This window comes from Anarhichas minor, unplaced genomic scaffold, assembly GCF_050575085.1.
Source record: "Anarhichas minor isolate MPS153535 unplaced genomic scaffold, ASM5057508v1 ptg000026l, whole genome shotgun sequence".
Taxonomy (NCBI): Eukaryota; Metazoa; Chordata; class Actinopteri; order Perciformes; family Anarhichadidae; genus Anarhichas; species Anarhichas minor.
In genome coordinates this window covers 12,368,056-12,423,939 of record NW_027466472.1, presented here as the reverse complement: position 1 = coordinate 12,423,939, position 55,884 = coordinate 12,368,056, and the positions used below count along the sequence as shown (strand labels likewise).

General features: G+C 40.7%; 2 protein-coding genes across 2 annotated transcripts; one reads left to right on the top strand and one right to left on the bottom strand.

Moving 5' to 3' along the window:
- Window positions 1-6,537: 6,537 nt before the first annotated feature.
- Window positions 6,538-30,911, bottom strand: LOC142959150 (neprilysin-like). Its single transcript, XM_076100348.1, has 23 exons — window positions 30,803-30,911; window positions 27,476-27,652; window positions 26,065-26,100; window positions 24,539-24,700; window positions 16,810-16,890; window positions 16,296-16,391; window positions 16,085-16,203; window positions 15,833-15,901; window positions 15,249-15,383; window positions 14,638-14,739; window positions 14,398-14,534; window positions 14,149-14,242; window positions 13,135-13,263; window positions 10,723-10,821; window positions 10,547-10,624; window positions 10,222-10,325; window positions 9,808-9,866; window positions 9,580-9,699; window positions 9,115-9,248; window positions 8,622-8,687; window positions 7,834-7,929; window positions 7,607-7,683; window positions 6,538-7,417 (listed from the first exon to the last, which is right to left on the bottom strand). Exons 1-23 carry the CDS (start codon window positions 30,843-30,845, stop codon window positions 7,318-7,320), a joined length of 2,313 nt encoding a protein of 770 aa, XP_075956463.1. The 5' UTR covers window positions 30,846-30,911; the 3' UTR covers window positions 6,538-7,317.
- A 13,090-nt stretch (window positions 30,912-44,001) lies between these two features.
- Window positions 44,002-52,102, top strand: LOC142958886 (putative G-protein coupled receptor 149). The gene is made up of 5 exons (XM_076099892.1): window positions 44,002-44,973; window positions 46,444-46,624; window positions 46,788-47,287; window positions 50,663-50,806; window positions 51,590-52,102. Exons 1-5 carry the CDS (start codon window positions 44,002-44,004, stop codon window positions 52,100-52,102), a joined length of 2,310 nt encoding a protein of 769 aa, XP_075956007.1.
- The last annotated feature ends 3,782 nt before the right edge of the window (window positions 52,103-55,884 follow it).

Below are 55,884 nucleotides of genomic sequence, written 5' to 3'. Positions count from 1 at the left end.
GATGAATGGACATACCTGGTTATGTGTGTGTGTGTGTGTGTGTGTGTGTGTGTGTGTGTGTGTGTGTGTGTGTGTGTGTGTTTGCATTTCTGTCTCTCCTGTGTATTCATGTCACACTGCTGGGCATCAAAACTATCGGGTGTTAGGACTGGCAATGCCGTTGCCATGGCTACCACAAGTCTATTTATTTGTGTATTTTGAGGAGTCCCACACTCTCATAGGAGAGAAAAACAACGGAAAGAAAATTGGGTGGGGAGCTGCACTTTCGTAAACACCTTTAATTGTTATGTGCAGAGACGGCCTTTGGGGGACTTTTTGCTCATAATTTGTTTCATCAAATGTAAGCACTTGATGAACTGATTTACTTTTGACACACTACAGAACTCAAGATTAAAACTGAATTAAGCTTAACACTTGGATTTCAGCTCAAAGCAATTTATGTTTTGACATGTGACATGTGAGTTTATAACCTGTCATTACAACTGAGCCTCCAAATCTGTTATAGTAGCGTGGTCAGCTTTAAAAAGAGCATTTTTCAAGTCTCCATTTAATAACAGGGAATTAGATTGTCTGGTCGTTACTGCAGGTTGTGTCACATCCACTTCCCAGTAAGCAGGAGGTGTAAGCCGTATAAACCTGCACAGGCCAAATAATCACGTATACTTGGCATTATACTTGAACATGTGCACCAGATGCAAACATCAGTGCGACAGTGTTATGAGGTGGAGATGGAAACTTTCTGAACCACAGCAATGTGACAGGGTTTAGCAGAAACACATGTGAACCTAAACTTGCACACATAGTTTCATGCAGGCATGTTAACACATACAAATCGCTCTCACTTAATTAAACACATGAACAATGGAGCCTGCACACACGCAACTTCAAGTGATTATGAAGCATCGGGTTGCTGTTGTAACTGGTAGACTTGTTCAGGCTGTAAACATGTTCAATCTGTTAACATCAACAATATCAAAACAATAACAACAAAATTAATGGTAGTAATAATTATAAATGTAATTTGTACACAATTACAGCTTGTTAAATTCTTTTGATCATGGACATTTAATAAAATATGTGCTATAAAAATATACTATTGTTTTCGTTCATATTCTAATAGTTGTAGCATTATTGGTAACAGGTATAGTGTAGTGGTAATAGTGGTGTTTTTTGACATGGCCTTGCAAAAACCCGGCCCACGGCAGGTCGATAAAAATCCAAGGGGAGTTTCCTGGGAGAGGCCAGGTTTCCTTTGGTCCTAAACCTGTTTGGACTGCAAAGAGAGTCCTTGCATGTGGATGTGATGCTCCTTCCTGACTCATTATAAATTCTCAAGTTGGTTATACCAGTAGCTTTAGGACAGATCCAACTGTGCTTTAAAAGAGATCATTGAAACCTTAAAATTAATCCAGATGCCAAAAAACGCAATTTGAGTAATGTGATGTTGTTGTGCAACTACACGGCAGCTACATTGTGATGTTAGCATTACAGCCAGTCCAGATGCCAGGAGATTCAATTACAAAAGGCTTTCTTCAGACAATTAAAAGTTGGAGAAGAAAGATTGCATGTCTCTCTAAAAGCCACATTATTTATTTATTTATGCCTTCCTTTGATCGTCTTTGAGAGTGCCTCGTCAGCTGTATCTGGGTATCAACAGTCGGTAACAACATAAAATGCCAATCTTATGTACTGTGTTTATGGATTATTTGGCCTAAAAAGAGCATTGAAATGGTTAGCCAGATGAAGACTGTGACCTAAAGTAGCCCCACAGAGTACTGCATGGCAAAAAAGATGTGGCATTTCCGATTGTGACGGAAAATGTGTTCCTTCAGCTGAACCAATTAAGTGCTGTGACCTTCATGTCAGTCCCGAACTTGAAGCGGATAGTCTGAATTGCATAGTCTACACAGTGTCACTGACGGCGCTAAGATGTAAAAGTAATGAAACTTATCCTTCACCTGTCTGCACCTAACAGACGATCAATGGTTACTTTAATGGCTGCAGTCTCAGTAACTGTACAATACCCTTTACCGAGATTGGATTTCTCAACAAATGTGTTTGATTCATTAAAGCTATTCTCTGGTTTGAAACAACTTCAAAATCCTGACATAAAAGCTGTACTCGCCTGGATTTGAGGGATTAATGCTCTTTTTGTGGGGGATGGGATAAATGTGAAAAGGTAAGTGCATTGCTGTAGCCTGGTCAAAACGTGAGGAGAAAAGCATGAATGGCCCCAGATTGCTAAATTATTAATGGCGTCAGTGAGCTGTCAGTACTTGTGTCTTGAAGTACATTAGAAAAAGCCGACATGCAGCTTAACCTGTGAAGAAGAAATAAGATTCAATGCAGAAATCGACAAATCGCTTGTATTTGCCATTTGAAGGAACACAATGATACGTATTGTTGTAAAGAAAGTCAATGCTGGCTTTAAGTAAACCTTGTTACTACTCTTGAGTCAGTCACTACAGGCTCAGCTGAACGACACAGATCTGTTGAACAACCACAGGATGTCACTGTCTTACATTAATTATGGAGTGAGCATGTGACGGCTGAAACAGGAGATACACAGTGTGTATTCTGGGATATCAAGTGAAACTTGTTGTTTCTAGATTTTTGCTACCAATTGATGGATACAAGTTGGCCATTAATAAAACAACTATGAGAATAATAATATAATGTGTAATATATTACAGTCATGTGCTATTAAAAATGTGCTATTAAAAAAATGCCTATTCACAATATAAATATATTTATATTTTGAATAGGCATTTTTTTCACAGGTGATACATATTGTGTACATATTGATTATTTGAAGCTCACTGTGCTGCTTGTAGTTGTATCAACATTTGCAATGCAGATTATGTCACATCTGACAGGCAAACCACTCGGTGTACAATGTGTCTCTTATTTCAAATACATACATTTTTAACACGATTCAAAAAAGACTGTGTACTGTTTACTTTTGCTGCCAGCACACTCACTAAGTAACTGCAACATGTTTTTAAATAGAAGTCCTTTTGTTTAGTATTAAATCAAGAGCACCAAATACAATGAGACTTTTTATTTGGGCACGGGAAAGAATTGTTCTTTTTCTTTAATACCAGTGCCTGAAAGAGTTGGTATTAAAGCCTTGGCAATTAAAACCTTTTATAGAAAATTCAGCCTCAGAATTGATGATCAGTGGCTGTTAACAATGAGAGCACAATGAGAGTGCACTTCACAATAAGAGCCCCTTTTAAATAAAGTGTGCGATAGCACAGTGCCCACTCTAATTACCCGAAAAACTTTGCACATGTATATGTGTAAACGTACATGTGTACTTTTGTGCACGTGTTTTTAAAGGCGTGCATGTGGTGTGTGTGCACACATATGCATGTAATCGTGCTGTGCTCCCCCTTTCATACACCTCGGACACCACACACTGCCACACACACACACACACACACTAAAAAGCATTCCAGAGGCTGCATGCCCGCCCCCGCGCCCCCCCCCCCCCCCCCCCCACATACACACACACATACCACTGGACCCACTGCTAGGGTCGCCTAAAGGGCACATGAAGGAAAACTGAGTGGTTTTATAACCAAAGGGCAACATATTTTTAAGATTAAAAGTTACAAACATCCCCCATGCTCTGTGTTACTTCAGGGCAAAACCTCAGCCGCCTATGGTGTACAAAGTGTAAAACACTCTGTTCTGCCTCCCAGGAACATGCTGAGGTGTTGTAATGTTAGCTGTGATGTTAGCGAGCTTTGCTGCTAATGACAGGGAGGGTGAGAGCACGAGGAAAGTGGGTGGTGTGAACCTTCAGTTGTCAAAGTTGTTCCAGCCACCGAGGGTGAAACGGGACGCCAAGACATAAATAAGCAGTTGCAACTGATATTCAGCTGAAATCAATACTTGAATGAGTCTCAGAGAGTCACACAATAGCACAGGCTTGTTTTTATACCGTACGTACATATGATAAAAAATAACCAAATTAACATTTGGAAAAGGTTTAAGAAATGCACTCCGTAGTCGATTGTTTAAGCCAGCCTATTTGACACTACCATGTTGGTCTTTTTGGCCATCATGACATGTTGTGAAATGTGAAGTAAAACCCCAAAAATGCTCTTGTTCTGCTCCAACAATCAGAGGTAGTGTATTCTCATTTGAGTTGTTGAGACAACTCAACTTGTTGAAACAACCCAAATGGTCACAAATTGGTTGGAATTATTAAAAATATTGGTGTAAGAATGTTTTCTTTTTAAATGAACAAATAAATAAAATAAAGGTCATTAACTCCCCAACTTAACTTAAATTTGCACACGTGTGTTGGTTTTGGCCCCTCCTGCACTCCCCCCATCGGCCTCAAAGTTTGGTCATATTTCTGGTGCTCCTACTTGGACCCCCTGCCTTATATTCTCTTTTTTTCATTTTGTTTTCTTATTCACTATACATCTGACTGCCTCTCCAGTTTCAGCCTATAAGTACAAGCCTTCCCCATGCCAGGATATACACTTCCTGGTTCATTGCAGCATGGGGTATATTTACCAGTCGGCAGCTTGGGAGCAGCCGTAAAGATATTGCTCATTTGTTTGTAGTGAGGAAAGAGTTTGGGCTAATGCTGCATTTAAATTTACATATCGATTTTTTTTTTTCTTCCTGTCTCTGTGGAAATTACAAAATTAAACTAAACCCTCATATTCATAATATTCCCCTGAAGTCAGTTAATACCGTATGAGTGCAGCCGAATGTAGGAATGTCTCTCTATAGTTGAACCTGTTCACAGGCAGCACTATAGGTAAAGAACTTCTGCTTTGATGTCAAACATTTCTAGACAATTTCTATATATGAAGTCTTTTAAGTCCAGACCAAAAATATGTCAAGTCAGCAGAACCAAGATATTATGTGCACTCACACTGTTATGCCGTGTATAATTTAAGTCTGACATTGAAGGAATGTTTCTCAACATGTCTTTGTATCAGATTTTAGATTACATTCATATCGGTGCCGGATTCAAATGCTAAAACAACACATATACACACAAATACATAGACAAACCTTCACCTGCGTCACCAACCTTCACCAATGCGTGTTATTTAAATATTTATTTTGAAAGAAAAAGAATGCTCCTCAAGATGATTATCAGTCATTGTTATAAAGTATCTAAATACAGGCAACTGAGGTATATCTGTCTTTCTACAGGTGGAGTGTGACAGAGAGAGAGAGAGAGGCAGAAAGAAAGAAAGCCTGAGGGAGTGAGCGGCGGTGACAAGGACAGAAAGATTGCACATACAATGAAAACATGAGGAAACAACACAAGGCTGGACATAAAGGGTGTTGTATACTGTCTGAAGAAGTGGTCTACGTGATCATGGCGCAGCATTCATTCATTTCAATAGAAAAGGCAAAAGGCTAAAATTTCCACAATTGATACCAGCCTCAGTTACACTTTGAAAATGAAGCCATACAAAACCACGAATGCTAAACTGTGATCCACTAACTTGATACAACCTTCTGCGTTTGGAAAAATGCATGCACTGTTGAAAATTCCATTAGGTTCCAGCAAAGACTCAGCCCGCAGTTTAAAAGAGATAAATCCCTCGAAAGCTTAATCATATTATCGTCAGTCAATTGACTTGTGCTTCAAAGTCTTAAAGAAAGAAAAGAAAGATTTGTCACACGACACTCATGTGATTAAACCAAAATCAAACTGAGATATCGCTACACCTTTCTTCAATAGTTCAACTTTTTGTGAATTACACATATTCACTTTTTTTGCCTAGAGTAAGTTGAGAATATTGATACCACTCATATCTTTCTTATAAATATGAAGTTACAGAGATGGTTAGCTTAGCATAAAGACTGGAAGCAGGGGAAACTACTAGCTTGGCTCTCTCCAATGGTAAGACCAAATCAATTCAAACATTCAAAGCTAACCAATTAACATTATTTTGGTTTGTTTGATCCATAGAAAAATGGAAGAGTAAAGACTCAAAGTCTTCAGATTTGTCAGCACCATCAGGTTGCCAGGAAGCTGGCAGAGACTTTAGGAGGTCACTGCTCCCAGCCAGGAAACAGTCCGGCACATAACGCCCTGTAAACCACAACGTATTGTTTTTACACTTTGTTTTTTGTGCTAATTAAACAAACGAGAAGTAACGTGGTTATTAGTGAGCTTTAGAGATGCTGGCAGACTTGTTTTTTTTTTACCTTTGGACAGAGCGGTTAACCGTCTGCTGGCTGTAGAGGAAAGACATGAGAGTGGAAGCGATATTGTCATCTAACTATCTGCAAGAAAAGAAGCCTATTTGTTAAAAGGTCAAACTATTGCTTTAATGATACGCCGTCTTATTCTTTGTTCTCCTGCACAGCAGATCATGTAAGGCATACCGATTTGCTTGACAAACAGTAGGCAGCGATCATAATGGCTTAAAAAGACTGGAAAACACATTGAGACACACATCCACGCAGAAACACACAGGAGGCTCAGTGAACGTATAAAAAGGGTCCGGTGTCGATTGTCAGCTCAATGATTCATGGCCACGTGTCATATTAAAGGTAAAAATTTTAATTTGGCTTATTTGACATATGGCTGCCTTTCAACTGCAGTTAAGTCATCATCATTAAATATAGAAGAGTATTGTTTAATATATGATTAGGGTTAAATACTTACTGGTCTATTCAGCAAATTCAGATTATCTGGAATAATATATCTAATCTGGTTATACAAATTAACAAAGAGTATATTATGGATGCATTGTAGAGCGTGTAGATGAAGGTTGAAACCAGCTGAGGTTTTATGAGAGGCATACAGCTTAGTCCCACATACAGCACAGTGGTTCAGCCCTGTTAGATGTGTGTGAGTGTGAGTGGGTGGGTGGTGTATTCATATGCCAGAGGATTTGAGCACATTTGTCTGTCCGTCCCTCTCTTGACAAGTACAGTATTTTGACTGAATCACACTCACATTGACAGACTCACAAATGATGAGTAAAACAAGATCAAAATGGAGAGAGAAAAAAAACACACACACACACAAGGAGTGATTGTATCCAGTGAGTAGCAGAATAATCAGGCTGATTGAATGAACTACAGTATCAGAGTCAAAGAGACAGTGCTCCGCTTGTCTGCGAGGGTACAGTCCACTGCTTTCCCCCGGAGGAAGTGCATACTGCAGTGTCAGTCCACCAGCCCCGGTCCATCCAGTAAAGAGCTAAGGGGAGCTTCCACTTCCCTGTAGCCCCTATGAGTGCTCCAACAGTCAGAGGGGTGAGGTACAGTGGGACAGGGACGACCCGTGTCAGAACTGTCCCCATCCCAAATGTCTGTGGATCACCACACACGGCAAATGTTGTCAGGGACCATGTAGCTGCTCTTGTTGCAGTTGAATGCTTTGGCAAATTCTGGGAAATTCTGAAGGGAGCCCAGTACTCTGTAACACACACAGAGGAGATTGTTGGTTGGGGTTTAAGTTGCTGTATTTGAAGGTTACTTGAAATTGAATTATTATTTTTTTTTAAATAATTCTTTATCAAGGTTTTAAAATGTTAGCTACCACTGTCATTTGTTTCCTGCCCTTTGCCTCACATGGCACAGAAACAAACGATTTGTTTTAACTTACCTGAATTTCCCCGGACTGTGGACATCTACTTTAATGGAATTAACAGCTTGCTCTGGTCGATGTGTTCCACACCACACCTGAAATAACAGAGATTAGGATCATACTTGATTAGACCAATGTCATTTACAATATACTGCACTATTTACAATCTTCCATCCATATATCAGTCATCAAGCAAATGAATCAGTCAAGTAATCAATCAATCCAACCATACATCCATAAAGTACCTGAGCAAAGTTTAGGAAGAAGAGTTGATTGTGGGAGAGGTCTATGCCGGGCAGTGATGGCTCCTTTCCATGCTCCTTCACATAGTTTTTGTAGGCCTGCAGTATTAATATGAGACATTTTATATCAATTGTTCCAATTTTGGTTGTTATTCTGCTGTCTTCATCAACGTGTTATATTTCTGTGGATACTTCCTGTGCACTTCTTATACAGTTCATATGCTGGGCTGTTTGGTGAATTGCACTTGTGCTAAAAATACAACTGTGTTATTTTGGAAATAGCCTGCAATTGGTTTATTGTGATATTTTGAAAGTTGCTGCAGCATCTAATAATAATCTATATTTCCAGCATTTGAATTATTGTCATGTCACTTTGTGTAATAGAAAGCCAGCGTGAAACTGTAATAATAAAATACTGGCATGTTGCCTGTTTGAAATTGTGTTACTCATGAATGAAATCAAATCTCCACTGCCTCAAATTGACAATTTTAATGTAAATAAATGAAATACGAAATACGAGTCTTGCATATTAATCTGTGAATGCCCTTTCTCTGTTCACCCACGGTAAAAACTGATGAAATCAGCAGCAACATAATGTCCTTTATTGCTGTGCTTATAATAGCTAATGAGCCTGTCAGTGACCTGGCAAAATTACCTATTAATCTATCTCTTGATCTATTTATGTTAGCAAGCAGAAGACAAAAACAAGCCACATATTGAATCCCATCCTCTGTCATCTTTAAACAAGGGCTTATAAACTGAGTTCCCCCCTTTGTGTTCAGGCTCATCACCTGATATGCCTGCCGTATCCCTCCATTGTCAGCAATGTTCTCCCCAAGGGTGTTGTTACCATTTAACTAGAGTGGAGAGATAAGGAGGGAAAACACATAGATAGCCAGTGAAAAAGGACAGAGGGAGCTGGCCATTTTTCTACTGTAATGTCAGCAAATCACAGATATCACTTTTTTTTTGGATACAAGAAATCATTGTCCCAGCGGATAAATGAACCATTGTTCAAAGCAATAGGACAGAGGAGGAGAAAAAAAAGAGAGGGAGAGGAATTGATATGTCAACACGGAATATTAAAGGCACCGAAAGCAGAGAAGAGATGAGCCTGCAAAACTGGGGGAAGATAGAAATGGACAGGCTGGCAAAGATAACAGGAAAGCAAAAAAAAAAAATGAGACAGTGAGCAAGGTTTTGGGAATACCTTTTGAGTAAATTGATATTATATGAAAACTTGTGGAAAGAAGAAGGAGAGAGAGATTGTCTGTGAAGACATACATGTAGTCCATTAGCCAGGTCCCAGGAAAAGTTGCCATACTGATTGACGATGCACTTCGACAGGTCGAGGAACCTATTAGTGGACCCTGGTGTCCACCAGTCCTTCAGGTCACCATCCTTATCATAGTTACGACCTAAAAAAGAAATAAGCCAAATGCATGACAAAAAAAAAAGGATTGTGACACTTCTCTAAGCCCAACCACCATTGCCATTGGATTTGTGGGTGGCTTGCAGTTGTGGATATCATTATAAAAGAGTCCTGACATTGAACATAATAACTTCACACAACCCAATGAAAATGAATGCTGTGGAAAATGATCTGAGGCAGCCCAAAGAAATGACATTTCAAAAGACCTGTTTTCTGTGGTACCAGTTACAGAAAGGGAAATGTTTCTCTCCAAAGTATTTTAATCTGCCAACACTGCCTCTGGGAGAAACAGAGAGCAACAGTGTGGAAAATCATACCATTGTCATCAAAGCCATGTGTGATCTCGTGACCGATCACCATGCCGATGCCACCATAGTTGAGAGATTTAGCCTGGCCTTTGCTGAAGAAAGGCGGCTGGAGGATACCTGCAGGGAAAACTGACACCAGGGAATAACAAAATAGGTATGACTTCACGAAACTTTACAAAATGTAGAATGTTGAATAATTGCACAAATGTACGTTTGCATGTGCACATGTGAAAATACCTATTTGGTTTTTGCTGGATGAGTAGAAGGCGTTGACAACAGCAGCTCCAGTTACCCACCTGCAGAAAACAGGGAGGATGGAATTAAATAATGATAGAGTAAGGAGCACTATAGTTCAGCATGATTCACATTTTACATTCGAATTAACCCGTTATCAATAACAGCGAGCTAATATTAGCAATGCTGCTGTGCTTAGTGGAAGGCTGAACTGTATGTGTGAGTAGGAGTTTGTGTGGGAGAATGCACTGTGCTAAATGCAAGATGGTGTGTCGATCACAAGCAAATAAGTCATGTATTTCTAAGAACTTAAACACTTAACATTGCCTCTTTAAATTACTACGCAACTTGTGTGTGGCTGTTTACAGAGCAATTATTTAATCCTGCCCCCAGAATTATCAATCAATTAGATCTTACTCCTCTTTGTTGACTTTGACTCTGAGTTTCCGCAGGCGTTTCTTCTGCACATACTCCAGGTTCTGCAGGATGTTTTCAAAGTACTCCTCTGTACTGTACACCAGCTAGCACCAACACACAGCCAGAGAAACAGGAGGATTAGCCTCGATGAGAGCTATCAACACTCGGTCATATATTCTCCAGCAAAAAAGCATAAAAGCCAAGAATTTACCGAGATGTTTTCACAGAGCTGATACGCAGCCACGATGAACCCACTCTGTATTCTGTTACACTAATTCCGCGAAAGAGGAAAAACATTCACGATCACATATTTTCAGAGACTCACATCTTTGTACTCATTGTTAAGATATTTGTCATCCATGATGTTGTCAGAATAGCCGATCCGTTCTCGAATAGCTCGGGCCTGCAGAAAAGTAGAGGAGACAATTTGATAAACAAACTTCTTAGTCATCGCATATAAAATAGAGTACAGTACAACAGACAGTTCATTATGGCCAATACCTTCTCCTCAGCTGCTATCTTGGTCTCTGCATCCATCCAGGTCAGGTCATCAAGGTTACTAATGAACACTTCCCGAATATCTTTTATCATCTCCTCCATCTGATGCCCACCCACCCACACACACACACACACACACACAAACAAACACAAAGAGAGAATGATGAATCATAAATAGGTCACTGATATTTGACAATCAAATGTGTATAAGGAAAAGACACCAACTGTCAGTTGGTGTGTGGTTCCTCATAAGATCTGCCATGAGGATCCAGTGGAAAGCACACACACAAAATCTTGCAACATATTGTGCAACACAGTCGAAAAATAAACTTCCCTGAGCCGGTCCTCATCATTATATAGTCACATATCAATGTACAGAAGACACACTTTGGGTTAGAATCCCTCTTAGTAGAAGTGTGGTGAACCTGGGTATTATTACTGGTCATGTGGTAATGTATAATGTGAATAATAGGGCAGATGAAATACTAATAAAAAAGTTTTGGGACATTTCTACAGCGTTTAAGACTCAACTTGTTGTCTAAATATAGTATCAGTTTGGGGTTGCATTTTGTGTTACTGAAATAATCCAAAGCTTTATGACTTGTCTTCATGTAACATATTCACACGAATGAAGAGTTCTCACATTAGTGAGATTTTCTAGCTTTATATGCAAATTCACACAGTAAGGTGCCCCAAAATCAACATCCAAAGTTCAATTCAGAGGGAACCTGCGGTGCAATGTTTAATGTTTATATAATGTATTGCTCTTGAGTTACAGTATTTACAAGAATGCGCCTGCATACTGAGAGACAGACTGACTGACGCCACCATGATGGCATAATGCTGCGCAAACCATGTACTGTACCGTGGTCATCGGAGAGCAAAAGGCTAAAATATATCAAATAAAAACAAAATTAGAATATTTCACAAAAAAGTTGCTGAACCAAGACAAATAGGAAAGGGAAAGAAACTAAAAACTGCAGTGACAGTGAAGCTCGAACTTCTACATCCCTTGAAGTCGTTCTCTGAAATCGCAACGAGCTGACAGAGGCATTCCAGTGTCTCATCAAATCAGCAGACCCCTCGCTTACACACTCCATGACCACTCGGACAACACACTGTGGTTCGCCACAAACCACCAGGGACAATACCGACGATGCTTTTCTGAAAACCTTTTCACCTCTTCTGTGTGTGTGTGTTTCACTGTGTGCGGGCACAAATGGGTTTGTGCTGTATGCATGCATAGATGCTTGTGGTTGCATGCAAATGTGTGCATATATCTGCATGTGAAATGCTATAATATAAATGACATGGGTCAAATGCAGGGTTTATAATGCAATGGTAAGCCTAGTCAAGCTGTATGTATCATGATAGTTTGAAATGTGATGATTTTCCATTATGGGCAATAATCCACTGCTATTGATAACGATGTAATTCACTCTGTCTCCAAATAATAGACAAGTACACAATTTGTAAGTACATTTGATAAATAGCAGTCATTATGTATTCTAACCTTTACAAGTTTAAGTTCTCATCATGCTGAAAAAAGCGAGTGTTATATTATTAAATATTATATTTTAGATTATATATATGATGTGTAGGTAGTATTTTACTGTTTTAGTTAGTAATTGTTTTATTTATAGGAAAACCGATGGCTGATGACATTTGCTTGTGAAATATTTATCAGAAAAAGGAACTACAGCAGTAACTATAGCTAATTGACTACATCTTGCAATGTCTGCCTCTAAATCATCGTGAGATAGTATCAGTATTAAGTAGCATAAATGTAAGTACTCCAGTAGAGTATAAGTAACTCTACAATCTAGTAGTAGAAGTACAGTAATTGTGTAAAAGTACTGTAAAAAGTTACATTCCACTAATGATCATATCTGAAATGAATGTCTGTGGCTGAGAAAAGGTTGGTTTGTAAGGAGTGCAGCATGTGTGCCAGCTGCAAGTCAACTCAGCACAAGGACACACCTACACTCTATGGCTAAGTATTTGGGCAAATGGGTGTTGGTACGTACTCGGAGCTGTGTGTCACTTTCGACACACAAACACACAAACATGTACTCGGGGTGCAATGGGAAATCCACATGCGGGAGTGGGGAAAGGTCCAGAAGATTTACGGCATGTGAGACACACAATCTGAGACACAATCTGAGACACAGCCATACTGGTGTGGGGGTGAAAACAAGGACAACTTCAGCTGCTTTCAATGGGTGCAAGCAGAAAAGACAGAACTGTGGTTGATACAAATGTGACAAATGAGTAAGACACAAAAACACACTTAACATCCAAACCTATGTTCGAATACTGCATTTATCAGTGTCAATAACACTATTAATATTAATAATCTAACATTCGATAATGTATTACACAGAATCTTTACAGCATAATCCACCCCCTACTGACCAGTTCTTTGCTCTTTTCAGAGAAGGCCTCCTGCACATACAGTCGTCCCACAGCATTGTCCATGTTGTTGTTGACGTAAAGTGCACACTGTCGCCACACTGCTGCCTCTGACGTCGTACCAGACAAAGCCTGCAAGGAAAGTTACGAGGCACCGATCAATATAGAGATGCAGCATAAACCACTCAGCATGTTGGTTAAAGAGACTTGTGACAATTCTTTATTTGCAGCTTTATGTAGCATCACCATTACACTATAGCAATATAAGAAACAGGACGGACGGGACATTTTCAGTTATAAATGTGGAGGAAGAATATGAATGCAGGGGAAATCTAGTGTTTATTAGAGCCCAACTGATACTGTATATATTAGCTGATACTATAAGTACTGTAGCAAGGAACTACAGTAAAGAATAATTCAGAAACAGTCTTGCATAGTTTTTCTTTTATTCACCAAGGCACTGACAAGTTTATGCTAACAGCATTGCTCTAGGGACGGCAATGTCAGCACAACTTCAATCCAGATTGAAATAGCTCCACTACTGTCATGGAGTTTTTTAAATGAAGATATTCATGGTCCCAGAAGATGAATCTTACTGATTTTGGTGATACCATGACTGGTCACCCAGCGCCACCGGCAGGTCAAAATTGGATTTTGCCCACTACTGTGGTTGAAGACAAAATACCTGCAATCCTAATGACATTCCCAGAAAAATAAATAAATAAACCGACTGGAATGTTGTCACAATCAGTTTACAAGCTCATTTTTAAGCCAATAAAAATCTAAATCATCGTAAAACACTGCTGGGTTACAGGATAGCATTTCCGGCAATGCGGTCCGCCTCTTTTGCTCTCCACATGGATTGTTTACCTGCATGGAACCAAAGCCTGCCCAAACGTTATTGGTCAACCACAAACGGAAACCAGAATGCTTACGATTGCAAAATCTTGTCCCATTGCATCATATGCAGAATCTTTTTATAGAGGCTATCTACAGAAAGATGAAGTGGCAGTGTACCTTTCGGAAGGCTTTCCTGGTGTCCCTGTAAGGTCTGCTCAGGCCCACCACCATGTTCATAGCAAAACGCCACACCACGTAGTTCTGCAGATCCCTGCGAGGAGAGGAGGGATGTTAAAAGAAACTGCCTTACTCACACAAAGCTACGCTATATCAGTAATGTGCCGTTTTCAATCGCAGTGCACTCCCGCCCCCACAATCAGGCTATCATACACAAACACAACTGCAGACTCATACAAACACAAACACCTCTTGTTGTATCTGGCCAAGACGAGGTTGAGTCGTCTGTAATAGTTGGGGGAGTAGTTTATGACCTTCTCTGTGTCAGGAACGCTGATGTTGACTGTATCCATTATCTTTGCTGTAAAGTAACTCCAATTAAATACCTTCAAGTCCAAAAGCACAGACAAAAGAAAAAACAGCATTAGAAAGAGGATAGGAGGTGAAAAAGAAACAGCAAATTCTGACACACAAGGAGTCTATTTTTACCTGGGATTCAACCTCAAGGGTGAAGTTGGCGTTCAGATCACCTAGCTCCATCTTGTTGTAAAGCAACACTGGGTTGTTACGGTCCTCTGGAGAATCAGTCGCCTTGGAGTGAGTGAGACAGAGAGGTAGAAAATCAAGAATGCTGTCACAACATAACTCTCCTGTTTCCTGACACGTGTACAATTGCAGTGCAGGTTCAGCAGCAACAAACATATTTGGAGTCCCAGAAGGCTTCAGGTCTGTAAATGTCAGGGCTTGAACGGTGCGAGTGCCTTGTAAAAGCCAGCAGCCGAGCACAGGGTAAGTAAAGCGTGGCAGTGAGCAGAGCACAGAACCAGCGCAGAATGACAAACGTGGAGTGTGGAAACCTGTTGGTGTGAAACGTTGTTGTGTAGATCAAGCTGGTTAACGGCTTGTTTTACACAGCAGCTGCTCCAGACTGGAGCCACAAACACACGCAGGAGAGAGAGAGGTTTGGGCTACAAACTGAGGAGTGGAATGTCATTCTGTCAGAAGACGTTTGCTCTCAAAATCCTCCTGTTGTGTGAAGCTCAGATAGAAGATAAGGTATGCATTACTTCTGCTGGGAAAAAGGGTGAATGCATGCTTACATTGGCGATGTCCCTCTCCAGGTCCATTACTCGTGTCACCTCTTCTCTGATGAGGGTTTCATTGATGGTCAATTTCCGGTCTGAGCGAATCAGCTTGGCCAGGTCAACCATGAACTGCTCATAGGCCCGACATGCCTGTCAAACACACACTCATTCATGATAATCATATCTTGAATTTACTTTAACAGGAAGGACAGGAGGTTAGTAGTTTGAATTTAACCAATGACCAGAGCAGAGAATGTTTGCCCAATTGCACACATCTGGTCTGGATTGAGACACAAACATGCCCATTTGACTTCAATCATCACTTACTGCCTCAGAGCACATTTTTATTTATCCATACACACCTGCTCATGAATGCATGCAAGTGTAGAAATAAACACAAGGTCATGTCAGGTAGTTGTGTTTTTAACTGATTTTTTTGGGCATCGGGTTTACCGTAACAAACTCCTGGGGACATAGAACCCCGACTCAGTGACACTGGCCCAAATTAACACTTTTAGCTGTTATCATCGTGCATCGGTTGAAATCCTTAATTATATTACAAGAGTGTGCATGTGCATGTGTGTACACTTTAAGCCTACCTCTGCGTAGGGTCCGGTGCAAGCGTAGTAATCTCTGGACGAGAGGCCGAGGCTTGTCTGCTGGTCAAACTGGCAAAGAGGAAGACAAGAAAACATACATATGTATCGTGATAAAGACATCAGATTGGAATAAATTGGTGGGGTGGTATTTTCCAGCTGGATGGATATGATGTGTGAGTGTTTGTACGGATGTGGGTCTATACAATGGAGAGCGAGAGAGGTAAGGGCTTTCTGCTACAGTTTCACACCTACATGAATGATGTGAGAATTGGAGTCCCTGTCATCGCTGCCGACAAAAAAGTTAACTAAGAGTTGAGTCCCATATTTCTCATTCAGCTTGGCGATGACGTTCTCCAGCTTCCATGTTGTACCTGAGTAAAGGAGAAGAAAGGAAAAGTGAGAAAGAAAAGGATTGCCTGTATACAACATCCTCTGTGCGTGACAATGGAAAACAATACTCTACCATAGTCGGTCTCCCAGTTTTCCACAGCTATGGGCCAGTCAAACACATCAGGCAGCATGTCGAGCAAAGGAGCCCCTCCTCTGAGCTCGATTAAACCTTACATGAAACGTACACAAACAAGCAAAAATCTGTTTATAGTAATGGGAACATTTATTTTATGCCAATCAAAATTCAGCAAAAAGAAAAGACGTCGTGTCCATATATTGCACTTGTTAACAAGCCTTATTAATCTATTCCTATTTGGGGACATTTGAGGGGTTTATTGATGTCACTTCAAAGCTAAATATTTGGGAGAAAGTATTTATTTGGATCAATTAATACTGTAAAACTGAACACACAATAATTATTTTAAAACTAATAATTGATAACGATTACAGGTTTCTAATTATAGACAGTGCAATAAACAAAATGAGACACAGAACCTTCGATGACTGTAAGACAAATGTTAATTGTAAGACAATAGAAGAGACAAAAATGAATAGTTTGTGTTGAATTCTGATGCCTGTTGACTCACTCTCATTGGTGCAGGACTTGTAAAGGGTCTTAGCCTTGGTGAGAGCAGTGGCTTCACCCTCCACTGTTTTTTCAAGGACACCTACAAATAGAGCAAAGAAACAGAGCAAGCATGAAGGAAAGAAATAAAGACAAAGACAGAATGATGAAGGAAGAATGAGCGTACATGGGAACAGAGGGTGGAGAAAAGAGAGAGGGGCGCAATAACTTCAGGTACATAATTCTTTCATCTTTGTTGATTCAAAATAGCATCCAGCTGTCGTCCAGGTGCATTTCATCATTTTAATTAAGACACGTTGTCTGTCCCTATGTCAGAAAGCCCCAGCAAAAAATAAAGTGATGACTTCAAACTGTGGCAATCCATAGCAACCAGTGACAAAACACACAACATGACATTAATCCACGGGGAGGGGGGGGAAACAAGAACATGTTATGACTGAATTTAAAGAACAAAAAACTCCAAATAAACTTCAAAGCTGTCCTGCATAAAGAAGTGCTATGAAACTGATGAAAAAGAAACAAGCAGCTACCTGAAAAACTAAGGAAGAAACTTTTTTGAAGATTGTGTATATTGACAAAACTGTCTTTAAGTGTGCACTGTGTCACGCCTGGCCACCTGCTCTAAAGAAATAGGGGTCAGCACTTCACTACTACCGGCTCCATACAGTACATGTACAGTTATCGGTTAAAAAAACTAGAAGAAAAGAAAAGATAGTTTGTTTCTTGGCTTAAGTCCGGGGTGGCAGAGATAAGGGAATGACTTATGTTTCATTTCATTGTCCTCGCCTATGAGGGACTGCACTGCTGCGGAGCGGAGCGTGCGATGCATCCAGAGCTTCAGTTGGGTCGCTGTGACGACCCAGATTCAGCCGGCAAAATAATCAGATCAGACCGCCGGAGCTGGGATTTACTCTGAATTCTGAATTCGAGCTGACTACTAACTATAGGTCTGTGTCCATCTCCCAAAGCTGCCACACGCACTACTCCCTGCTCAGTAGTCTCCTGGCTGTCGGGGTGGATGAGGCAAGGGTGCGAGTCATTTTCTCGTTTCTACCACTTTGGATATAATCCAATAGACAAATTCTGGCAAGATCTTACACATTGCAAATTTAATGCTCACTTTCCCTTACTAAACGGACATAGCCAGTCATTTTCCACTATTCTGGAAGTGGTGCAACAGTACACTTGCCAGCTTTGAAAAGATCAAACGTTTTATCTAACACTGAATGCACTGAAACGTTGCATTAATTAATTTATAGACCAGGTAGCAGGAACGCATAGCAATAGCAAGTACACCAGTGCACAATCAAAATTGTTCCCTTATACTATGCATGGCCAATCTTTGCTTTGAAGGATTGACTAAATGATTAAACACAAGCTATGTATTGGTTGCAGTGCAATTGATCTTTGCATTTGAGTGGTTAAGATTATTCGGATCATTTGTTGTAAAGGTCAACACCGTCATATAGAACACAAATTGCAATATACAATGCATATTTTCATCCCTGGTTGCTATGAAATGAATTCTCAGCATGTGATCGAGGTGAGGCCATGTGACCTCAGAGCAGGGATGTCACGGCAAAAATAAGAAGCTGGAACCAAATCAGGATGCAGCAAAGCTGAAGGTGTGTCAGTAAAAGGCCATTTGAAAACAAGAGTGAACACCATTGCTTGTTTTATTGCCTGCGTTCATCGCCTCTTCAACACCTGTTGTGGGCATGAACGCCAGCAGCTCAGCCTCAGGCTAGAGTTTCTAGGTAGACAGCTAATCAAAATGAGTGATACGTATGTAAACGTACTCAACTGAGGGGGAGGAGAGTGGGACCAACAATACACTGTTCCTGCTCTAACCCAAGGCACAAAGTTGCATATTGTAACTTTAAAAAGTAACCATTCCTTCAGGATGCGCTGACACTTTTCAGCAGCACCCATCATGAGAGTGAGTGATCATCAAGATTCAACCCACATGGTAATTTCGGTCTTTGCTAAAAACCACCATGGTGAATGCGAGTGTTTTGTTGTGATAGTGTTCCAAAACGTTGTGCCCTTAGGTGAAATCTTCACACCCACTCCGTGAGTACCTGAAGCTTTAGCTCAACTTCAGTCAATCGGTGCAAAATCAATCGTGATTTAGAAATCATGTTCAAGGACAAGATGGTGTTTTCAAGTTTCATTCACGTTGCGTTTATTCACGTTACGTCATTTTATTCTAATGAAACAGCCGCAAGTAATGTTAATTAACTACCTAAGTCAGGTAACTTAGCCTACCATTATGAGTCAACGACTCAAACAGCTTCTGTAGCTAAATGTGGACAGCTTCAGCGACAGAATGCGCAGCATATTCGTTGAATAATTATGCTCCATCACTGGTGAGCAGTACAAACAATGGTTACCAATAGAGTGACTCACCACTGCAGTTTGCAATGTCATTGCAGTTTTACCTTTAATATAATTACAGATTTCTTTGGGTTTGAACTTTGTTGAAAACACTTTGTATAAAATAAGTACATACACAACTAAAAAAAAATATATATATAATAGGTCTAGGTCTATAACCTCGCATTACATGATGATCAGATACTGTTCAGATTAAACAAACAAGATAAAAGTAGAGAGATTTAGAAGTGCTTGTAGGCAGATTTGATGGTATCATCAAGTATTTCTGAAGATCATGAACTTTGAATATCATTACCAATTAAAAGGAAACACTGTAAAGGGGTATCGTGAAAGTAGGAAAACCTTTTGACTTTGATTTTATCACAAACTCATGGTTTCAGTACTTCTGGAGACAGATAAAGTTAACTCCTAATGTTGCATCAGGATCCACAGATATACACCATCCAACAGCACATATCAATGCAATGCCAAGATCAATACAGGAAAGAGGATGGATCTTGAATTACACAGCCAACTGCAACAAACTCTCACCTGAGTCCATCACTCGTGTCACAGTGAGCCGGGATCAAAAGATAAAAATGAGGAAAATTAGATTTTTTTTTTCTTTCTTTGTAATTTTCAGGAGATAACGACAGGCCCAATCACAACAAAGACTGTTAGATAATGCATATTTAAAACAAGGTTTATCCCTATCTTTCAGCTCCAATTTCATTTAATGTCGCATCAGATCATCGTGTCTTCAAAACACCTTTTGTTATTGCAGAATTTATTAAATATCCAGTCTCATTCAACTTAGCAGCCCCAAGTTATTCCAAATTGAACTCCATATTTAATCATAATCTTTTTCAACTATTTTCATTTGCTCAGTGCTTTGAGTCATTCATATCCCTTACGTCTACTTGTTTCACTCATTGCATGACTGACTTTCACTTCTGCCTCTTTCTATCCTTTCATTTTTCTAATCCCTCCATTTTCTCATTACCATGTGTGCACTATTTATGTGCTCATTTAATCTTAATGAAGTTCTGAGATAGGGACCCTTCACATGGCGCTTCCTGCAAAAGGGCACAGATCATGTGTGTATGATTGGATTACCGACTGCCTGGTGCTAATGTTTAACCACAGCAGAGGCTTAACCTATCACTCTCTCTCTCTCTCTCTCTCTCTCTCTCTCTCTCTCTCTCTCTCTCTCTCTCTCTCTCTCTCTCTCTCTCTCTCTCTCTCTCTCTCTCTCTCTCGCCCCATGTGTGTGCGTGTTTGGATTTATTTGAGAATGGATTTTGTGCCACCCGATGTTTGGTTGAGACATCACGTCAATTTGAGCCAAACCACTCAGCATGATACAGAATCCGAATTTGGAGTTTCTTCTCTCTGCATTGCCATTTTATCCTTGACTGCTTCTAGTTCCAAATGGCATTTCACTTGCAGTGTTTTTCCTACGAGAGTTCTGCTTCTATTTTATCATCATTTTAGTATATTACATGCAGAAACCTTAAATGAAGTTGAGACTGAAATGAGTTGACACTTCATGCAAGTGATTAGTCTCAATCTGCAACAGCAGAGCTGTTTACTGCTCTTTGTGTGGTATAAAAACATAAACGACAAAACAAAAACTGCATTGAGAGGAAACAAATTTGACAAAAGAACAGAGAACAAGTTTAAATTGCCATTCAAACCAGTAAAACAGCCCAATAGAAACTCACTCAAACTACTTGATTGAGGTTCATATATATATATATATATATATATATATTGGAAGAAAAAAGGGAACAAACCAGTTCAATCCCACTTTGCAACTATGGTGTCAGCTGACATAATTACAGTGGTTGCTGAAAACAGTATTCCTGCTCAACAGTGTCCTGTGGGAAATATATAAGCTTTCAGCAACAACACCCACTGACCCTGTCACCAAGCCAAACATTGGACATTGGATCTACACACACCATATACCAACTATGCCATTGGCTCAGTAACATGTTTTCAGTCAAAGTATAAATACCCAGTATTGGCTGAGAAACAGCTAACAGGCCAGATCTTTACCCTGATGGAAGTCTAAGCTCTTTCCTGTTAATCATAATCCTTGCTGACAAGAAAACATATTCAATTCAGGATCTTTTATTCAATTTATTTTTGTTGGCCAAGAATTGCCGCATTGATAGTCATATTATTTTACTTGGCCACAAAGATCAGGTCTGCTTTCCTTATTTGATATGTTGATGAGAAATACAGTATTAATGGTGTTGTGCAATGGTTCTGACTGGAATTTTGAAGGTCATGTGAATTAACCTTTTATCGCGAAAAAGTCCTATTGCAGTCTGTATTGTTTGACGCAAGTTCTGTTTCAGTTATTGTTATCACAGGAAACACACAGACATTCTGTCTCTGACTGTTAGCTGTATGCCAGACAAACAGCTCACATCCAACCACTATTCTATTGTCACAGCCAGCTCACAGACATGCTTTGATGCTCTTGGTGATGCCAAATTCTATAAGAAACATAAGCTGGTTCCTGTGCTGCATGCCTCCGGCGAGAATTTTCTCTGTTCAATGAGATTTAGACCTGGAGTCAGAAGCACCTTGTGTAATACAGAAGAGATGCAGTGTGCTCACACGCACATGCTCAAGCACGGATAGATGTCCGCACATAGAGCTTACAGCTTGGAGATTACTTTCACATGCTGTTTCACATTTCGTGACCTATCCTCCTGGCTACAGAGATCTTCCTCACCTCCCCTCAAAGCACCTTGTGTGTAGTTTCTCAACTTTATTTTCTTTTATCACGCTTTTTTTGTCCTTCATTTCCCCTCAGTATTGAACTCTTGAAAAATCCTGACTTTCCCTCTTTTTTGTCTGTTGTCCTTCTTCCCTTCCCCTTCCTGACACAAACTAGCTAGTAATTAAAATGCTCTCGGTCAATTGGGTAAATTATTTGCACAGTATGCCACACCTGAGTAGGGGGAGGTGGAAAAACAAGCTCACACGGGCGCGTACAAACACATGCACACACAAAGCTGTGGTCACAAACGGTGTCCTCATTATGAATCATTTATGGCCTTTTACAGTAGCAGAGAACAATCCGAGGCATTTACAAGCAACCACACACATACACATGCACGTAGCCTTTTTTATTGCCGTCTTGCAGCCTAGAGCGCTGCAGAGTCCAGGTGTTTCCAGGCCCCTGCAGCTGTTGACAGGAAAAAGGATCCGCTTGTCAGCGGGCGGTGGTATCCAAGCAGGTGGCAGCAGCCTATCCCGAGATCAGAGGTCGCATGTTTGATGTCACATCCACAGTCGAGGTCACAGCTCTACTGAGGCCTCGCACAAGTCATGAAGAAAAAAATGTATTCTGACAGCTAGTATGTCTCGTTGCTACTGCACATGTTCAAGAAAACAGAATGCACACGTACCTTGGTCAGAAATATCAAGTATGATGTTAGATACCCAGCATTCCCTTTTTATTTCTCTCTAAAACACAGACAGACCCGAACACACAAATTCAACCTGAACATGTCTGTACACAGTACAACGGTTGGTGGGGAGATTTAAGCTGTTGAATGATTAAGACCAGTTCTTTAGCTGCTCCATTCCTTTCTGCGGTAAATGCAGAATTTAGATCACTTAAGTCAACGATTTTAAAACTTAAACCTTTGCACTTTGTCCAATATTTCATCATTAGTTGCAGAAGTGCATTTTTTTATCTCTATCCCTGCTTTCAGACCGCTGATACATCTGCTTAGTTGTAGCACGAGTACAACAAAGTGTGAAATGACGCCACACACTTACACGGAGACGTGCTACGTACGTAAATGCACATACAGTAACACAATGCCAAAAATGAACCCATTTTGAGCAATGTTTACTTTCCTTTTTCCCCCCTGTGTGTGATTTTTATGGGTGTTAAGCCATGTAGAAGAGAGCAGAAGAGAGCAAAGCAGAACAAAACAGGCTATAAGTTGTTGGCAACGTACAATACACCAAAAACTCCTACATGATTTTTTCCAGCAACATGCACACCGACATGTCATGTTTGATAGAAATCTAATTAGAGCTCTCTGAATCACATAGAAGCTCATGTTCAAGCAAATAATTGTGGAGTAAAAAGAGCCAGAGTTTCAATAGCCCACTTTTATAATTAGACTACGCAGAGGGAATGAAGATGCACTTCGAAAGAAAAGGTAAACACATGAATACTGACCATTACATGCAATTTCTAAACCCTGATGAATGTAAAATTGATCTGTAGCTGTCAGTACAGAAAGAAAGAAAATAGCATTTCATATGCAGCACTATCCTTTCAAACAATAATGTGGTATGACCAATTAAGACTAAATATCATGCATATCAAATTTTGGATTGAATAAATACATCTAGCCATTACCCCCCACATTCAGCTTTATCCTTATGAAACATAAGTTGTCATCACAGGCCAGATGGCAAAAGAAAGAAATGCTGTCCCAAGACACAACGGTGTGTTTTTCCATCTAGATTGGACAGATAAAGTGCTTGTGCTGGTAAAAATGATCTGAGTCCACAAGACGGGCTGAACTTTAAACCCATGGTTTTTACTTCCCACTAAGGATCCATCTTTCTCAACCCTCTAAGTCACTCCATTTCTCCTGCAGTCGTTTTCATAGTGAAAGGCACCGGCATATAAATTGTAAATTTACGGTGGAAGAAGAGTTTCAGTTGTCCGTGGAAAGGTTTGTGAGCCTCGAAGATTTAGCACCCACTGCTCAGGACTCGACTGGCCTTCTCACAGACAAGTCGAAGTGAAGTATGGACCCTGGCGCGCACACACAAATCCACTAGCGCTCTCGCGTATGCAGTGTAACGTGACCCTTTCTATATCAACCATGCCAAAAGAACACTAACAAGACTCTAATGTTTCACTCTATATCTAAAGCTGGCAAAACACATGAGACACACACGCACGTACAAACTTGCAATGCAGATTGTTTCTCACAGCCTAGTTGACGTCTTTAGAAAACAGCCTGAAAGCAACACACACACACCGATAATGCCAGTTCTGTTGACAAATTCTCCACTGACATGGTGTTACTGAAGCCAAACTCATGGCATCTGTGATATCTATAGCACTGCAGTCCCTGTAGGACAGTCCTCTTCAGCTCGGATTCTCAAGGAACTTAATCAAGCTGTTCTCCGTCCTCTTACAATGCAAGAGGACTTACTAGTCTAGCTTTAAAACTCTTAACCATGGACTAAACACAGTATCAATACTCACAAATGAGTACCCCTGCCTGTATGTGTTACGGCCTTTCTGTATGTGGGTCTTAATTTGTTTGTGTGTGTGGGTGTGCGAGTAGGTGTCTGACCTTTGAGAATGACTTCCAGCTCGTTTCTTAAGATGTCAAAGGTGCTGTATATAGAGCTGGTCTCAGGGATGATGTTCTTTTTCAGCCAGCCCCCACAGGCGTACTGGTAGAAGTTGTCACAAGGGTCCACGCTGGCATCCATGTTCTCAATGAGGCGAGAAGCTGCAAGGACAGAGAGGAAACAAGCCCTGAGAATTAGAGGAAATGCTTTCCAAAAAAGACCTCAATATACTGCAGGATAAAGGAGAATGATGCGAAATCAAAAAGTTGGGAAATATGCCTTTTTGTTTTATTTTGGAGAGTTCAGTATAAGGCTACAGTCAATAGTTGGTTAACTTAGCTGAGCATAAACACTGGGAACACAAGGGAAGCTAACAAGTTCTGACTAACGGTACCAAAATCCACCTACCAGCAACTGTAATGCTCACTAAGCTTTCCTTAGCGGAGGTCATTGTGCCTGTCCAGCCCAGCACATAAACCACAATGTGTTGGTTTTACACTTCCGCTTTTAAACTACAAATACCTGTTTCTGATCGTTGAGCTGAGCCATTAAAAGTAGCTGCTGGATGAAGCCTTTACAGTGAATGGACAGATGTTAGAGTGGAATCAATGTTCTCATCGGACCACTTTCAATCTTGGATACTTACAATATGTTTCATGCTCTTCTTGTAGTGAGCGACATTTACCCAAAAACCCATACAAAAATCTAAACACCTTAAAATATCATACATAGACCAGTGACAACAAAGTTGCAAAAATATGCAGCCAGTTGCAAAAGTAAAACAGTATCATGGCACTGATTGGGTTAAGTTTGGCACCAGTCCTAGAAATGTGTGAACTTTCTTGAGCTGCAATTAAATTACATGAGGCAGCTGACAGATCTCTTGTGACAAGTCTGTCAAATCTGACTGAATTGGGACATTGGTTTCCCAAAAATGCATCGCAAAATGATTGGTCGTCTGTTGCTGGAAACTAGAGGAAGAATTACATATCTTTGATTTACTATGGTAGTGGTTTTTATGAAAAATAAACTGTTGTCCTATGAACAATATCTACTGAAGTGGGGAAAAAAAAGATATTTAAGAGGTTGTTGCATAAAGGATTAATAAAAGAAGTGTTAGGACAATATACTGGAATGCTATAAGAGACTTTGAAATTATTTGAAAATGGGTTTGTGTGATACAAAAAGGTTTCAGCAGCATTACTGGGGCCATGCTGCACACATATAAGCTGTACATACATGCTTATACACGTTACCAGTTTCACAACTTCTCCTGTACAATTGTTGATCCGAGAACAATAACCCTTTGCAACATGTTTCTGCTGATCAGGACTGTTCCTGTTTGATTACCGTTTTGACTTAGTGGCAAAATATTCACAATTGAAGTGGCTATTAAATCCCCTGGGTCTCTGCAGCAGTCTCAATTTCCGCAATCTTTCCCCCTCTGGGAAAAAGCAAAGCCCTCAGAATGAGACAATAAAGAGAACATACAAAAAAACAAACAAACAACAGACACAATGCTTACCTGACTGCGTGCAGTCAGCTGATGTGCAGATTTCATCTGTAGGAAAACGCAAAACAAATCATTATTCAGTGGGATTTTTGCAGTCATCCGTCATCACGTCAAATGCTCACTGTCTCATCTCATCTCTCTCATCTAATTTTAGCCTTTTACTTCATATTATCCGCATCTCATCTTTCTCACACGTATAACCCTGAACTACTTAGAAGTGTGGCTTTCATTCTGTCTGGAATCATTTAGGTGCTAAACCGTTAATCAAATCCACACACACACACACACACACACCAGTGAGCTGTCATTTGACCATAAATACACTGCTTCATGTGTTCCATGTGAATGTGTGTGCACACAGTTGAGTGCACGCACGTACAAACATAGTCGTTAAACGTTCTCATTTTACTGACATGGCGGTTTACACATTTATCAACCACAAGATTGCAGAAGATAATAATAGCGCAACACACACACAAAAATAGGACAACCAATGTTGTATGCATCATGAGATTACATTTGATTGGCTTTTTTGACAGGTTTTTGACCTGCTGAACTTACAAGTTGTTCCTTTTGTCAATAATGAATGTGTAGATCTATTAATAAGCGGTTTACTACCTTTCAATGTCATACAAGTCATACTTTTCTTGTACCACATCTCGGTGATCCATCATCCTTGGACTTACTAATGACTAATAAATCATCAGTTACCTAACAAAGACTTTGTGTCAGTACAAGTTTAACACATTTTTATATACAAGTGGGAAAAGCCAGCAAGGTCAGGATATTAACAATTAAAAAACCCATGTGATACTCTTATTGTGAAATTGATCTGAATGAAGCAGGTTCGATTGGTTTCCCAAAGTAAGGAAAGATTGGTGGGGTTGTCTGTTTGAGCTCACTGTTTTCATTTAAATGATCCACTTGAATTGATGACATTTACAGCAAGATATTAGATACATCATTATTCATAATTTACACAAACGTCTACATTTTGAATGAGCTCGATGTTTTGAGGTATACATGATTGTTTGAAAATGCCTAAGAACAGAAAGGAAAGGACCTTTGCACACTGCATTCTTCTTTCTGGCTCAGTGGTTGTACTTTTGGAGTATGCTTTAAAAGCACACAGCTCAAGTGTCTTCAGTTCACCTGAACAAAATGCTGCTCTCAAGCACGCTCCTTTGTGCTTGCCATTAACCTTGAAATTGAACTTCAAAAGTTCTTAAATGCTCGCTTAATATTGCGGTGACCAGAAAACCAAAGAATGTCCTCTAAGCTGAATGGCTCCCGACATAAAAGTTTTTGATTGCATGACATTTTGTTTCTCATGTTTACTACATTTTTGTTAACATAAGTCTGCTTATCGAGGAACCACTCGGGTTTACATATATCTGTCCTCTGCTCTCTCTTCAAAACTCACCAGTCTTCTGTGTGGCAAAGAGGATGACGAGGGCGACGATGACGATGAAGAGCAAGGAGACGATAGTAATGAGGCCGACCTCCAGGGAGGTCCAGCGGGGCTTCTTAGCCGACTTGGGGGGGTTGCTCTCCGTCATTCTCAGGTCTCCTCCTTCAGCTGCCAGCTGTTTCAACTCACCTGAGAGAGGGAGAACCACAGAGGTAGAGCTGAAACCATTTGTCGTCCGGTCAGCAACAATTATGATTACCAATTATTCGGCATTCACCAAGCAATCATGCCAAACACTTAGATGTGAGAATGTGCTGCTTCTCTGCTGTATATAATTGTATACTGAGTATTTGGGGGGTTTTGGACTGTAGGTTGGACAAAACAAGCTATTTGAAGATTTATCCTTCGGCTCTTTTTTTAACTTTTTTTCCGACATTTTATCAATCGATCAATGGATTAATTGAAAAATAGTAATAATAAATTCACTGATAATGAAAATAATCATTAGTTGCAGCCCTAAACAGAAGACAATAACACATAGATAACATAGAAGTTTGGTGAAAAAACAAATACAAGTGTAATTCATGAACCAAACATGAACTAAAGAATTTGTCAGCAACACATTTTCATCGTTTCAGAATCATTTCAAAATCTAAAAATCAATTCATCTTTGAAGCCATCAACAAAAAATGCCAAACACTTCTCAAATGTGAGGATATTGCTACTTTTGCAACATACCATTTTTAATTAAAATATAGACATTTTGACATTGATAAGGCAAACGTTCAGTTAAATCTTCAGACTTTTCTGACACAAGCTGAAAAAAGAAAAGGAAAAGAGTGAAAGCGAGATAAAAGAAAGCAAATAAGCTAAAAAAAAAAAAAAAAAAAAAGACAAACAGTATTTTTTGAACCAGTATTGGAGCAAAAGGCAAGAACAATGGAAGAAGTTCTTACCCTCTAGTGGCAGTACACTCCAGACAAAAACAAGAAACACACACTTCTGAAGAATGGAAAACAAGAGAGACCTTCCCTCTGCTCCTCACTGTTGTTTTCCTCTCTGGGACCAAGTGAGAACTTTACAAAGTTCATGGAACAAGCAGTTAAGTCTATCTCTGAAGGCAATTAATCCTTAATCCCTTACTGAAGGCACACACACACACTTGTGCAATTACAGCACGCACACATCCACAGCCATGCTCTCACACACACTTTTACAAGCTGGTGTCATGAGGCATAATGTGCAGATGGGTGGGTCTCTCTGCATGCTGGCTGAGATGAGAGCGCCGCCCAACCAAAGGACAAAGTCTGTTAGCTTCCTTTGAACGAGTAGAGAGCCACAGGCACACAACGTCACCTACTGTAGTAACCAGACCTGCTGAATGTCAAATCCTCTATCATTGTTCTTCGTGACTAAGCAATTGCCCAGTGTGAAGTAAACTACAGTCACTATTCAGGCGTGTCATTTGCCTTTACTGTTCGGATCCCAACAGGCTGCTTTCCCAACTCCACACCAGCACTATAGGCTACACTGTAGTACTACAGCATGCATGATGTCCCTCTGGATCATAAGATTTACTGTAGGTCAGTGGTGGCCCTGCATGTAATGGATATCTTTCCTTTTGCAGTGTTTGTGTGGGAACGATGTGATTCTACGACAGGCATAAAGGCAACTAAAAATATGGGCAGAAAATGAATAATCGAAAGCCTAAAAACAGGAGACGGGACAGTGGAATGACACAAGTTGATGTGTTCATCTCAACTTCCTGTCAACCTGCCTCTGGTTGGCTGCAGGAGGGGGCAGACACTTTGCCAAGCACACACTTCACAGTGGCAGCAGTCCCCCAGCTCTAATAAAACCATTTGTGCATGTAAGCTTTGGAGAGGTGTATTATATTAATTTACGTTAATACTGACAAGTTTCATGGCAAGAAATGAAAACGTCTGTGAAATTTATTGAAAAGGAAAAGGAACATAAACACAGAGTAAAGGAATGCGCAAAAATGGGGGGGGGGAGATGTAAAAACAGAGATGGACACTTGACACAGAAAGGTACTAAATCATGTGTAAGTGAGCTGAGGGCATGTTAGATATGAATCTAAAGGAGCTCGAACTGTACATGCACGCATCACCCTTATATAATGCTTTCTGCTTTCTCCACGTGAATTGTGCACATTTACAGTCAAGTATTCAAGTTCCCTCTCAACATTGCTTCTGGGTGGATTAAGGAACTTGTTAGTGTAGTACGACCACAGCACCTGATAGCTTTGAGGGTGTTTGCTCCATGAGGGAAGAAGGCCTAATATGAGTGCATGAGTTATTTGTAAAGTGAGCTGTCATTTCTGCTGCTAGTGTGACTGCTCCTGTTGCACGACGCAGTCACTGGTTATACTTGTCTCCATGTGGCTCTGATGATTAGTCTTCAGTGTGTTTTGGAAGGTATGTGTAAAAACTCTCTCTTACTTTTTTTTTGTTTTTGTCAGTCATGATATATCTGAAACATAAACAGTCCCCATGTCTTGTGGGACCTCACAAACCCCCTTCAAAATTAAACCCATCATTCACTAAGACGCCTGAAAACACCCATTCGTCTGCATGCACGCACACACACACACACACACAGACACACACACAGACACACACACACACACAAGTACACACACTACTTGTGCAAAGTCACTTTTTAACAACCTATATCTCTGAGAGCCATGAACATGTCATGTACTTAATTGAGTTTGAATAAGTACAGGAATGTGGCCTATTTAACTTAAAATAACACCTTCTCTGGGATATGACTTTCAGCACTGGGCCCAGCTGCACACTGCAGACTGAAATCACTTTTAAAAGACTTGATACCCAAAGGTGCTGTGAACTAGCTGGAATGAAGTCCACCTCTTAAATTGCTTAATGGTAGTGATAGCAGTATGAATGAAATAGGACAAATAAAGAGATATAGCACTTACAGCTGCTATACAGTCAACCAAAACCACAAAGTAAGCTTGGACACCCAACTGTGATTCTATGACAGCAGACTGAGATGTTTTCTGATAGCACCAAATGCAATAGGTGTTAAAACTCCAGTGATACAAATATTCAGCTGCAGAACACACGGTGAGCAAGACGCCAGATCCTCATCTCCTGTTGCACGTCGGGAATTCCAAGGGGGTGGCATGATCAACTGGTGTATGCTGCCCCGTGTGTCACCCAGCCGGCACGCGCGCACAGGCAAAAAATAATGCACTCGCGCGCGCGCACACGCACACACTCACACACAGACGGAGACTCACACAAATGGCACCGCGTTGAAAAAGAAGCGCGCGGGGTGAGTGAAGCGACTTACCAGATGCGTCGGGAAATTTTCGGTCGATGATATATATGGGCATCACATCCACTGATCCATCAAATCCAAAAAGCGGGGGCGAAGTGCTGATCGATCTGTTACAGATTATTGTTTGTGCTTCACCCTGGATTTCAACAAGGCACAAACGGATCCCGCCTCTCCCTCTCTCCCTCCCTCTCTCTCTCACCCCCCTCTCCTTATTCTTCTTTCTTTGGCTTTATATTCTACGAGTGCACATTCACACAAACACACACGCGCGCACAGAACTGCCTACCCACGGAGGATCGCTGAATTCAAACGACCCATCAGACTCTTGGGCGGTGCAATTGGTCAAGTGCGATCCTCAGGGGCGAGATCCCATATTTATACAGCCAATGACATATAGTGAGGCAGTGAAGCAACCCTCTGAAGTTCCCCGTCCGAGTCGTTGCTTCCTCCGTCAGGGCGGCGTTTAGAAGTGACCCTATTGGCGGCACTCCGGGCGCAGGTTCAGATGAAGAGTGTGATGAAGAGATGTATTGCGGTTACTCTGTCAATAGCTTTTAAAAACCAATGCACTTTATGGATATTAAGTGTATACAGCAAAACCCCTGTTAAAAGATAATTGATATGAACACTGTAGTGAGTTGTAGTTGTCCAACAGCCTTATTGCTTACAGTCATTTCTGAAACATTTTTAAATACAACCATTTCCTTAGTAACAAAGTTGCACCAAGTTAAGGGTCATGCATATGGTCCACACTGTGCGAGATGGTCTTAATGTTCACTTGAAGGTCCTTGGACTCCACTTTGGGAACCACTGTCACTTAAAACAAAACAATTTAAACCTCTGATTGAAGCACATATATGACTGTCAGGTCCAACAGTGCTGCATACAGTGTACGGCCAGTTCGACGCTATGCAGCGAGATCAGTGTGTTAGAATTTTAAAGGTTGAAAGTAACTAAGCATGCAGCACAGCATTAAATCCCCATCACCGTGGTTGGAAAGGTTACACAAGGTTATAAGAAATATTAACTGGATATATAGGCTGCTATACATAATTATGAAATTGAACCTACAGACATCTAAACATGCACTCCTTTGCCGTGCAAATCACCATGCTTATTGGTTCTTTTTCTGGTGTCCGCACGTCTTCACACAGCAACACATGTCAATCACAGAAGCAGTTAACTGCACCATTTATGGAAGTGTGGTTTAAATGATCAATGTTAACTTCCAACAGGAGTTGAACCAAGACAACTGCCACTGTGCTTCCATGCTTAGAGATTAAGGATTGGGAAACTGCTTTTTAGAAATCTTATCCCAAACCATTCCATGTGGCCCTTATAGACTTCATCTCTGCATATGCTCTCTTTGCAGCTCCACTGCCATTTACAGACACTACACTTGAATGATATGTTTAAGCAAGTATTTGTGCCACCTTATAACACCATCCATGTGTCATTGCTTCTGCATGAAAACTGCATGATTTCCCTCCAAAGAATGTCCGTCTGTGTATATCTTTTCAATATCTGTGAAGCCGAACTGACAGCAATTTTCACAGCAGCTGCCTGTCAGTGCATCTAAAAGTTGTTCACATTTGCCGGCAGTGCAACCTCTGTGATCATATTTTCCATCATTTTGTAGCTGTGCTCTTCAAATAAAAACCCCTCGCCCCTTCTCTGTTGGCTATTTGAGCTCTGTTCGCTGTCAGTAAACCCAGCATGTTATGGATTCCTGGAGCGTATTGGATTTTAATTGCGCTGCGCCCGGGGTGACACAGGTATTAAACAGTCTTTTGCTGCAAAAATAGGCACACGTGTGCAAACACAGATACACAGGCTTGCATGCGCTCTACGATACTCTTTAGGTCCTGTATTTCTTCATGAAACCAACCAGTGCCAAATGCAGAGATACACACGTATCTTGTGGCAACATGTCCATTGCGTCAGTAACATTTGGATGCAAACCATGCTTCTCCGACTTGAAAGATGTGGTTTTAATTGTACCTTCCTTGAGAGCACAAACAACTATACGTGTTTACTTTAGATGTGATGCATCATCAGAGTTATGATTGACAGCCTTGTGGTTTTGCTATCAATTAACATGAACTGTTCGCTACCACCCTTCAAGACACGATGTGTTCCAAAGAACTGTTATTGCAAGGAAGCACACACCATGACTAATAAGTAGTTCTGCATTTGGTCTATATGCCTGTGAATCACACGGACCAGCCAGGGTGTCACAGTTCCAAGAAGTTATTTTTCGCCGGGCTTTTTTGTTGGAACAAGGTCACTCAGACGGCTTGTTCTATCAGCACCCCCCTTCAGGAACTGTCAGGGGAGTAACTGTCCTATCAACAACAGACGGGCTGTCCAGTTCTACTCAAAGTCTGCTGTCAGTTCACATAAACACACATACACACAATTTAGCACCAAAACACAGAAGCACACAAACATACCCACACTGGCAAGGACTCGCACATACTACACACACATTAATAAGCTCACTGCTGTCACTCAGAGAGAGGGGCTTTCAGACAGAGGTTTGAGCCGGTCATGAGGCAGCAAGAAGAGGAAAGGAGAAGACGGAGAGATAGATAAGAAGAGGAAGATGGTTAAAAGTACCAACTTACCCAATATTTCCAGACAGGCAAGGACAGCTCAGGAGGTTGGTTTTTTTCCTTACACAATATTTACAGAGAAGCACAGACAGTTCAGGAGGTTTTTTTTAAATACCTTTTGTCCCCACATGGGAGGTGAGTCCCTGTATTGTGACTGTATAGCTGTTTGTTCCCACAACGTGATTCAGACATTTCTCTCACACACACAAACACACACACACACACATTTTTATATGCATGTATATATATACACATATACTGATATACATTATTTGTGCAGAGATTGTTTTTGATTCAACGTTCTCAAGGTTTTTCCTGTTTCATTGGAAATACATAAGTGGGTAAAATATCATGTATCCTGTAATTACATGCGTCATTGCTTTTATGATTATCTGTCATTAGCTGTCATGAATGAAACCAAAATTAAAGAGACACTATCCTGTCACTACCTGTTACTATCTTCCTCACTTGCCCGTACTTGTTTTACCACAGAGAGTTGGAATCTGTAGAAATCTGATGATGTGGAAAGGAATGACAAGTGACGTACGTAGATAGCTTATTTCAAGAACCTCCCATACATCAGATAAACTTCCTCGAATATCCGTAATTCTACACTGATAAAAATTGTGACATATTTTGAGACTGAATAAACTCATAAATGAGTGCTAGTGCTATGCCCTCCTCATGCTCATTGTGCATTCACACACTTGTCTGTTGTGTTTAAAATGTCTCTTTGTTTCTCCCAACAATCCTCTCCACTGCCCACTGCTTTTATCTTCTTTAGGTCAAAACTTGTTGAATTTGTTAAGATGCCAAGGACAATAGAGTTATGTATTCAGCATAAAGTTTTCATGTAATGCGTGTCCAACCAGAAAATACACATATACACTTTGAACTCAGAATATCAATATTTTAATTCCATCATAAGTGTATTTAAAACTGCACTAATGGATGTATTTAACAATGGATCAAATGACAATGTGGAAAGGATCACCTGTAGTGGTGAACGTACAGAGGCTTATCACTAAATCAACTTTACCGAGGGTTTTAGCATCTTTCAGTTTACTGTTTTAGATCGACAGCCATTAGTGTTTTAGTTCACTTGCTCAGTACTCTCATCAACCTGATTTCCAGACTCAGCAGGCAGCTGTTAAGCTAAAGAATTCTGATAAATCCACTGCCATCACCAAAGCAGATAGACATGGTGTGCAACTAGCAGGTAAACATAGTAAAGCACGGAAAAAGCCTGGTATTTTCCTCTGAAATTGGTGAAGACCATAAAAGAGCCAAATGTTGGGCTTCAGGTAGCCAGAAACATGACTCTAAATGAGTGCTAATGTTGCTCTGTGCCTGCTGGATGTTAAAATAGGTAACTGTTTGCTAACACATTAGCCAAAACATTATAAGGTGATAATATCTCAGTATTTGCCTGCTGCCCCTCAACTAATGCAACTTTAAATGTTAAGAAATCTATTCAGTTAAAGCAATGAGCACGATTTGTTATCAATAATAATAATAATATTGAATTAACCACTTCAATGCATGCACAGGGAGTTCTGCTCATGGTAGCAATGAATTTATTTCAACACAGATCCACTTTATGTTAGCTCTGTCATCATGCTGCATGTTTCAGCTTGAATCTGGGCACGGCATAATGTGGGTGTATGACAAACAACGGTGGGATTCATCCTGAACCTGAACCTGAGGATGGATTTAACTGAAAGCAGCCATTGATCAAAATGTAAGGCATGTTTAGACAGATTCTTATGACAGTTTTCTGGCGACAGAGAACCGCCATAATTCATTAAGTTAATGCTGTGGTTTTTCGGTTTGAGCTGGTGGCAACCTCTGGTTCTGAAAAGGGAATGAGTGCCACAGTTTTGTATTCTTTCTAATGGCCAGCAGGGTCGACACCTCTGGTTGCAAAAAGAAGTCCAATTGTTTAGAAGTCCTAATTCTCACTTGAATAATTACTAAACATTGTAAACATGAATTTATGGTTGCAATCGCTAGTTTCAAGTCTTCTTCAATACAGCACAATGTTCATTTAGTAAAGTATGGTCCCATTTAGAGTAAAATAGCGCATAAGGGACTGTATGTTTTAGGGCGGGGCAACCTCGCTGCCACAGCGTTGTCCGGTCTGGTAGTTGTCTGTGTGTTCCTTTTACAACTTTAACCCTTTCACAGTGTGTTTTCAGTTCATAAAAGTCTATTAAAACCTTTTGTCTTGCCTAAAAATGTCTTATTCAGCATTATGTTGTAGCTTAGCTCCACCCTCTGGTATCACTTGCAAAAAAACAAAACAAGATGGCAAGTTCCAAAAACCAAGATGGCGATGTCCAAAATGCAAAACTCAAGGCTTCAAAAGTGTAGTCCCAAAACAAATGGGTGACGTCACGGTGATTTGGTCAACTTCTCATCTACAGTCTATGGTAACTATGTAACAAACGTTCTTGTAAATAAAACCATTGGTTGTGATCACTTTTGTGTGGTGACTGTGACATTGTACTGTTTCAAGCAATATTTGTCTTCACACTTGGGCACGATCTGTCGTCCACCGCTGACATTCCTACACCTCTACTTGGGTTTACACCGTTTCCTCCCCCTCTCTTTCTTCCACTCTGTCCTAAATTCCCCGACAGGAAATGTTTTACTCAACTTGACTTTGAACAGTCAGCACAGACACAGACAATTTGTCCATCTCTCCTTTTCTCTTTCACACTCAATGCACCTGAGGATTACTGCTATTTGTATTTTCTATCCTCCTAAAAGTTTCAACAGTAAGGGAGCACACTGCACGTCGAGTAATGAAAATCATGTAGCAAATAAGGTCAAGGCGGAATGAAGGTAAAACACACAGCGGGCTGCACACAGAGACTTGTTAACACTAACTGAGTGCTCTCTACCTCTCCAATGCATTTTAAAGGGTTCTAGTTGATCTTGAGGCTGCTTTGGTGCTTTATGTATAGCCACTGCCCTCTAATGTTCTGTAATGAAGGCACAGCAACAACCACTCTCAGCTGTTAACCCCTGTGGTCAAACACGCTTGTTATTTTTAGTGATGCTCAAAAGAGAGATTTTTTTTTACGCCAGCCAATTTTTTTCAAACTGCTCATCTCTGTCTGAGATGCGCACTGGATTGGAAAGACCAAGATTGAAGACATAGTTCCCCAAGATAAAATATGCTGCCAGTTGACTTGCTGGGGAGTTGCAATCCTTCCACAGTGTTTTGAAGAGCGCATGCTGGTTTGATAGCAGCCTGCTTGAAAGGTTTTTAAAAGTTGCCCAGCCATGCTTGTCAGCATGTGTGTAGATAGCTAAACACTGCTGACAAGATGATAGTAGATAAGTTAGCTCCAGATTTAAAACGCCTGAAGCAAAAATGTTTATTTGATGAACAATCAAATATTTCATCATTTACCTCTGACCACTTTGCCTTTCTGCCTCATTTCAAGCGAATGTATTTTTTCTGAAAACCCATTTTGATGTTTGAGTTCAAAAGAGTCAGTCTGTTGTAAAAGTAATGCAGGAAATATTGCAGTTTACTGAATTCCTGTTATAGTGAGCCATGTCCGCTACCACTCTCTGTGTGCCTCTTTATGGTTATTGCATCAGAGGAATGAATGAGAGTGCAGTAGTGATGAGGCCCAGAGGGGAAAAAAAGAGGTACTAATGGGACATTAATGAAAATCTTTAGTCTGCTCATTAATGTAGAAATATACACACATCATGCGCACGGTCAGCGAGAGGAAGGACGACTCAATGCTTGCGCACACACACACACACACACACACACACACACTCACAGATAAACAGATGGGTTTGTCACATTACCTCCTTATATTCCTCTCCTTTTATGCCCTTTCTCTCCCTTCAGTTAATGCTGTCTTTCACTTCAGTAACAAAGAAAACAAATGATAGTTCATCATCATCACTAGTTTCTATGCCTGAATACTCAGACAAGCTACATAGGTTTGCATTCATGTTCTCTCTGTAACCATCCAGGTAAATTACTCGGGGTTGGTTGTTTTCTTGTCAGATCGTTTCTTCTCCTGCAAGCAAGTAATTGATTCCATTAAGCCAGACGTGCTGGATGACTCCATTATGCTGATTAGTGTTGCACAGGTTATTGGCATGGAGGTTTGAAGATCATGGAGTGAGATGGTAAAAAAAAAAAAGACTAATTTGTCACATTTCTTCACAGTCAGATGCCTTGATAATTTCTGTCCCTGCAGGCCTGTTGCTGTGACCCGCCTGAAATCACGTCGGATCCTTTGCAGTCGGGACTTGCAGAGTCCTCACATAACACTAGCAGGGTTACAAACCTGCAGGAAAGCAAATATGAGTCTAAAAGAGTAATTTATTGTTGTCTGGCTTTGGTTTTTGTTCAGCTTGTACTGGCTTTAGGCAATACTTTGTTACCTGCTTCCTGTGTTTGACTGTGGTCCATCGCACAGGCCAGATTTCCCACAGTGCAATAGGTCCATCTGGTGGACAAACCATGACTATTTGTGACCAGGTAATACTTACAGAATTGTTTCACAGTCTGTCTTTGAACAATGGTCAGGTATAGCCCATATGCCCACTGAAACAGTTTTTGCTTGCTCCAATCATTTCTCCTGTTCATACTGGCCCTAAAGAGATCCCTCCTTAATACAACTTAAGGAATGGGGCACAACATACACAGTCCTCGTTCTATGCAAAACTATGTTCCAAAGTCTGAAGTGATCATGTGGCTTCAGCAGTCTGACATTGACATAGAGAGACCTATGATTGTGGGTATACAAGCCACTGTTGCGATACATACATGAAACAAAGCAGCGTGTGCCGACCTTTTTCACACCTCTCTAATATTTATATATAAGCTGAAGATGAAAGATGAGAAGGGCCTTCTATGTGTACCCTCTTGACTTTAGTCATTTGCTTGCTTTCCTCTCTTCTGTTTCTCTTCTCATGCACTGACTCGCTTCAGCTGAACAGCCAATCAGAGTGAACTTGAATGCAGTTCATTTTAAAACCGTTTTTAAATACTAGTTCGCAATGCTCCTCCCTTGATGGGCCTTTATGCAAGTAGCACCAGATCATTCGTGACTACATGACAGATCCCTCTTCAAAAAAAATTCAGTGTGAGTTTAAGGTGATCTCATTCACCATCCATTTTGAGTTTTGTGTGTACAGAGTTCCATATATTGAACAGAAAAATGTCTGTCCAAAGGCGAAAGGGCACCTTATAGCTCACCACAGACGGGATGAGTGACAATTATCACAGGCCTCCAGAACAGCTTCAGTGCTCCTTGACATAAAGTCTCCAAGACAGAAAGTCTACACGAGAGGTGACCGCCATTCCTCCATAAGATATCCCTGCATTCGGTGGTGGTGGTGGAGAGTGCTCTTTAGCCCACAGGTGTTTACTTAGGCTGTGATCTTAATTTTCATACTCATCAAACCACACAGTGTCCCTTTCTCCTTTTATTTAATCACTTTTTCTTTGTCAAACACATATTGGCCAGGGGTCCATGCCGCGCAAATAACATGTTGACCTTGTCTTTATTTTGACCAGCTTTATTTTGACCAGCTTTATTTTTAACAGCCACATTAGTTATTCCAACTCAAAGACGAGGCAAATTTTTTTTGCTAAACTAAATCTCTGAGAAAAACTTAAAAAAAACTTCAAGTAATGTTGTTCACCTCGGTTAAATTTGAATACATTTGTTCATGTATTTGTGGTAGGTAGGCAGAGAATGTTTGTTTCCATGGGTACTGCTACTGTTGGATATTTCTTCACTCATCTCACGTAACAATCATTGTTACCAAGAGAGATGTGTGATGCAGTTTGGTTCACTGATGAGGATGTCACCTTCTCTTAACCCTCTCATAGCACATTGTTAATCACTTCTGCAGCTTTTTATTTTGGAAAAGGTCTATAATTAATATTCAAACTCAGTCAATTAGTGGTGATGCAAACTGAACCTTAGTACGTCTGTGAGAGAGAGAGAGAGAGAGAGAGAGAGAGAGAGAGAGAGAGAGAGAGAGAGAGAGAGAGAGAGATAGGAGGGTAAAAGGTGTTTGTGTAAGACCATAAACTCCAGTCAGTGTTTCCATGGAATAAAATGCTGTGTATTATATGTGATCTAACATTACTTTGAGGAGTGCTATATAGACATAAACACACGTAAGCAAACACGAACAAGCACATCTTTACACTCCGCATCATTTTGCTATTTTTTTCCTGTTTTTTTTTTCATTCTGATATAATAGATAAATCAACAAGTAATGGAAATATGCTCAGGAAGGTATAATCTTCAAACACACTGCCTTGTGTATTATAGACGACAGCTCATGATCTGGCACATGCTCACACACGCACTTTCAGTAGTCATCAGGTACTAAGTGTGCAGGTGCATGCATATTTTTGGACACACACACACACAAACACTTGTGCACGCAAGTGTTGACGCCCAAATGCATGGTGTAAGAGTTGCCAACTGAATTTGAAGTTATTGCTTGGAATTTGAATTATGCATTCAGAATTTGTATGTATCTGTGAAAGCCAATGTTTTCATTCATGTCTCATATTTATCAATATTTATGCTGTAACATTTTGAAATATGGATTTAATGGTGCTCTGTTAGATCATGTGACAGATCATGTGACACTTCGACTGTGCACAGGTGGACTTTATTTAACTAATCATGTGACTTCTGAAAGTAATTTTCAGGTTTGTTTTGTTATTTTTGTTTTCCATTTCTCTTCACCAATCATGCCTATTTTGTTAAGTTCCATTACATAAAATCCCAAAAAAATCCATTTTAATTCCAGGTTATAATGCAACAAAATAAAGAAAATGTGCAAGGAAAATTCCTAACAGGTCAATTAGCTGGGCACAACTCTTTTATTTTTCAAATTCACTTTAACTTGCAGAAGTGTAACTTTTTTTAAATATTTTTTAATATTTGAAAGTGTTCTGCAAGAGTCTGAGAGTAAATGTCTTTTCCCATAAATAATTTAAGACCAAATATACAATACAATATGCAGTCTCTGTCCCTTAAAGTCAATATCATCTCGACAATTTAGCAACGTGAAGCTGCATGAATTAACCCTTGGCCACTAGGAGGCAGAAGACATCCTAACAAGCTGTCAGACACACAGCGACCATATTTATGATTTATAGATTTAAGTTGTTATGGCTGTGCATTTTCAAACAGATGCTCACATCCTGCACACCCGGAGGAACATTAGCATTCATTGTGATGTTTATGTTGACCTAATAAATTCAAGTCCAATATTCACGCTCTTTTAAGGTCTGCTTTAGCCTCTCTCAACTCACAGAAAATATGACCTGCTCTAGCTAGATTAGATTCTAAATTTCCACTTTAACAGCTAAGTGATGATCTTCTGTGATTTCAGCACTACAAGACATCGCTTTCTCAACGGCATTTGATTCAGTGCAAAAAAACATCACTTAAATGACCTTAAAATGCACTGTCTGAATTTGACATGCTGTAACCCAAAAAGAGTTAAGGGTTGAGTCATTATGAATCCATGGCACGAACTATTCATCCTCCTGTCCTCATTCAGTTTTATTTCTCTCTTTTATGTAAATACAATGTTCCATTCTGTTTCTATCTCTGTGTCAAGCGCTACTTCATTAATATTTGATGTGACTTGGGATAATGATGCACTTAGACGCTGTGTGTGTGTGTGAGTGTGTGTGTGCGTGTGTGTGTGCGTGTGCGTGCAGGTGTGGGTGGATTCGTGTTTGGTGGCAGAGAGAGAGAGGGGGAGACACTCCAGCAGTTCTACAATTTAAAGTTACAAACCGTGCTGTGCTGAATTTAGGATGAACCACCAAAGGCCAGTAAGCAACAGAGAAATGGTAGTGTGATTTGTGCAAACATGTGTGCAGATATATGAGCATCTATACAACTGAGTACATTATTAATGAATTTGAAGGGTATACAACATATCGCAGTCAGCTGTCATTGATTAGCTGCTTCTATTTCATGGTTATGATGAATTGAGGCAGAGACACAATGAGGTTTTACTTCATAACACTACCCATGGTTTAATTGTCATTCCCAACCCAATATTACGGATAAATGATAGATGTTGTATAGGATGGCTGTTAGTCTCACAATCAAAGTCTCACTTCATTAGTTTTAATGTCATGTCGTTTGATTTTATGACTCAATTAAATGTGTATCGGAGTAGATGCTGCGATGAAAATATAAGGTTTTAGCAAACACCTTTTTCTGTGTTAACACAAGGACAATATTGGTCATAACAGGCCTCATTTCACAGATGATTATAACTCTCTTCAAAGGACTCCACAATCTGTAAGGAATGGAAGGTTCTGTTAGTGTTTACCATTCAGGTTTGCAGAGGTTAGACTCTGTTTGTCATTAGAGCATCAAGTATCAGCGGGCAGGAACATCTGGGTGTGTTTCAATCTGCGGATTGAGAAATATATTTCTTCTAATTAATTCTATTCAGTAGAAAGTGAATATAAAAGCTAGAAAACATCGCGCTGTTGACATGTGATCAATGTCTCGAATTGTACGATTTAAAGTCTGATGTCTGTCTAGAGGACTCTGATTTTCATTTTTGCACAAGACAGCCTTGGCCAACCGTGGCAGCTCGGGGAAATTGGTCATTACTGCAACAAAATGAGTGGACATTATGTGTAATGCCTTCACTATAATATTCTTTTCTTACTTTCAGCACCAAATGCTCTTCCCTATATGGGAAACATATGCTTGCATCTAAACCAGAGTTAGGTGAGCTAATTATGCAAAATGTATTCTCATATGGTAAATGTTTTTTTGTGTATCTCTTCCTTTCCAGCTCTTCATCTAACTACCTTGATATAACAAGTATTTCCTCCATGAACAAATTATGCGATGCAATGTTTCCTATTTTCCAACAGATTCAGTTTCATTACACTTACTCTATTCCTTGTCTATGAAAACCTTTACAGAGTTTCACTCTCACCTTGTGCCTTTTCATGCAGTATGCATAAACACACAAAGTAGGTCACCTTGATGTGTGATGCTGAGCTCAGCTTGTGTACCTGTGTTTGTGTTTTAAGCCTTGTGGATTGTGTTTTGTCCTCTTATGTTCCTCTCTGTGAGTCTAGTCATTAGACTGGCTGTAAATCCGTTAGCCCCAACTCTAATTTAATTACAAGACCTGAAGTCAGATGCACTTACAGTCATGTTTGGCATCCATATCGATATATGTTGAATAAGGCTGAAAGAGCTGACCATCCATAGATACCGAAAAGGCTGAACATCCACAGATAGTGATATAATACTCTGAGTGAGAACATGATAGAGGGGTGAAAATAAACAGGCATGGGCTGTCATCATCCAGGTCCATGTTTGCATTTACACAAAGAGCTTAAGTCCAAAAGTACATCACCAGTGATAAACAGAGCACTACAAATCTATATATCTATGGACCACTGCTAGGACACCCATGAACCATCCAAATAAACTGAGAAGTCCTTCAGCCTGAAAATCCTTGAAAGCTACCGGGAAGGGTGAGTGAAGGCCAACACACAGGGTAGAGGATTCACATAAAGACAAACACAAATAAATCTGCCTCTGACCAGCCACAGGGACTTTTGTGTCCCTCTAAACCTGCTTTAATGTTGTATCTAATAAAACTATCCAGCTGTTGTAATTTTAACTTAATCATTGATTAAATTGACTTTTAAAACACATGCCTCTAGTGACGAACAAGGTTGATATGTTTTTCTATGACAGTTTCCATTTGGATGATAACTTTAAAGTACGTCATTGCCTTGGACATTCCTCCTGCGTTCCCAAGGGCTGTTCCACTTGATAACAGTATACCACACAGGATTAAATACAGATACACATGCACTCACAGTAAACTGGCCTTACTTTGTTACAGTCTGGCTCAGCCTTGGCCCTGGTATTTTGTTTCCTAAGCCGAAACGTTTTGAAAATGGAACAATGGAAGCCAATCTGCTAAAACTGTCTCGCACAGACCCGCCTGTATAGATGGATAATTAGCTTCCCAAATGGAATTAACCACAATGTCATGGGCCCCTTACTCGCAAACACAGATATGCATGTGGGTGCGGGGCGGGGGTTAATATTTGTCATGACCTGAGGAAGGTCGAGCCAAGCCATGCGAAAACGCAGCCTGATGCACGTGACCAATTCCAAACAGAAAATGTAGTAGTAGTAGGCAGCGTTTGGCCCAGCCCCAAATGACTACAGTGAGAGGAGACTATGATGACGACAGCGCGTAAAACGGCAGCTGGAGACGAGAGGTGCCCTCGTTACGCGGTTTGAACGGTGAACACAAGTGCCTCCCAGAACGGTTCCCGGAGGCTCCACATCCAACGCACCGTAAACGCTTTGATTACGCGTGCGTTCCCAGTTGGATCGGAGAGGGATATTGCCCAATGTCTCTCTTACCATCTCCACGGTGTGATTTTTTAAGAGATGCGGTGCAGGTTGTGCCATCCTCACATCTGTGCAGCGAGTTAAACTACACCGGATAACGAGTCCGATTTGACCAACTAAAAGTGCCAGAGGAGACAGAGAAGTTAATTCATTGAAAATGTCTACGACGCACGTCAGCTCCCCGGCGCCCAACCAGAGCGACCTTTCCACGGCCGCTCACGAGAAGACAGACGTCCCCTCGGAGGTGGAGAGGCAAATCCGCCTGGTGATTTTCGGCTTGTGCGTAATCTTCGCCGCTGCCACCTTCGTCGGAGGTGTGTATTCGCTGCTCTCTCTCCTCCGAATGAGGAGAAAAACCTCCCTGTGTCTTATTGTGGCTTCCATGTCGGTGGACGACCTGCTCAGTGTGGTCCCTCTCTCCCTCTTCATGCTCTTACAGTGGGAGACAGCTGGAGGTGGAGGGTCGGGCAGCCTGTGCACTTTATCTGGACTTCTGTACGTGTTCCAGGGGGTTTCTAGCAATATGAAGGCTTGCCTCATCGCAGCCTACACTTTTTATGTCACCAAGAGATTTGGAGTTCTTCAATCTGTCCGCCGGCCCCTAAGAGTGATGTGGGCCATTGCCGGTGTGTGGGCGGTCAGCCTTGCCGTTAGCGTGTTACCTTTGTGCGGATGGGGCAGCTTTACGCCGGTCTCTCTCGGGTGTTTCCCAGAGAGCGATAGTTTTTACACCCTGCTGCTTTTCTCTTTATATTCCCTGTGTTTCTGCGGCTTGTTGTTTTTCTTTATCTCCCTCACCTACCAGCTGCTGTGCTCTAGGGAGCCCCAGAGGACTTTACTGTACCCCAGCTATTTGGATATGGCGAGGGGACTGAGTGGCTCCGCTCCCCTCTGTGACCTTCCTTCCTTTTCCCGGGACAGCCTGAACAGTAGTTTCGGTGCCTACAACGAGCTGAGTCCAAGTTCATGCGGGACGGAGCTCAGGGAAAAACAGGCCAGCGGTGTGTCCCCGGTGTCCATCAGCGGACAGAGGACAGCAGCTGTCGGGGACACACCAGTTGTGTTTGCACAAAAGCGCTTCTCCATGATCCTGGCGGTTGTCAGAGTCATTTTATGGATGCCAATGATGGTGAGCAGCGTGATTACATTTTTTTTTTCTAACAGCTATACGAACTTTCAGCATATGCCTCAATCACGTTATCCAATAGTCTTCAAATTATTTATGTTTTTGTTAACATCTTATGTTTGTACTCATTTCCAACTTGCTGAAAGGTGTTTGTTAGTTCAAAATGGCAGTAAAACTACAAACCAAACAAGTAGAACTGTCTCATTATATTGAATATATATTAAATCTTTCAATAAAATCACTTTAACCTAAACCTGTTCGCACCAGTTAGACTCACCCAACCAACTTGTATGTTCTTAATGGGGAAGGTGAGCAGAACTAATCTCTCTTTTGTTCAACCAATTATACTTTCTACCCCAAAGACTAATGAAGGAGTATGGAATTGTTTCCATGAAGGGGCAACAAAGAGATGTAAGAAAAGTGTTCAACAGCCAACTAGAAACTCGTGGCTCTAATGTACATGACAAGACTGCCACATATTAATGCCACACATCTCCAAACCGACCACCATTTCTGTTTTAGCTTGTGTATATAGGCTATGAGCTGGTAGGGTTTAGTGTGGGCTCAAGTAACAAGTTGTGGGATCTTTAGTCATCCTGTGATGAAAAATAAATAAATAATACTGTAATTTTTGTTGTTGTTGGAGACCCATTACAAACCCCTTCAGGCCACTTCAGGGAAAAACGACAGTATTTTCTTCAATTTATTAATAATCTGTTTTGAAAGCATTTAGACATTTCGTCATGGTTTGTAGTCTCATTAAAATTACAACTTTACTGACATTTAAACAAACAAGCAGCAATGATTTTGTCATAGCCAATGTCCCATTTAATTAACCCCTAAAGGCCTTGAGAACAGTATTTGGCTTGTTTTAGTCAGTACCTAAAGGGCAGCATTTACTGGGGTACATTGTGTAATACTTTACATGATTGCCACACAATGAGCACTGCTGTTTCAACAATCGTTCTGGCTCAAACACAAAAAAATGTTGGTGAACAATGCTGTGCAGCCAGCAGACAATGACGGGCTAACAGAATTGGCATGCCAAACGTTCAACACTGAATGTGCAACAACCTTGGATATGAAGATGTCAACATTTCACTGATTATAAAAATGCAATGAATACAACTTGAAAATTCACAATGAGTTTCTTTTTTTTTCTTTTTATTTCTTTGATAAACAAAGAAGTCAACCTACGATGGTTTGTCTTTAGATATTTATTATTTGTATCGTTATCATTTACAGCTATATTATTTTTTTGAAAAATTTAGGTCAATATCAGTACAACAGGGCCAAAATGGCCGAGTCACATAAACACCAATAAGCAATATAAATGTATACAATTATTTTCAATTTAGTGCACACAATACAATAGTGCACCTCTCTCATATTGTTGTGTACAACACACTTCCGCATGCATACTAAATTACAGGCTCCTCAGTGAATTAATGTCCCCTTCCCCTTCATTCACAGACTTTGGTGCTGGTAAGCCACACAGTGAATGCACGCAGCTACTCCCTGGAGACGCTGAGCTTCTTTCTCACTCTGCTTGCCCCTGTGGTCACTCCACTATTCGTGCTGTCTGAGCGCTGGATCCACATGCCATGTGGCTGCTTCATAAACTGCAAACGGGATCCAACGCAGGAACCCTCAGGTAAAAAAATGAAGTCATAGAAATTTACCAACGATTCAGCATCAAGTGTGTTTCAACATAATGAATTCCTAAACAGGTTATTAAACCGGGCTATAAACATTGTTATATGGTGGAAAGGGTACTAAAGGTGTAATTACATTATTCCCAATAACTGTTTTCACAGTGATGAAAAGAAGATTTGAGTTCAACCTTTCCCTCCAACAAGGCTATGGAGTGTACAAGTTGTCCCATGCCACCGTGTCTCCTTGCAGTCCACCCCTCGAGAAGCCTGCCTATCACAGCCTCTCTAACTGTGACTTCCCTGATACCTGCCTTGATGCACTAGAAAGTGGGGGACTCTCCAGCCTTGGGCCTGGTTTTGATTTCAGCACCACCTGCCCTATGGACAGCTCCTCTCATGCAGACCTATCGTTGGAAGTGGTGGCCGGTGGAGGAGAGGCGCTGGCTGATTGTTCACTCCCTCATGAGAACCAAGGAGATGATGGAGACTTCCTCTGTGTCTCTTCGCTTCCTTCTCATCACCGGGAGCAGGATCACAATCTCACTGACACATCGTCTGTGTTCGAGGGCCCGGAGAGGAGGCTGTCACATGAGGAGAGTCAGAAAATCGAGCTGACAGACTGGGAGTGGTGCAGGAGCAAATCAGAGAGGACACCCAGACAGGTACACCACAGTCCAGAGTCAGCAGTTTATTAGTCTCACCATTAAATGAAGTCATTTTTAATCTGTCATTCTGTGGTTTATGGCTGGCAATAATTGATCTTCCACACTCACACTATATTGCTTTCCTAAACTAGTCAAACAACTGCTGCATTAGCCTGCAACATATGGTGATGTACTCTAGAGATGATCGTTTTGGAATGATTAGCATCCCAGGACCAAACACTGGATGGATTTTCAATCTCTGTTCAATCTTCATGTCTGTGTTTACATTTTGTTTAAAGAGGAAATTAAATGCTGTGTTATAACAGTGCACCTGTACAAAGATACAGAGACACACAGCTGTTGGACTAGGATGCAGTCTTTACATAACCAGGCTATAGAGAAGTGTGTGCATGGCCCGTGAATGGCCTTCTGACTCTCTGTTTGGTAGTCTGTATCTCTGTGGGGGGGGGGGGGGGGGGGGTTCCGCATCTGTGAATATGGCTCTTAATAATCAAGCTGACAGACTGGGAGCTGCGCATGTGATTAAGATAAAATGGTTAAAGTCCCCTCTTCCTCAGCCTCTCTCCTCTCCTCTCTCTGCCTCTCTTTGTTGGTGCTAAGCATCAATGGATTTTGACAATTAGAGTATCTGATGAAGATACTATCAGCAGCATACCACTTGCAACAAATGTCATTTTGTTTTTTTAAAACAAAAGAGTTCATTTATTGATGCTCCACTCTAAAATCAGATCAACAGTAATAGTACAGACAAAGCTTAATTCTCTCCTCGCTTTGTTTGCCCAAATGGAAGGTATCGTGGAATTGGAGAATCCAGACAGATGAGAGAGCTGCCTCACTCTGTTCCAGAGAAACAGCAGAGCAGCCACATCCATAACCTTTTATTAAACAGCATGACAGCATAGTAATTGGGACTTTTAGAGCAATGACACTATGAGCTTGTTTCAAAACTAACTGGGACATGAACAGGCAGTGGAAACATGCGTGCATACATACGCATTCGCACAAACACACTCACTATCTCTGTCTCTCTTCCTCTCCGTCTCTGCTCTACTTATCAGTCTGAAATGTTTTGGTTTGAAAATCACCAGAGGGTGCAAAATCCACGAAGCTTGCATATACAGCTTGACTTTGGCACTCACTTTGCATCATGTATAAGTCTGAGATGCTCACTGCTGCTGTGTGTGTCTGTCTGTCTGTGTTTGTCCTACTTCTTAATTTCTTAGTAACAAACTATACTATGCTCCCTTAGGCCTTATTCATTGATTGGGGTCATTATATACAAGAAGCCTACAATATACAATGTGTATGTGTAGCCACACACTGTATACAACAAAGACAAAAAAACTAAACAAAGCTACACAGATCCAGCAACCTCCCCCCTTGCCAAACACAGTCTTAATAGACATACAGCTCTAAATTAGCTAACAAACACAGATACAAAGTGTACAAATACAATATACAGTGTACAGTATACACACAAAGCCAAACGACAGATGAAAGCCAAGCATAAATAGTTTGGGATTTATTGCGCTTCCTGGCTTGTTCCTCGTTAGCAGGCTAGATGTCATTACCCAGCGTCTATCCTCCTTACTGTCAGCCCTTCCAGCCTTCAGCATCCACAGGGGGAGGTGGAATTACAGCTTAAAGACATCTTTACCCTCTCTGTGACTTTATGCTCTCTGCTAGAAAGCACAGACTGGGGGGCGTGTTCACAAGCCCTCTCCCAGAGGGGAAACAGAGATCGAATGTGCATTCAAACGTAGGAAACTGAAACCTATTTATCCTTCTGAGAGCACATCCAAAACTGTAAATGAATGTTATTCTCACCAATAAGCTACAAGATGGAGAAAGAAGACAAAAAAACATTGATTTGGAATGGACAATAGAATAAGACACATATATAACATGTTATGATCCGTATGCCTCCAATAACAGATATCTGACAGTGTTGCTTATATAAAATAGGTGGTGTGTTCATACTTTATGTTATTCATGTGTCAAAATATAGGCACAAAAAGAGTCCATGACAGCAGCTCTCTGACAATGTAGTTTGGCAGATCGGTGCTTTGAACTAAATGCTAAATTTAGCCCGCTCACAATGATAGCATCTTGATGTTTTCATATTTACCTTGTTCATCATCTTTGTTATGTGTGTTAGCATTCTAACATTAAACACAGTGTCCAGCTGAGACTAATGGGAATGCCATTAGTTTTGCAAGTGGTCACAAGGATTATGGGGCTGGATGAAAGTGGGATCACCAACGCTATTAAAATTCATCCTGGGGGGAACATGACTGTCTGTACAACATTTCAATCTTAACCATAAAAGTGACCGTCATATTGTGTGATTGTGATCTCATGAGAATATACCCAGAACACGTACACACTCACACACACACACAGACACACACACGTGTACACGTCAATGCACTTCCCACATTGATCCTCAAAGCATTACTTGATTTACTTGATGTGGTTTCAGCTCAACATGGTGGTCTCTCACTCTCTCTCTCTCTCCCTCTGTTCCTCTCCATTAACAATGATACAAAGACAATGACAGGAAAACAGACAGAGTCAGGGAGGACACGAGATTGACATCCTTTTCTTTTCTATTGTGCGTCATACTCAGAATCAGATCATTATATTGAACCAATCGAAATAATTGGGGCAGCTTAATGAGACCTGTCACCGTCTTCCACTGTCGAACCGCAGGATGCCTCTCCTTCCCCCTGCCAGCAATATGCATTGTCTCCAACACATCGTGTTGACAGAAGCTCACTTTGATGTGCTGTATGATGAATTCATCTCTTGGAAAATAATATTCAAATATGACCGTAAAATATGAAATATGATTAAAAATGGGAGTGATAAAAATGAGCCCGGTAATTGAAAAATTATGACAGTGTGATAAGAAACCCAGAAGAAATTTGATAGATGTTTTACACAGTGAAATTATATTATTCATATCATATGAATTCTGATAACAACTAAAGAGTTCATAGATCATATAGACATTTTTGCTGTGAGCCCAAAAGGCCTCTGGTTGCCTCTATATCATGGAGCCGTAACTCTCATATAACCGGCAGTGTGCTGTTGACAGGGCTCTTATGTATGCTAACACATTCATCTCCTTGCCCGTGACAAGTTGCCATCATGGACAAGGTGTAAGCTTAATTAGTTTGAACAAAGGGAACGAGATGCAAAAGGACCATTACACTTTTTACTCAATAACATGAAGCCAATTGAAATTTTGTAATTTGCATGATAATATTCTCAAGAAATGAGACCTGGCAAGTTAATACATGAATAGAAATGCTGTGGTGGATGTTGACTGAACTTTATTTTGCTCTCTACTTTGGTCTTCCTACGCAGCGGTCATCAGGTGGTCTGTCAATCCCACTGTGCGCCTTTCAGGGCACCGTATCGCTGCAATCACCCACGGGGAAAACCCTCTCTCTCTCCACCTATGAAGTCAGCAGTGACGGACTCAAAATCTCCCCCCACAATACAAAGAAGGTAATAGCTCTCGCCGCAGTCTAACATTTTTAGGGTTCAATTCCTGTTGATTATAGGCAATTCATCATATGACTTGGGAAATACTCATGCATATTGCTTTCTTGCTAAGAGTTAAAGGAAAACAATTATATTACACTCATGTCTGGAAATATATGAAGGTAGGCGACTTAAAAAAAAAGAGACTGGAAGCAGGTGGAAACTGCTCAAACCAGAACCAAAAACTACAAGTTGTGTATTGACGGGGTGTTGTGTGCTGTAGAAAAGCTTTGGGTAGAGTCAGACCAGCTGTATCCCTCAGCACCCAGTCTCTATGCTAAACTAAGTGAATCTCTCCTTGGCTCTGTAGTTTCACAAGTCTGTCATATGTCATTTCAATCATCTAACTCTCGGCAAAAAAAAGTGTAATTCACAAAATGTCAAACTATTCCTTTAACTTCGTCTTCAATTTGACCAATTACTGTCAAAAGCAACTAGTTTACATAGAATTTGTCAATGTCCTATTGGCATCTGGGGGCAATAGTATATAGCTGGAAGCATTTGGGAGTAGAGAGAAATGAAATAGCCCTATAACAAATCTGTGATTTGAAATGGGACATTAAGTGAAATAAGACATCTACTGAAAATAGACTTGTATGCACTGCATTCCAAGATGACTAATGGTAAGCCATGAGTGATCCCTGTGGTGGAATTAGGTTAGTTGAATTAGGACTAATGATGAATTATATTGTGACCCCCATACTGTTTGTGAATAACTTGAATTATAAATCTTCCTCTGCTTCAAAGGTGGAAGTGTATCGCTCAAAATCAGTTGGCCACGAGCCCAGCGCAGACGACCCGGCACCAGGAGGCCACGCTGGAGACGTGAATGTCAGCAGCGTAGGGATGGGCATGGAGATCGGAATGGGGATGGGTATAGGAGCTGGCATGGGGGACACCAACGTCAAGATTCACCTTGAGGTTCTGGAGATCTGTGACAACGAAGAGGCCATGGACAGTGTCTCCATCATCTCCAACATCAGCCAGTCGTCCACCCACGCCCGCTCGCCGTCGCTGCGTTACTCTCGAAGGGAGAACCGCTTTGTCTCCTGTGACCTGGGCGAGACGGCTTCCTACTCTCTGCTCATCCCCAGCAGTGGCAACGCAGAGGCAGAGACCATCAATATCACTATACCTGACACGGTGGAGGCCCACCGGCAGAACAGCCGACGGCAGACGCAGGAGAACTCAGGGTATCGTGAGGAGATACAGCTGCTAAATGAGGCCTACCGAAAGCAAGCTGGGGAGAGGGAAGAGTGACATACATACAGGATACCAAGAGGGTGTCTCTCAGGAGGAGGTTGGAAGACAAATTTCCTAATCATTCCACGTCACCACTTTCCAATCACCACCCTTGAACTGAGAGGTGACCCAGATAGAAATTTAGCTTAAGACTGTTATGAAAGTCTGTTTGCCTACTCTTGTACTTCCTCTTCAGGTAGCATCATGAGAGCACTTACATCACCTATCTGTAGAATACATAGAGATAGATTAGCCTGAAAAAGGAAGAGAGATGGATGTGAATTGGGGTAAACAAGAGAGAGAGAGAGATAGAGAGAGAGAGAGAGAACAGGGAGAGGCAGGAGGGAGAAACAGTATTCCAGCAGAGCATCTGTATTCCTTGAGAGAGTTTCACCATACGGCAGCCTGTCACATATCTAAAATAGATACAGCAAGAGAGAAATCCACTTAGACGTTGAAAAGGAGGGGCCAAGGTCTAGTCACACGTCTAATATGAAGCGGCTCCTGTACACTACATCAGCGGTGACTCAGCGGTGAGGGGAGGGGTCACCTGACCCATGTGTCTGACTCACCCATGTGTGTGTTGTTCTGCATTTGCGTGTGTGAGAAGTAGCCTTGCCGGTAAGGGTGGGGGGAGACATATGAGAGTAATGGTTTGCAATTTCAGCCACCAAAAGTATTCACATGTTTCCTTTATATGAATGTGCTTATTCTACATATATTTATTTTAACTCTGGTGTGTTTTCCTTTGCGTCCAAGTGCTATGACCATTATGTACTATTTACACAATTAATGTTGCCACTATCAAATGAGAGAGAGACCACTATCAACGCTGAAAATCTGAAAAATGAAAGGAGAGGCCGAGCATATGAGGGAAAGTGCAAGTGATTATTGAAGAAGAGGTCGATGGGATACTTTTGCAGAGGAGTTTTCTGCCTCATGCACATTTAGTGCAATTTAAATGAGTGACAGTGTGCATATTTTACTACAGTAGGCAGCATATGAATGTACATTTCAGAGCCACTTTGGGGGCTCATCTGCCCATCCAATCAGTGAGCCACTGGGCCTCTCACTTTCTATTGAACACATGCATATATTCAGGACTGGAATAAAATGTTCGTATATATGTAGGCCTATTTCAGCACTGTTTTTGAATGGTTACATGGACTGTGAACATCTGTCAGAAGCATATAAATCTTCTCTTTCCCGAATAATGTTGATGTATCCATTATCTATATGCACATTTACATGTACATTTGTGTGTATATAATTGCAGTAACATAGTAAAAATAGGTATTTTAGAGTAACTTATATATATTTATTTAAGTTTGTTTTATTATGGTGTCTTTTATATGTCAGCCGTTTGGTTGCGTGATCTTCAACCACAACATTGGCATTTTGTGGACTTTATTTGCTGCCGTTTGAATTTGTCCTTTATAGAGTCTACTTCATCAGCTGCCGCATTTCCCATCCTGCCGAAGAATGTTGTCATTAAAGATTCATACCGGAAAATTGCCTCCAACCGCATTGCAATGTCAAGAGCTCCCAGGCAAAATGTAAAAGAAAATAATGTACAGGCGTATGACTCATACTGAATGTAAAGTAGTATTCAATGTCAACCATTTCAGCTGTTAATGGTGCCAAAGGTTTTGTCAGCCGAGCACAGCTTCATCTCCGTAGAATCACAGAGTGGAAGTAGTTTGATCATCTGCTTATTTTCACTTTCAGACAGGACAACAGCTCAGCTTCTGGTCTCATCAAACCTTGTGATCAATAAACTTGCCATTTGCTTTCATTTGTGAGAGACTCGGACTTTCACAATAGCTTTACAGCTGCATGTTTACTCAGTCATGTCAACCATCTGAACTGATTCGGTTACACAAAGTACTCAAATGTGATTCTTTATTACAGAATAAAAGCAAATACAGTGCTGTGATTAACTACTTAAAGAAACTGACCTAGTTAGTTCGCCACCATCATTGGTTGTTGTTTGGTTGTTGTGCCCCTAGGATGACAGTAATATGACTAATCCTCAACCGCTGTATGATATTGTGTTAATGCTCTTATCTGTGTTTCAGCTGACATAAAATCAGCACTAAAGACATGATATTTTCTTCTTTTTTAGGAAGGTTTCACAAATAAAATTTCATCCTTGTGTTTGTGAGCACATTTAAATATATGTCTTTGTGGAAGGAGCGTAGAGGGAGAGATACCAGAAAGCAAATAGTAGGAAAGCAGCAGAGAATTTGAGTAAAGGGCACATGGCAGCAAAAACAAAAAGTAAAATAAAATTTAAAACGCAGTTATTAAATACATATGCCAGCAGCTAATCCTAAAGTTTTATCATTTCTCTCTGACCCAAGGACTTTCACCTCCCACTCACAACCTGTGATTATGCTGAAGCAATAAGGTAGAGGTAAGCCTGCATACAAATGTAGCATCAATGGCACTGCTTGAGACCTCTAGCTCAACACATGCGGCGTCAATGAATAGCATGCTTTGTTGAGAATGTACATCTGAGCCAGAAGAGGAGAAAAAAAACAGTAAACATGATGCTTTTTATCTGAGGTTTTCCATCTCGGTTAAATGATTCATTAGGGTCAGAGATCATTTGTATGCATCAGCTAGCCCTGAGGGTATGAAAACAAGGTGTGCAGAAGAATCCGCAACAGCACTAAGGGGAGTGGGGGAAGGGGCTCATACGAAACAGTCCGTTCTTACATCATATCCTTTCGTTGTTACGTCTCCCTCCACAAAGTCTTTCTGGTATGTCTCCCTCTCCCTATACATCTCAGATTCCCTCTCAACATGTTCCTTTACACTTTCCTACCTTAGTTTCTCACTATTGTCCTGCCTTGCTTACTCTTTGACTCCAGCTCATTTTCAATCCCCCATATGTTTCATTCAGTGTCGCCAGCTGAGATATTGATTGTACCCACACGTTGCAAAATAATGACACGGATGAAAGTATTGGCAGCTGAGTCGAAACTCTGCGAGCAACTGCTAATTCAAACAAAGTTTAGCTAATCACAGTTGATTTATTTTTATGTTTCAAACCGAGCCCTGCTCAAAGACAAGACTGAATCTATTTCTGTCAAAGCTTAAAAAACAGAGACAGATATGGATTTAATGTGAGACAGATGATGAAAACAAACTCCTCAAGACACAGATTGAAACTGAAATTTCCTAGAAACTAGATGTATCTTTCACACCAAATGACAATAAAGTAATTAATGTCATCCACGAATTATCTTCTTTCACTGCATTTCCTTTAATTACAAAATAGTTGATGACACCATGAATGTGGACACGCTGCACACATTTTCATTTCACAGATTATAAAATCAAATGTTTCACATCTTCAAATGTATCAGTGCTATGATAACGACAGAACGGGAGAGTGGGTGAGGAAGAGAAGTTGATTTAAAAGTGGTGATGTATGATATTTCATGTGAGCGACACAGAGCTCGATGGTGGGTGGTAGGCTACTCTGCAACCTCTCATGTGCATCATGCACAAACCTCATGATTATGTGGTATTATGGCACTAATTGGGTTAATATTGCTTTCATTTTAGAAGAAAAATGCAGAAGGAGACAGACAGACAGAGAGACAAACACATCGTTCACTCATTCAAGTTTTCAGCTAATTTAAAACAAGACAATGTTTACTACAATTTAATTATATATGTGCTTGTAACCATTCAAAACAAACAGAGACAGCGAAGCATAATTGCTAACCACCACTACACAATGGTATGCTATTAATGCATTTCAGTTAGAGGGTGATGGATTGCAGTGT

Bases quoted from the DNA above. Each gene is read 5' to 3' on its own strand.
- LOC142959150 (XM_076100348.1), bottom strand. From the start codon at position 30,845: ATGCCCATATATATCATCGACCGAAAATTTCCCGACGCATCTG. The intron at 16,204-16,295 runs GTAGAGTATTGT...TCCTTTACTCAG, and splicing joins AAACTGGGAGACCGACTATG to GTACAACATGGAAGCTGGAG. The intron at 9,249-9,579 runs GTATGATTTTCC...TTTCTTTTTTAG, and splicing joins ACATGGCTTTGATGACAATG to GTCGTAACTATGATAAGGAT.
- LOC142958886 (XM_076099892.1), top strand. From the start codon at position 44,002: ATGTCTACGACGCACGTCAGCTCCCCGGCGCCCAACCAGAGCGACCTT. The intron at 44,974-46,443 runs GTGAGCAGCGTG...CTTCATTCACAG, and splicing joins TTTTATGGATGCCAATGATG to ACTTTGGTGCTGGTAAGCCA. The intron at 47,288-50,662 runs GTACACCACAGT...CTTCCTACGCAG, and splicing joins CAGAGAGGACACCCAGACAG to CGGTCATCAGGTGGTCTGTC.